Here is a 72,089-nt window from a genome sequence, read left to right as displayed (position 1 = left end):
TTTTGGGTTGTGTTTGTGGTAATAAAATAAATGAATGCGGCGGAGTTATGAAAAAAGTTGATAATACGGAAGATGCGATGAACGGGTTAAGAAGAGGTTCGGCTAACACTTCCTAGGATGCGTTCATGTTATGCGATCATGCAACACACATACAATAGCAAACCATCTCTTGACGCGAATGCTACGGCTTCTAATACTAGAACACATGCGATATTTGCGATGAGTCTATAGAACCTACACATAAGCCTCTATTCTTATTTATGTAATGACAAAATGATACACACACAAATAAGGCGACCACATAATATCATAACCTATCTCTAGGGTGCATGCGATGCAGGTTGCCAAACAGAGGTTATCTCTAAGTCCCTATCTCTTGCTTATGCAGATCTAATCTTGCTCTCTCGAGTCTAGATTCTAACCTAGCTCTCTCAAGTCTTAGGTTTTTTCTTTAGACTCTCTCTCGAGTAGCTCTAAAGGGGTGTTGGGCACAACATAAAACAAGATAATCGCATGCGATGAAGATTCTAGGACATGTTAGCTTAGTTCTTCTCAACCTATTCGGTAAATTTAGCTACTCATGCGTGCTTTCAAAAGAGTGAACAGATGTAGATAAAGAAATTCCATTGTATAGATATAGAGTTGAAATACAAAATAAAAATACAATATGAGAATAAAGAGCCTGGTAGCAATCTCTTGCTTCGCAAAGCTTTTACACTGTTTTTTCTACTCTGTTCAAAAGATAGTCTCGCTCTCGTGAGAGTCGGTTCGTTTTTAGCTTTTCGACGCCTTTAGGTTCTCTCTCGAGTTGCCCTGAGCGATCTTCCGGCGACTCTTCCCTTCTCTCGCTCCGCCTTCTAGGTGAAAGAAAAACTATGAACAAGGCTAATCTATCTAAGGGAAAATTATCTAAGTATCCGAACTCCTTTGCTGAAGGTTGCTTTTGGTATTTATAGAGCTTTGGGGTGAAAGATGGCTTCTCTCTTATGATTGCAAAGATGGGATGACTTTAATTCTCTGATTGATGCGCCGAATATTTGTCACCGAAAAGCTAGGTGTACTTGCTACAATAGACCGTTAGCGGCTTGTCAACTTAATTCGGACTCAGTCGTCATCAGCTTTCTGTCCCATCGTGATTAATTATGCTTTTCACCCAGATGCACCCACCAAGTTGCGCCGGCTCTATGCGACAATCCTTCTTGAGCAGATGTTTGAGAGCACAAATCACCACAAAGCCTTGCGGTAACGCTGCGCTCGACCGTTGCTTTCTTGTGATCGCACTTTTCACTTTGTATCAACGCATATTCTGCACAAAAATACAAAAGTTAACTGTTTTTATGCGATGAACGCATGCGACCGCAATGTTATGAACTTAATGCTTTTTGGACATATTTTATCAACGCAAACCTTCATTGTTTAATAACTTGGCACTGTAATAACGTGCATTTTTGCCCGTTATCCGTGATCAAGTGCCCCTTCACTGAAATGAGACATTCTCAACCATTAGACAGAAATAACTCCTTGTAACTGAATCTAATAGTCATCATTGTTTGGTCTAGAATTTTTTGACATCCTTAACAATTCTATGTAAGTGTAACTCCTCATTTTAGGTCTTAGAGTCTCGACCTAATGAGCCAACCTTAGGGAATAGTCAATTAGGAAAAGAGACTAAAGAAACCCTATCTATTTCTGGAGATCAAATAAAAAGTTATGCAAATCCACCATCATTTAGGGGGACACCCACGATGCCACGAGGCGATGCACAAAACTTTATCCATTCTAATGAAAGAGACCGAGGGATATGTTGTCACACGTCCCGCTCCCACTTACTATGAACACTCTCTTCATTCACCTTTGTATTGACCTATCCAAATGTCATCCGTAGGGGGACACCCTACCTCAAGGCCAAGGATAGATCTCACGATATGAACTTTTAGGGAGAAACGTGTAGAGGTTAAATTGAAGTATCATATACTCCATTTCCTCTCACTGAATGTTCTACCTAGGGTACATTAACTTAGAAAATTCGGCTACTAATTTTATCTAGTGATTTGTTTAATTTTCTCAAAAAATAGCATTTGCTTTTTATGATTAAACAACTTTGATTCAAGTCTTATTAAGCTCTTTAACAGACTTTCATCAAATTTTCATACATGTTACAAATCTATCTAATTCACCTTTCTAGGTAGGTTCCCCAGCAGGAGTACAACGTTTCCATCGACTTAAGTACCCATGCCTAGCCAGAACCAGCCTTAGACAAAAGGTCCCTTATAGATACATTTGTTACATATTTAATCTTTTATTAGGAATCAATTTAATCCTACTAAACCAATTTAAAAGATTAAACTTAGATCTCTAATCTTATTAGAAATGTGATTTTAGGTCAATACCTAAGGTTTTAAAAATTTTATAATACTTTTAAAAATGATTAAAGTCTAAGGTTTGCATGCAACTCTTTATTATTGATTTTAATTCTAATTTCGTTTATTATAACACTTATAAGAAATGAAACAATTAAAACTAACTAACATTGCAAGCTAAACATACATAAGTTATTTATAACAATTATAAATTAACCTAAGGTAGTGTCATGCTTCACGCAACGTTCATTCATTACTAATATATAACTTTTATATAAACAAGTAATAAATTAAACTATAGCATACATTCCATACAAACATTCAACATTATATTATAACATTTATAATATAAATGATGCATGCATGCATGCATATATTATAACTCTTATATTATATGATGCATGAGCATGCTTTATGTAATTTAAATCATGCATACTAATATATTATAACACTTATAATATAAAATGATACATGAAATGAAATGCATAACCTATGGTGGGTTTTAAAATTATATGACATGTATTATGGCATATAAAATAAACATACATCACATGTACATTTAAATAAAATTGATGGACTGGGATAGATTATCTCAAAACCAAAAATAAAAGGCTAAAATATTATAAAATTTGAGTCCACCGGTTTGGAAAAAGTGAACCGAGTCTTGAACCACTCAGCTCGAACCACTCCACCAAGAACTCTTGCAGCTTGATCATGTAGCAAACTCCTGATCGTCGAGTAATGAGCATCGCGTATAGATGATCATGTAAAAGTGATCATGTAGCTTTTGAGTAAGCGATGAGCATGAAAGTCTACGCGATCCTGCAGCGTGCATCGAGTATCACATACCATGTGATCATGTAGCTACTGACTATGCGATGAGCATGATAATCTACACGGTCGTTTAGCACGAAATCCTTGTGCCGAGTATCATATATCGCGCGATTGTCTACCTATCGAGCACCTATGCGATCATGCAGCCAACGCAACATGATCGTATATCAAACTTTACACGATCGCGTAGCATTAGCTATGCGATCATTTAGCAGATGCTACACGAACACATAGCAAAATCTAAACGATCGTTTAGCTCTAGCTCCACGATGCGGCCACTGTATCGTCTTCTCCATCGAAATGACTTGCAACCTTTCTTCTGAAGGTTCACGAACGACTCAAAACCAAACAAATACATACTCGATTGCAAGTTTAATGCCCAAAAACGTAGAGGCCCTTACAAATTAACTTTGTAATTTAAACAGAAAGCCACAAATAGAGACATCTATCCCGTAAACATCCATCAACAACCATCCACATACATTTAACAATTAAACACAATGCAAAAACTAAAACCCACCAAAATTGTAAATGATTTCAATACATAAATGGAATTTGGAATCAGAACTACAACTTGGCTCTGATACCAATTGAAGGAACTCGTTTTAAAGAGATCCATGAGCGAAAGAAAATCATCCAAATTCTATTTAGATTGAAAAATACAAATTTACAGCAAACATACAGATTATGCATTCTAAGTAAAATTATAGCCTACTTTTTATACAAGAAATAAAGTTCAAGAGATTATACTTTTGAAGAACACTTCTTCTCGTAAAACACTCAAACTGACACGAATTTTACAAACAGCAACAAAAACTTGAAGACCCTCTTCAAGAAAAACACGAACCAAAATAGAAGACACGGCCACTTGGATCCTTCGGTATACTCGGGGTGAGAGTCCAAGAGTTGTGGGCTCTGACTATTTTGGTTAGGAAGGAGTTTGACTTTTGAGGAGGAAGAAGATTGAGGAAGAACGTTGTCGTATAGAAAGATTTTTGATCGTGTAGTGTATAAGCCTATCGTATAGACTTTGTATTTTTCGTGTAGACTTGTTAGGGAAAAAATAGAAACTTATTTTCATTTATCCCATTTGCCACAAAAAAAAAAAAAAAAAAAAAAAAAAAAAAACTACTTAATCGCCTACTAAGGTGGTTGGAGAGAAAAGAGGGATTATTATTCAAAATAATAAATAATATAAATAAATATGATAACCAATTTATCGTATTATATTTATAATCTATAGTTTTAATATTTCATCATATACAATATAAGCTATAGTTCTTTTTCTCTATTTTATGGCATTTAATATAAATTACATTTATATTAAAATTAACAACTATTTGAATCTCATTCAAATATTTCTTTCCTCCAATTAAACTATAATGCATCAAATACATTATAACAATTATATCAAATATAATTGAATCAATTTACTTATATCATATATAATTAAATTCCCTCTTATTAATTTAAATAATTCAAATTAACCCAAAAACTGATTCTCAACTAAATCCTTTTAAGCTACCAAGGGGACCTTATGGACCTGTAACTTGAAGCTCCAATGGTACGTGAATAATTAATTAAACTCTTTAATTACATTATCCACCATTCTTTAACTGTTGGGCACTCCACTCAAGACCGACAGTTGTACTATTCGCACTGCAAATATATTTATGTGTCCATTAGATATAACCAATCAACAATACGATGACCCTTCACAAATTGCTCGTAAGTATAGCTGGGCCAACATACTGTTTTGCCCCTATAATTACATCTAACTCTTTAAGTACCATTGATCCCTCTAATGAACAATAGATCATAATCCTACTATGATTAAACCCCTTAGAGCCAGGAGAGGGTGTGGTGTCACATTGTTCAAGACCTGGAATCGGCCCTTAAGGGAGCAATTTATCTACTTACCCTATTTCGGGGAAGGAGTGAATTTCATCTTGTGTAACTAAGTTCTCAGGTCCCCAATCAGACGAATCCCCAAAATGGTAGGCTTGTTGAGTTAGCGATCTGGCCACTCTCACCCATACAAATTAACAGACCGCCCTCATAGGTAGAAGTTCACAACTCACTCAAGATTAAGTTCATGTTACCTATGAACGTCCTGGTGAAATGAAAATCTCTATTATGAACGGCATTATATAATGAAACTAAGCATTTCGTGGTCCGGTCTTATACAAACTCCTTTGTATAGAATATCCCTGCTCGCATGTCTAGTACATGAATGATCAGGATCAGATCATTTATAGCACTTTACAACATTTGTAATATCTACAAAGTGGGTCATACTCGTAGTGTCACCAGGATAAGGTACCCAGCCTTATCCATATATTACAAACCATTTAGGTTATCACTTAAACACGATTCACCTGTATGTCTCCACATACATGTTTAAGTTACAATGATAACCTTGGATGTTAGTTTATTGGTTTATGGTTAATGCAACTAAAAATCACATATTTTATAGACAAAGTGAATAAAAATATCATATATTATTAATCACATAAAAGTTTGTTCATACGAGGTTTAAAAATTATAGGACCCTACGAGATTTAGGGCATCAACCTCAACACTCATATTGTCACAGAAAAGAGTCATAACATCTTGTGAGATATCATACTCCATTAACATCTGCTTCATCCAAATTAATTGAGTACAGCTACTCCCTGCAACAACATATTCTACTTCAGTCGCAGACAAGATAACACAATTTTCTTTCTTGCTAAACCACAAAATCAAGTTGTTCTCTAAGAAGAAATAACCTCTAGAAGTACTCTTTCTATCTTCTGAGCAACTTGCCCAATTAGCATCACAATAACCAACTAGAGAGCTACTGGTATCAAGGGTATAATAAGCTATAATCTCTAGTTTCATTTGTTGGGGTTAGATGCCCTAAATCTCGCTGGGTTCAGTAGTTTGTAAGCATGTGTATGAACAAAAATTTTGTGATGTAATAATATGAGATATTTTCTTCACTACAGTCTTTGTTATATGAGATATTTTGTTGCATTACCACAAACCAATAAACTAAGATTTTTGGTTATCGTTGTAACTTAAACATGTTTGTGATGACATACAAGTGGATCGTGCATTAAGTGATAACCTAAATAGTTTGTAATAGATGGATAAATGAGGGAAACCTTATCCTATTGACACTATGAGTGTGACCTGCTTTGTAGATGTTACAAGTGTTGTAATGTACTACGGATGGTCTGATTCTGACCATTCATGTATTAAACATGCAAGCAGGGATGCTCTATACAAAAGAATTTGCATAAGATCAGACCAAAAATGTTTAGTCTCGTTATATAAATTCATTTATGATAGAGACTTTCATTTCACTAGGATAACCATAGGTAACATGACCTTAATCCTAAGTGAGTTGGGAACTCCTGCCTATAAGGGCAATCCTTTGATTTGTATGGGTGCGAATGGTCAGATCGCCGACTCAAACCTACCGCCTCAAACCTACCACTTTGGGGATTCGTTTGATTGGAGAGCTAGGAACTCAGCTACACAAGACGGAATTCACTTCTTCCCCGATTTATGGGTAAGTAGATAAATTGCTCCCTTAAGGGCTGATTTCGGGACTTGAGCAATGTCGCGCCATACCTTCTCTTGGCTCGAGAAGGATTTACTCATAGTAGGACTATGATGTATTGTTCATTAGAGGAATCGTTGGTACTTAAGGATTAAATGTAATTACAAGAGCAAAACGGTAAATTGGCCTAGTTGTACTTACGAGCGATTTGTGAAGGGTCATTGTACTGTTGATTGGTTATATCAAATGGACACAGAAATATATCTGTAGCGCGAAGAGTGTAGTTTTCGATCTTTAGTAGAATGCCCGACAGTTAAAAGATAGTGGATATCGTGATTAAAGAGTTTAGTCAGTTATTCATGTACCGTTGGAGCTTCAAGCTATAGGTCCATGAGGTCCCCTTGGTAGCTCAATGGATTCATGTTGAGAATCAGTTTTTGGGTTAGTTTGAAATGTTCATATTAACAAGAGGGAATTTGATTATATATGAGATATAATTGACTTAATATATTAGATACATTAATTGGAGGAATTATTATTAAATGTTATAAGGGAGAAAAAGAACTATGGTTTATATATTGCATGAGATGATATTAAAACTATAGGTTATGAATATATTGATTATATTTGTAATTAAATCAATTATATGATAATTGGTTACGGTTTTTTCTCCCATAACCAACTTAATGGGAAGTTGTGATCAATTATGGTAACTGATGGTTAAAATGAAAATCGTTTTCATTTTTACACTAAGCGATCATTACGAATTTGAGAATCGGACGATCAAAAGCATAAGCTATAAGATCGCTTGAAAGCATACACGATCGTGTAGCAAGTTTTCTATACGATAATAACTTATCCTCTAAACGATCGAGTACACTGTCTATACGATAGACTAAATCTTTCTCCCATTTACTCGATCATCTACACGATCTGAAAATTCCTCCTACCCTCTACCAAATCCTATAGAGCCCACAACTCCTAGATTCTCACATTGAGAATACCAAGGTAACCTGCTGGTGGTGTCTGTTTACTGTTCAAAGGACGAGTGTAGATTGGTTCTTGTTCGAGGAAATTGTTGAAACCTGACGTTCATGTTTGGTGAACAATCGTGCAACAAAGTTCGAGGGAACGAGAAGAATAGTTCTTCAAAAGTAAGTTCACTTGAACCTTTGTATTTCCCTTTTGTAGCATGCTGTAATTTAGAGTTTTGCATAACTATTACTGTGTGATTGTAAATGTGTATGTTCTGTCACAATGGGATTTGGAACGATCTTGCTTCAGCTCATGGGTCTCTTTGTTAAGAGTTCCTTCACCATTAATGTATTTGATGATTCTCTTTGTACTGAGTAAATGATTATTTTTAGGATAGGATTGATATCTAGCACATACTGTTGGGATTGGTGTCCTAAATCTCCTGGTAGTCTCATAGTTTGTAAACATTCTGTAAATATATTGTTATTAATAAAATAAGTATTATTTTATAAGCATTTTCTCAATTCAATAAACTAAGATCCGAAGTTATTTAATGTAACTTAAGCATGTATGTAGAGACATACAAGTGGATCATGCCTTAAGTAATAACATAAATGGTCTGTAGTAGATGGGTAAAGGAGGGATACCTTATCCTAGTGACACTACGGATACGATCCGCTTTGTAGATGTTACAAGTGTTGTAAAGTGCTACAAATGGCCCGATCCTGACCATTCATGTGGAGACATGCGAGCAGGTATCCTATACAAAGAGTTTGTATAAGACCGGACCACGAAATGATAAGTCTCTTTATATAACGCTGTTGATAATTGAGATTTACATTTCACTAGAATGACCATAGGTGACATGACCTTAATCCTGAGTGAGTAAGGAACTTCTGCTATAAGAGCGATCCTTTGATTTGTATGGGTGAGAGTGGCCAGATTTCCAACTCAACAAGCCTACCATTTTAGGGATTTGTCTGATTGGGGAGCTGGGAACTCAGCTATATAAGACGGAATTCACTCTTTCTCTAAAGTAGGGTAAGTAGATAAATTGCTCCCTTAAGGATTGATTCCAGGTCTTGAACATAGTGGCCACACCTTTTCTTGGGAAGAGAGAACTAAATCATAGTGGGACTATGACTTATTGTTCACTAGAGGAATCAGTGATACTTAAGAAGTTAGATGTAACTACAGGTGCAAAATGGTAAATTAGTCCAGCTGTACTTACGAGATTTGTGAAGAGTCATCGCACTGTTGATTGGTTACATGGACATAGAAATATATCTATAGTGTGAACAATGCAGCTATCAGTCTTTAGTGGAGTGACTGACAGTTAATGAATGGTGGATCTCGTGATTAAAGAGTTTAGTTAGATATTCATGTACCGTTGGAGCTTCAAGCTACAGGTCCGTAAGGTCCCTTTGGTAGCTCAATGAGTTCAAGTTGAGAATCAGATTTTGGGTTAGTTTGAAGTATTCAAATTAACAAGAGAAATTTGATTATATACGATATAATTAAATTAAAATGAGATATAATTGATATGACATATTTGATATATTATATGATTGGATAAATTAATATAAATACGATTTATATTAAATGCCATAAAATAGAAAAAGAACTATAGTTTATATGTTACATATGATGCAATATTAAAACTATAGGTTATAAATATAATATGATAAGTTAGTTATTATATTCATCTATAATGTATTGATTATGTGATAATTAATTATTCTTTTTCTTAATAACCGGCTTGAGTGGGAAGTTATTTGCAGTTTATGGTAACTGTGAGATAAAAAGGAAAATGGTTTTCCAAATCAAAGAGAATCGGTGATTTTTTTTTATCGTCTCACAGAAAGAAAAACTATCGAGTAAAAGAGTTTTACTAAATGATAGTATCTCACAGCCTAAACGATCAAGTATTGCATTTACTATACGATAGTTACTCGTTGTTACACGATCGAGTAGCAAGTTTATACAATAGGCTTCTTCTTCTATACGAACAAGTATCAAGTCTATACGATAGACTTCCATCTTCTGTCATATACTCAATCGTTCACTTCCTCCATTCCTCTATCCAAAGTCATACAGAGCCCACAACTCCTAGATTCTCACACCGAGAATACCAAGGTAACTCTTATGGTGGTGCTCTAGTTCTGTTCGAGGATCGAGGATCGAGTTGTACTTAATTGTGATCGAGGTTCATCCAGTTGCTCATTAAGATCGAGTTCTGATCATTGCGTTTGAGTTCATGATGTTGGACGCATTGCTAAATGATCGAGGGATACTTGAAGAAAAGGTTCTTCAAAGGTATTGCATACTCTATCCATTGTTTGTTTTTAAAAGAAGCTTGTTGTAATTTACTCGTTATGCATAATCTGTTATTTTAGAATGTAAGTGTTTGTGTTCTTTCTCAATGGAGTTTGGAACGATCCACTTTCGCTCACTGGTTCTCTATTTAGAGTTCCTTCACATACACCAACGGTAAAGGCAATGTCGAGTCTACTAACAGTCAAATAAAGCAAGCTCACAATGATGCTTCTATAAAGACTCTCATCAATATTAGTCCCATCAGTGTCTTTTGACATTTCTACATGAGTTAGAGCATGAATTCTTTTAGCACGGACACTTTCAAGGCCAAATCTCTTTACTAAATCCTTGGCATATTTGTTTTGTGATATAAAGATTCCTTTATTAACTTGTTTGATTTGAAATCCCATAAAATAGGATAGTTCTCCTACCATACTCATTTCAAATTCATCATGCATCTGTTTCACAAAGAGCTCAACCATCTCTTAAGACGTTCCTCCAAAAAAAATATCATCAACATAAATTTGAACAATCACAAACTTTTTACCAGACCTCTTTACAAAGAGAGTTTTATCAAATCCCCTCGTCTGTACCCATTGTTGACAAAAAAAAAATGGGTTAAATGCTCGTACCATGCTCCGGGAGCCTGTTTGAGGCTATAGAGGACCTTGTTGAGTTTATACACATGCTTAGGGTGAGAATGATCCATGAATCCTTTGGGTTGAGGAACATACACTTCCTCATTTAGAATTCTATTCAAGAAGGTACTTTTCACATCCATCTGATGTAATTTAAACTTCAAAAGACAAGCAAGCCAAGCAAGAGTCTGGTGACTTATAATCTTACAAGAGGAGCGAAGGTTTCATCAAAATCCACACCTTCAACTTCTGTGTATCCTTGAGCTACTAATCTTGCTTCAAGATCTTCTTTGACATTGTTTGGTTCAACAGGGGAAGTGAAGCAAATGTTGCTGGTCATGTTAAGATGATTAATTTTATCCTTTCTTCTAGTATCGCTCCTTTTTCTAGGTCCCCAGTAATATTACTAGAAGGATGATTTTTACAAACCCTGCTGGAAGGTTGTTTGTTACTAGCTTATGCCTGCTCTGAGGTATTCTGGTTAATCTCCACTAGATTTTCTGAATTCATTTCTGAAGATATGTCAGATGAGATATTAGGCACATTAATATTAACAATTGGAATGATATTAAGATCTTCTTCTTCAATAGGAGAAGAACCAGATGATGCACCATTATCATCAATTATAACATTAATAGACTCTATTACAGTATGAGTTTGTTTGTTGTAGACACAGTAAGCTCGACTATTTGTGGAATATCCAAGAAATATCTCTTCATCGGACTTGGAATCCTATTTTCTTCTAGTCTCTCTATCAACAAGAATGTTTAGAGACACTTCCAGAGACATGAAAGCATTTCACATTAGGTTTTTTACCTCTCCATATTTCATAAATAGTGCTTGAAGTTCATGGTCGTAAGACCACTCTGTTATGTATATGACAAGTCGTGTTTAAAAGCTTCTGCCCAAAAGTGAAATGGCAGATGTTTTACATGTACCATCACGCGAGCCATCTCCTAAAGAGTTCTGTTTTTTCTTTCCACAATTCCATTCTATTGTCGTGTAATAGCTAATAGGAGCAGAAAATTCATGGTGAATTTCAGCAGACTGACAGAACTCGGTGAATTGAGAGTTTTCAAACTCCCTACCATGTCACTTCAAATACGTATCATATTCAGATCTTTCTCACGTTGCAATTGAAGACAGAGAGCATGAAGAACAAAAAATGTGTCTGCTTTTTCAAGAAGAAAACACACCCAAGTGCATATCGTTTGCCACTAGAACATATCGTTTGCCACCCAGACTCTCAGATTGCATCGATCCCATCAGATCCATATGAAGAAGTTTCAGATCACGAGAAGAGTTTGAGTGGCCCAATTGCTTGTGTGAAGCATGAGTTTATTACCAAATAAATAATCTCCACAAATAATTAGAGGAGAGGCTAATAAAGAGGGGAGACCGATTATCGCATTAGTTTCAAGAGCCTTCTAAATAGTCTTCATGCTTACATGCTCAAGACGTTTATGCCATAGGCTCGCTTCATCTTGTCTAGAGAGATGACAAACCTGGGAAGAATGATCAGAACTCCATAGATAAAAATTATCAGAAAAATGCAAACCTATCATAACGAGAGCTTTGACATCATCTGTGACAACAAATTTTTCTTTGGTAAAGCTCACATTCAGTCTTTAGTCACACAACTGACTAATGCTAATAAGATTGGCAGTAAGACCTTCAACCAACATTACATCTTTTAGTGGAGGAAGATCCGGATAATTCAGTTTTCCTTTCCCAATGATTTTTCCACAAGCACCATCACCAAAAGTGACCTTTCCAGAACTGACAGATTTGAGATCGGATAAATAGCTCTTTTTACCAGTCATGTGCCTTGAGCTTCCACTATCAAAATACCAGTCACCTTCAGCAGAAGATCTGAGTGAAGTTAGAGCCACATTACATTAATTTTGAATATTTTTCTCTCTCCATACCTGTTTGACTCTTGCCTAGTTTTTGTGATGGTTCTGTGAGAAGTAAGGAGCACTCCTGGAATAGGTGGGTATGTAGAGAATCTTTAGTAATTGATAGCAAAAAGGATGTTTGTGCCCCACCTTTCCACAATAATGATAAAATCATCTTGGTCTATTAAGTGATTATCTTTCAATACAGCGTTATTGGTAGATGTACCTGTAAAGCCATATGACTCGAGATCTTCAGTTCTAACAAACTCAATCTTTTTCTTCCCTTTTCGTTTCAACTGATTGCAATATTGACTTCCTCTTTTAGAAAAGCTAAGCCCAGAGTTATCACCAGTAGATTTTCCTCTGTCAAAATTTTTTCCAGAGATTCAGTGCCAATATTCAACATTCTGACATTCTTGCATAATGAATCCTTTTCAGCTTTAACTTGAGAGAGTTCACACTCAATTCTGCAATAATAGACATAAGCCTATGATTGTCAGCTGTCAAAGTCTCAATTCTTACTTTCTGTACATCAGGGCCTTTCTGATCATCTTGCTAATTGAGAAAAAGAATATGATAAGAGGGATCTGTAGACTCAAATCCTACAGAATCATGATCGGTTTTTGCATACACATCATATTCAAAAATATCACATAATGAGATGTCTAAGGAGATGTTGCTAACAAGTGCTTTGACATCATCCTCTGAGTCACTACTATCTTCGGATTCAGTATCAGACAAAGTTAATATATATCATTTGCTCTATCTCTTCAGAAAAGTGGAACATTCAGCCTGTATATGACCAAATCTATCACACTCTCGACATTTGAAATTGTTTTCCTTGTGCATGAGTAGATTACTTGACTTGTCAGCTTTCTTTTTACTATTCTGAGATCTGAATTGATTGAGAGGAGTAGAACCACCAAACTTGTGTAAGAGTTAGGCCTCTTACCAAAATGTTTAAGCACATGGTTAAACTGTTTTGAAAGCAAGAATTGATTCAGCAAGAGGTGTTGGGGTTGATGCCCTAAAGTCTCGTGTCCTGTAGTTTGTAAACAGTTTGTATAAACATTTGTGATATATAATATATTTTTGCTCGGTTGAATGTTTTATTTTCTTTACCATAAACCAATAAACCTAAAATCCCTGGTTATCTGAATGTAACTTAAGTATGTATGTGGTGTAAGTGGATCATGTCTTAAGTGATAACCAAAATAGTCTGTAGTATATGGATATAGAAGGGAAGCCTTATCCTGGTAATGCTACGGATGCGACCCGCTTTGTAGAATGGTCACAAGTGATGTGACTGTCACAGATTGTCTGATCTTGATCATTCGTGTAGGGGACATGACGCTTTGTCAAATGGTCACAAATGTTGTGACTTGTCATAGATGGTCTGATTCTGATCATTCGTGTAGAGTACATGACGCTTTGTGGAATGGTCACAAGTGTTGTGACTTGTCACGGATGGTCTGATCCTGATCATTCGTGTAAGGGACAAGCGAGAGGGGGCGTCCTATATAAAGAGTTTGTATAAGATCTGACCACGAAGTGTTAACGTCTCGTTATATGACACCGTTTATGACAGAGACTTCACTTCACTAGGATGACCATAGGTAACATGACCTCAATTCTGAATGAGTTGGGAACTCCTACCATTGAAGGTGATTCTTTGATTTGCATGGGTGCGAGTGGCCAGTCGCCGACTCAAACCTACTACTTTAGGGATTCGTCTTATTTGGGAGCTGGAAACTTAGCTACACAAGATGGAATTCACCCCTTCCCCGAAGCAGGAGCAAGTAGATAGATAGCTCCCTTAAGGGCTGATTCCAGGGCTTGAACGATGTGGCACCACATGTTGAGTTTTATGTCCTAAAACTCGTGGTAGATAAACAATGGAACTTATTCTGAAAATTCAATAAAGGTATTATTGAATAGATCTATTGCTTGAATAGAAATCCAATAAACCTAAAAGCTCCTTGACTATTGGATGAGTACTTGAACTTTATGTGGAGACATAAAGGTGGATCAGGTTCGAGTAAATAGTCAAAATGATCTATAGTATGTGAATAAGGTTGGGTACCTTATTCTGGTAACACTATTGGATGTGGCCCACTCTATAGTTGTTACAAGGAGTTGTAAAGTGCTACAAAAAAAAGTGATCCTAATTCGTTCATGTTGGAAATGAGGAGTGGTGGTGTCCTTGTGCAAAAGGGTTTGTACAAGATCGGACCACGAAATGAGTCACTCTTACTTTATAACGTTGTTTACTGTTTAAGACTTACTATTTCAAAGCAATGACCTAGGTAACTTGACCTTAATCCTAAGCTAACTATGAATTCCTGTTTATTCGGGATTGCCCTTAGATTTGCATAGGTGAGGGTTAGCTCAACAGTGCCAGCTCAATAAGACTCCTATTTCAGGAGTAAGACTGGATGATAGCTAGGGACATAGGTTGCAAGAGGGAATTCACTCCTACCCACTTTTAGGGATAGTAGAGAGGTTGTTCCATTAAGTGCTGATTTTGGGGCTTGAACAAGAGATCCCGCTCTCTCATTTGGCATGAGAGGCACTCAATTTTGTTGATTTGATCACAAAATAATTGTTCACTAGGGGATCAGTGGGGACTATAGGAACAAGAGGTAATTTCGGGGGTAAACAGAGATTTGACCCAGTCGTTATTACGAACAACCTGTGAAGAGTTAACTTACTAATCATGGTTATATCGAGTGGACATAATATATCTACAGTGAGGGGAGTTCAACTATGGGCTTTAGTGGAGTGACCCATTAGTTAACGAATGGGGGTTTGATCGGTCTAATGAGTTTAGTCAATTAATCTCGGATCGTTGGAGTCTATGCTCTGTAGGTCCACGAGGTCCCCTTACTAACTCGAAAATGGATTAGCTCTAAAGTAGCGTGATAAGTTAATTTGAAAGGTTCAAATTAGAATCAAACGAAATTGGAGGAAATATATTTAAATATGATTTAAATATATGAAGATGAATTTGTGTAAAAATTAATTTAATATTGGATATTAAATTAATTAGAATTATTTAAATTGTTAAAATAATTATTTATTAATTTTATTAGAAAATTAATTTATAAAATTAATAAATTTTTATGTTAGAAATAAAATATGATTTTAAAATCAATTTTAGATTTTGAAAATTGAAAAATTACACAAAATTGAAAAATGAATTTCTCATGTTCATCTTCAACTAGCTCACAATGAAACCCATCTCTTCCTTCATTTAATCCAAGCATGAGTTGCATCCCATGTAACAAATCTCTTTGCATGATAGTCTTCAATATATTGAAGAGATTGGAGTGAAGTGAAGGTGATGAACCGATAGAATTTTTCAGAAAAATTCTTGAGAAGAAGGTGTTCTTCATTGGGTTGGTTTAGTGAGCTTTCTCCATATTCCCTTTGATTCCAGCTTATTTTAAGTCCCACAACTCAATCTAGAGCACCAAGAGGATAGTAGGAAAGATCTTGTGGTGGTCTACACAAAGATTTGGAGGAATTTGCAGCTGGAAATCAAGATTTCAATGCTTCGGCCAAGGTATGTTCTTGAAACCCACTAAACTCTATTTTAGCATGTTTCTTTTCTGCCAAAATTAATCAATTAGAATGCTTATGGATCCTGATGTCTTCCATTGCGTGCCGGTATCGGTCCAACACCACACACATTCTCTTGGCTCAAGAGGTGTTCACACATAGTTGGACTATGTTGTATTATTCATTAGAGGGATCGGTGGTACTTAAGGAGTAGGATGTAACTACAGGGGCAAAATGGTAAATTGGCTCAGCTGTACTTACGAGCATCTATGAAGGGTCATCATACTCATGATCGGTTATATCCGGTGGACACAGAAATATATCTGTGGTAAGAAGAGTTCAGTTGTTGGTCTTTAGTAGAATGTCTGGCAGTTAACGGATGGTGGATCTCGTGGCTAAAGAGTTTTGTCAGCTATTCACATACCATTGGAGCTTCGAGCCATAGGTCCATAAGATCCCCTTGGTAGCTAGGATAAAGTTGAGAATCAGTTTTTGGGTCAGTTTGAAATGTTCAAATTGACAAAAGGGAGTTCGATTATATATGATATAATTGAATGTATGAGATACATTATTTTGGAGGAAATTGGATATAAATATGATTTGTATCAAGTAGATGAGAAATTACTATAGTAGATATATGATATCAAACTATAGGTTAAGAATATAATATGATTATATTCATTATTTAATTAATTAGGTTGTTATGAGATAATTGGACGAGAATTTCTCCAAAATCGTGCGAAAGTGGGAAGATTGAATTCGGTTCTTGTAACTGAAGAATAAAAAAAAATTATTTTCATTTTGTAAAGAGGTTCGAAAATTCGCTCATGCTGTGAAAACTTTACGATCGCTTAGCGTTGATAGCCTAGCCGATAGCACCCATCGTCCTAAACGATTGCACACCCGCACACTAAACGATCGCTTACTATTTGCTAGATGATCGTTTAGTAAAACCTACACGATCGTGTACCTTTCTTTAAATAAAAAGCACCCGACTATACGATAGCCATCTACTATCTCCCACTTGCTTGTTCATATTACACGATCGTATTTTCCTCCTCCCTCTACTAAATCCATCAAAGTCTACCCTTTGGATTCTCACTCCGAGAATACCGAGGGTTTCGAGTGGCATTGTCATCCCCAGTTGCTATTGGTTCGTGCGCTGCCAATCGTGTAGACAACCGTGGTGCTGCTAAGCGACTATTTGTTGGGCGATAAGGAACGTATAGGAGTTACTTTCGTTGGACTGAGTTCGATTGAAGATTGTCTTCAACTGGTACGTTTACTCAGTCTTTATGTATTTTATTTGTTAAAGCATACCTATAATTAGTATTACAATGCATATCTAATTGTTAGAATGTATGTGTGGTAATTCGGTCACAATGAAATCGAAAAAAACTGCATGCACTCATGGATACTCTTGTTTAAGAGTTCCTTCAAGAGGATCTTTTGATTCTCTATTGTCACTAACCAACTCTTCTTTAACCACAGATTGAAGAACAATTCCCTTATTTTTCTTTTCGACTTTCCCATCAAGGGACATTTCAAAAGTGAGTGAGGAGAAAAATAATTCGTCGAATAAATATCACATACGGATATTTCTAGATAAGGAAAATATTCTGTTGAATAATATGTTGATGTCACAACTTGATGTTAAGACTTTATTTGAGACATCTGCAGAACCACTACTTTAGAGAAAATTATAAAACTAACAAACCAAATCTCCAAGGATTAGTACACCCATCACATCCTATATTTGTTACAATCACGCCAAAGAAAAGGCAATTAAAATCATAGATTTTCTTAATAGTGATTGACACATCTACAACTTTTGTGTTGAAACTAAAAAGAATGGTAGTGAAATTGTATTTGTGGTGTTACCCAAGGATATGCTCCATAGACCAACAAGAGAATCAAGATACTTCCTTCCTTCAACGTCATATACATTCAATCCCTACATCACCATGGAATTTAAACTAGAATTTCAAATAATTTTAAAAAAAAAAAAAAAAAAAAAAAAAAAAGAAAAAGAAAAACAATCTCTTAATAAAAATTGTCATGTAACAAAAAATTTTAGCTTAAAAAAAATCATATATATAATAAATGAAGGAGAAATATGTAAGGATAGATAAGTCTAAACTATTTGGACATCGATTGGACTATACATATCGTTATGCAGCATATCAATTGTCCAATTAAAAATTGACACGTCAAAAGAAATTTTAGATATTTTAAAAAATTTATATTAAATTATTATTTTGTTGTTATATAAAATATTAAATGAGGGGCTAAATGGAGATGGATGCAGTCTAAATTGTATATAATGAATGTTCTTTAACCGACTAAAAAAAGGACATATCTTCTCCTCTATTAGAAATCATTATGGTGACAAGATACATGAAGAATACCTCAGATCTTTCTATAATGAGTGGATTAACATTGGTGATCTCCCATCCACTGGTAAAAGGTGCAATCATATCATGTCCTTTGAACCTGTAATTGTAATTAAAGCAAGCAATTGAATTTTAGTTATTGCAGTGCAAAAAGAGGCACAATATATGCAGAGAATGAAACAAAATAACATAATGTAATGTTACTTAGAATCTTTTTTTTGTGCTAAAGCCTCTGTACTTTGTAAGCATGACAAGAAGGGAGCCAACATGCCATGTTCCTGTGAAGCTCTTCTACAAGAAATTACAACTTTTGTAAAGGGACCAAACTGCTAAAAGAAAAAAAAGGTTGGATTAATTATGTACGTTTATAATTATCAAAATCACTTTTGTTATTTTTAAAATTACTCTAAAATATAATTTTTAATCACTTGAAATTAATTTTATATTAAATTTTACACGACCATCAAAATGAGTTTTGAAGGATTAAAAATATATTTCATAATAATTTTAAAAATGATAAAAATGATTTTAATCTATTGTTTACTCCCATATATGTCCTAACTTAAAAAGAAGAGAGAACCATCCTAAGTTGTAAAACTTTTGGAACTGAAGACAACAAAGAAAACTACGAAAATTTTGTTGGGATTTGTTGTAACTTTTTAAATATTCATTAATAATTAATTATGCTTTTACCAAAAGGAAAAGAAAAAGAAAAATAAATGTGAATGAAGTAAAATAGTGAAGGTTTGACATATTGATGTTGATGGAAAAATTGAGAAAATAGTGAAGGCATGACATATCGATGTTGATGAAAATATCGAGAATCCAATTTTATGAAAATATCGATATCGATGAAAATTTCATAAAACTTAATGGAAATTGATAGAAATTATTATAATTAATTAATTGAACTTTGATTGTGACTTAATGACTTAATTAGACTATAATTGACCATCTTTAATCATCATTTTTATAAAGTAATACAAGATTTAGATATATATGGTACATATTTGTGTAAATATCAATGCGAGAGTAGAAATTTAAAAAAGACATGAAAAACTAATTTCAAATATTGGTAATTAATTATAAAATAAAGGACATAAAATATTTGCATACAAAATAATGGTAAATTGTTTATAATAAAATGTACATGTCTAATACCAAAAAGATGAACTTAGAGCATCTAATCCATAATCTTGGTAATTCTAATAGAAACTACAATATTGCTCCCATGTCATCCTACATTGAAAATATTGAAGATGGTTGCTTAATGAGAATGATATGACTCAAACGACCAATTTATAGACCTTATTGATGGATGCATCTCATTAGTCGATGACCTTTCTCCTTCAAATGGATAACATAACATAATAAAGGCATAAGCCTAAACTTATATAACATAAAATAACATAATAAGGATATAAAAATCATAATAATAAACATAAGAGGGATACAAAAAGCATAACATTAAACATAACATAACATAATATGGATATAAAAGGCATAACATAGTAGAAAATTGATATGTGAAACTATACAATTCATGTAATCAAGACAAGATCATAAAACCAAAAAAAAATTTATTGAGTTAGCATAGCTAATTGCTAAAAATCAAAAGTTTCTTGAAATTTTGAGAAATATCAAAATTTCGAAACATGAACTAACATAGTTAATTGCTAAAAAAAATCGAAAGTTTCTCGAAAATTTGAAAAATATCGAAATTTCAAGATTTTTCGAAATTTCGTCAAAATGGGGAAAATTTTGAAATTTGACCCTATCGAAATTTCAAGATTTCGACTGAAATCTTCTATAGTGTTTGGAAAAACTAATACTAAAATGGTATAATTGATTTAGTTTAGATATCATAGTGTGTAATTAGTACTAAAATTTCGAGATTTTTCGAATTTCGTCAAAATGGGGAAAATTTTGAAATTTGACCCTATCGAAATTTCAAGATTTCGACTGAAATCTTCTATGGTGTTTGGAAAAACTAATACTAAAATGGTATAATTGATTTAGTTTAGATATCATAGTGTTTAATTAGTACTAAAACTTGGGTTAAAACTAATAATAAGTTTTAAAAAAATAAAATATTAACCTTCCTTTTAAAATTAAGAAAGTTCAAGAAATAATTTGAATGATGTGATTTAAATATGAGAGAGGATTTTAATTTTTTTACTAGTTGGGAACATGAAAGATTTGAAAGGAATGTAGTTTTACTCTTTTAAGTTTGGATACTAATGGAAAAAGAAAAGAAAGATGATATGATAATATTATTTTAATTATGATTTTTTTAATTAAAAATTCAAATACGACCATGTTAAATAAATAATTTACTCTAAATCCACTAATCATTTAGTAAAGAAATTTTTTAGGTAAGAATATATAACTTGAAATTTACTTTAGACTTGTTGTAATCGATCTCTACCTTTCTTGCGAGAACAAAAGAATTAATTTGGAATTTGTTATGATACGAAACCAAATCATGAGGTTCCAAATAGTATTAATAATCAATAGAGTAAAAATATTAAAAATGAAAATAAATAACATAAAATAAGAGATAAATCTGATAAGTTGTGTAATAACATTTAATTAAGAAAAAACTAAAAACATATTTTTTGTATGAAAAAAATTAAATATTTAATAAAAATAAGGTAATTCAATCACGGAATAGATGAAGGATAAGAAGGTTTAATACAAAGGAAGCAAAGGAACAAAAAGAAGAAGAAGAAGAATTAGGGTTTTGATTTGTTAATTACCTTAGGCTTCAGAGTGGAACGAAGAAGTTTATTAAGGATGAAGTTTATAATAATATTTGAATAAAACAGAAAGTACTGATAAGTATAGTGTGGAACATCAACTTACTCCTAAAAAGTTGTTGAGTTCGTATTTTAATATTATCTACTTGAAATAATGAATTTTTTCGATAATTATCGAAGTGAAGTTAACTCAATAGCAATTAACACAACCTCTCTGATGTTCAATCTCCTTTCTCCATAAAAATATTACATTAATCTAAATTATAATATTTATCTTTACACTAATAGAAATTAGTGGAAAATATATTTTTGATAGTTAAATTTTGGAAAGTGAGAAAGAAAAAAAATTTCTTTTCTAGTTAAATTGTAAGCTTAGTTTCTAATTTTCTACGTTTTTGTTTACTTAGTTTTCAACTTTTAATTTTGTATTAATTTGATAAGATTGAATAGGTTAATGACATATTAAATGTAAAATTAAATTTTTAAAGACATATTAGATACAAGATTTTTAAGGATGTCTTATATATTTTTTAAATTTCACAATCTTATTATAAACGAAATTGAAAGTTTATAAACTATATTGACACAACTCATATCGTTTGATAACTATTTGATTTTTAAAAAATAATGTTTATTTTCTCTTCATTTCTTACTCGTGGTTTTCATCTCTTATTTTCCTAAATAAACATTTCAAATTTTAATAAAGTAAGAAAAAAGAAAAACAAACAACAACCCTAATAATTTTTTAAAAAAAAATTAAAAACACTTATAAAATGTAAACAACAAATTGACTAGTGAAAGTAGTATTTGTAGACTTAATTTTAAAAAAATTAGACGGTTATAAATGGTTTATTAAATAATAGTCTAAATTGTCTACATATTTCACAAAGAAAATTTAGGAGATTTTTCGATAAATAATAGTCTGAGTTATAATGTTGATTCAACTACCAATTGTAGTATTCCGACAAATTTCATGAAGCATATTTACAAAAAGAATTAAGAATATTGAAAACTTTAAAATCATATATTAATTAAATTTTAAGTAAAGTCTCTCTGAAGGAAACTTCTTGATATGACACAGGATGGAGATTTGTACTTTTCTTTTCTAGAAAAAAAAAAAAAAAATGTTTTTCCTTTTGTCTTTACTTTATCAAATGTGATAATGATGGAGAAATATTTATTTACAAATTCTAATAGGCCCCTTATCTTTTATTTATTTATTTATTTATTATTTTCTCTTACCACATAGAATTGAACTCTAACCTTTTTTTATTATTATTATTAATTGAACTGAATAGCACAGGTTTTTGTGCTACTTGAGCGATATCATTTTAGCATCATTTCGTTTATTTTTGTTGTTTATTATTTTAATACATACCTATTAACTATTATGGGCAAGTTCATTCAAGGTTTCGTAGATATCTCAAAGATGACTATATTTGGTTATGCATGAAAAATGCTATCATAATTTTATGAAAAAAATATATATTTGTATTTAATTTTATATAATGATAATAGATAATTAATGAGAAATTTTCACATATAGAAAAAAGTCAAACTGTTTAGATACCGATAGACTTCTATCAACATCTATCAGGGATAGGTTTCTATTAATTTCTTTCACTAGACGTTGATAGACTTCTATCAGCTTCTATCAAACTATCAAAGAAGATTAAATTTTTTATATTTTATGTAAATAGTTTCCTTTTTTTTTTTTTTTTTTTTGAAAATCTCTTTTAACTAAATATAAAAATATATATCATTCAATATATTGATGAAAGTTAATTAATTAAAAATTAATAATAATTTTAATTCTACCTATATGAAAATGGAGTAATTTATAGTTAAAGTTAACCGATCAATATATTAAATAAACGTTATATTAATTATAATATAATACTTAATCAATTTTATAATTAATTAAGTTCAATATTAGTAATTTTAATTTTAATTTTAATTAAATAATATAAGATAATATATTTTTAATAAACATATGTTATATAAAAAGTGAGAAATGAGATAAAAATACGATATGTTAATAAAAAAAAAATATTAAAAAGTTTTATAGGTTTATAATGAAAAATCAAATTAAAATTAATCTCAATAAATAATTACTTGATTTTAAAAAAAAAAAAATGGGAATCAATTATTGTTATTGAAAATGAATTTTTGTATTAACTCAATTAACTAATCTAGTTTACTAATTAAATATATTTAACATATTATTAATTAATTAAATAATTATTCACGTAAAAAAAGTAATTACATTCATTTAATAAATATTTATTATAAAAAAAATTAAGAAAATATTTTAATAAATTATTATTAATTTATTAAAATAAATATGTATATTAATTTTGTTAAATTAATATTAATTAAGTAATTAACTAACTATATTCAAAATAAAATTAGATGTAAAATTAAAAATAGAGAGAAGGGAAAAGGAAAATCCATAATTTTAGAAGGGAAAAAAGAGAATCCACAATTTTGGAAAGAATAGAAAATTCTTGTCGATAAGAAATAAAGATGTCTGTAAATAATTTATTACCAGATAAAGTATTGAAAGATGTGTATTAATTTTGATGCAAAAAATTCTGCAACCAAATGACAAGTTAGTTCCTTCCCTGCTGTATAGCCTTTCGCCCTCTCCACCACGGCACGCCATCCATAGTCCATAGCGTTGTCCCCCTTCGACTGCCGACTTCCAGCACTCCAACCCGAGCCCTCCTCTCTCCCACTGCCGCACCAACCTTTGTTTTATGTTAATGTTGTCATTAATTGTATTTATACTTTTGCTTATAGAACTTTAGATTAACTTTTTAATCTTATCACTCCACCCTATCCAATAGGGTTATTTGTTTCTTTTCATTTTCATGTTAATTTCAATTTTTGATATAAAACTTTAAAATGTTAATTAAATAATTTTTTAGTTAACCAAGGTAAACAGTATTTTTAATATTTTCTTTAATAAAGTATTTTTAAAGTAATAGATCATATATATCTTTTTAATAAAAACAAGAAAAAAAAAACTAAAATATCTAATATTAATAATTTATATCCTAATTATTAATCGTTAAGTTGAACTTTATATTAGATAGACATCACAGCAATCATGTTCAAAATTTAACACACATAAACAATAAAGTTAATTTTTTAAAAATATTTGTATGTATTCTTTTATTATAAATTTTATTATTAATAGTCATATTAATTTCAACCAAATATATTATTGTTGTTATTATTATCGTTATTAAATTGCGCAACACACAAGTAGAAGATCTAGATTCAAAAAATGAGTGGAATACATCTTTTTATTTTTATTTACAAAAATATGAATTTAAGTTGCAAATACTTTTTCAAATGTTTTTCAATGACAACGAACTATAATTATTTCGTTGGAATCATGTATTTTTAAGTTTACGATATTTTTTGTATGCTATCATGGGAGATTTTTTTCATTAACATTGTTAATTTTAGAACTTATTAGGAAAAGTGATTGTTTTGAAACTTATTACAAGGATTCAACACGTCCAACAATTGCTAAAATAAAACAAAAAAATGTCACATCCCATAAACTTGAAAATTCTAATTACATATGAAAAAAATACAGTATCTTATACCAAGGATCCTCCTCGCCTTCCAGAAGTAATCGACTGGTTCTCTACCAGACTTGATTTTGCCCACATAACCAGTAAGATTGAGAGGAAAAAGAGGGTTTCCAGAAAAAGATTATCAGTATTTTAATCCAGGATGAGAGACTGGAAAATGATGGTGTCAATTAATAATGATTAGAAAAAATATTGGGGAAGTGAAGTGGATAATAATTCCATGGATTGCCTCAATGAAGTTCAGAGGCTAAGAATTAAAAACTAGGAATATCCTTTTGGCTACAATTTTGAGATGGAGAAAAAGGAGCGATTCCCACCTCGACTACAAATTACACCTAAAGCCGTGTTAATCAAAATGCATTCTTGAGGAAACTGTTTCACATGTATCCACCAATTGCGTTTGCAAACAATGTCAGGTTGCAAGATTTCAGGGCCAATAATAGATTCCATCCTTCTGCCTTTTGTTTCCAACTTGCTGACGGGAGAATGTTTTCTAATTACATCTTTCAGGCAGCCAAATCATATGCTTCGAGATCGACAGACCTACCTACCTACCTACCTTAAACGAGAACCGGATGGACGGCTTTGCTCATAACCACCAGGGACAAAAACAGGGAGTTGGTTTGAAGCTGAGTCCCTTTTGAATCTCGACTCACGAGATAGATTCATTGCCATTCTATCTTGGCTCTCTCTCGAATTCGAGACCCTGTCATTTCTTAGACTATCTCGAGAAGGGACGTTCACTAGAGGACCACCAAAGAAAATGGAATCTCCAGTGTACATTAACTTCTCTGCTTGCTGCAGTGGAGCTTTTGTGTTTGATGAAGATGGTGTAGGTTGCAATGGAGCAACTGGCTTTCTAGCGTTGTTGCTTGTTTCAGCATTTAAATTCGGCAAACCGATCTGCACAGATGATCGAGTAGGACGAGTTTCTGAAGCTGATGCAGGGACTGAGACATACCTCCCAGCTTCTTGGTCCCAGACAACCGATGTCTTTCTGACATCTCTGAGAAGAGAAGTAGCCGGGGCTGAAAGCAGTAATGGATCAGTAGTGCTTCCCCTCTGAGCAACCTTATCATCAAACCCAGAAGTATGTGATCTTGGGTCGGTGACAATAGGGTAGGATCCCTTGGAAGGATACGGACGTCCAGGAACTAGGCTGGGAAGCGACGAAGCAGCACTAAAACGACCCAGACCATTACCATGTGGGAGAGGACTGAGGGTGACTGTTTCATGCACATGGCTTGGACTACTGAAGCTACTCACGCTCTGTGTTCTGGTTTCATAATCATCCCGACTAGCTTGACTCGGAGCCAAAGAATTTCTTATGGGAGAGAGCCTAAGATCATTCTTAATCTCTTTATTTGCACCAGTGTCAGTGCTCACGCTACTTCTAACACTCACGTTGCCACTGGAGCTCAATTCAGTATCTGGGAAACGACGGTTATCAAGTGGCCTCAGAACAGATGATGATGCTCTAGCTTTGGCTGCGGCCTTCATGGCCTCATTAGAGTCCAGTTTTGCAAGCTTCCAAGCACTAAGACGAACGGCTCTTTTGGGTGCTTTTGGACCTCTTTCTGAAGCTCCGGCTGCATCTGGGTCCACAGTTGATGGTACCATTCCTGGCTCCAGGTGAGGCACCACTTCATCCTAATGCATTTAAGTGGGCTTCGTTATTAGAAAGAAGCTGTTTTTATTTTTTTAAAGAAAGTAGGAAGAAGCTTGTGAAGTGGGTGAAGCATGCACAAATTCCCCGTGGATAAAATAGAAATATGACCGCATTGAAGCAAAAATGCCAACCTCAGTGTGATGTATTATTCATCAGCACATGCAGGGTTACGGAGACATAATTAATGAAAGACCTTGAACTAGACTTTGTCATTGTCCCATGGCTTCACACTAGTACATTATAGTATTAAAAATTATACTAAAATTTAATTGTTCCATCTTTTTAATTGAAAACCTCTTTACGTTAAGTTACACTGATTTATTATGCTCTAATTTTACCAAAGCCGTACTCCAACTTTTCCCTTTCCTAATTTAGACAATCAAACTGGAGCAAGTACAAAATGACTATCAACCTATGTTTAAGAACTAATAAATAAAATTATCAGCTGTCAGGTCACGTAAAAAAAATATTTAAGTTTATAGAAAAAATGAAAACGAATAACCAAAAAGTGTAGAGGAGAAATGTAGGTTTTCTTACAGAAGAATAAAATGACTTATGAAAATACCTGATAATCAACAAAAACTCTTGGAGGTGTACACCATGCCCCTTTGTACTGTAAACCAAGAGAACTTCCACCACTCAAACCAGTGGTAGCAGATCCAGATGGAGAGTACATTATGTTTGGCAATTCCTCGTCAACAGAAGCTCCAGCAGGGGCCTCGCTTGTAGCCCTCATTGCAACAACATATTCATAGGTTGTAATACCCTATTTCAACACATGTAGTAAAATAATTGATGAAATCCAAGCACCAGGTAAACTGTCTCATCCATGATACATTAGTTTTCAGAATTGATCAAAGATATTGATAAAACTATTTTGATTTTAAATGTAGCAGTATTTATTGGACTATTAACCCATACCACTATTTCCCAAGATGGAACAAAGATGGAGAATGAAAAAGGAATTTATGCTCTCACCACTGACCTTTTTAATTAATATCATGTGGAAGAAGAAAAGTTCGCCCAAAGGGATACAAGCTAGCATGGAAACTGCTGTACATATAGCCTGGATAAAACCAAATTCAGATTGGCAATTAGCGCTTGGCTTCAGTAAGCTACAAAACTATTGCCTTCACTATCAGATAAAATTACTTAATTTTTCCTTACCACAACTGTCGCAAAAGGGGCACGAGAAAAGCCATTTCCAAGTCGATCAATAATTTCAGTTTCCGTGCCTTTTTTATTAACAAAACAACGCACTAAAACAGCAATACCAACTCCAGCTTCAACAACGAGCTAAACCACAAAGGTAAAGAGTAATTAATAGCAAAAAGAGAGAGTGTATGCTATGATTTAATACTATCCAGTTTTTAGTACTTACCCAAACAAGACTTACTGCCATAAGAGAAATAAATGTGATATAGTTTTTCTGCCCCACACAGTTATTGAGCCACTGCAACCACGATGAAAAGACGGTCAATCTCCAATTAAAAACGTAAAGAAAATTAAAATAAAAAACAAACTAGATGATTTTAAAAAACCAAAGATATACCCGACAATGGTGATCAAAACCATCAACACATTTATCACAACTTCTACAATGTTTGCTGAACTTGCGCACCTGCAATACACAAGTATTCAAAGGTCATAAAATCGAAATATAAAGTTTTGTGATAATAGATGCATGCAGCCAATTTTAAAATAAGTATCCAAGTAAATCTTGGGGGGAAGGGGAAGGTACGTCACCCCAAAAATGCATTTTGCAAAAATCTGTTGCTAAATGATACTGCCAAACCTAGTAAATGGAAAAGTAAATATAACCGAGCATGTTAGCTTCGGTTGAAGAGGTGAATTCTTCATGGAACTTTCTAATGCTTGAAGCATATAAAAATCAATTGCCATGCAAGCCAATCACAAGTCCATGCAACAAATGTAGAATGATATTATTGGTCCTCTTTACAAGCTCTGTACCTTTACTCCTTTAGATTCATTGAACAATATTGATTTGACAGATGCACGAGTATCCTTGTAAAGCTTGGATAGAACATTATTATATCAAGTAACCTACCTATTAAAGAAGAAGAAGACAACGAATCTGAGGCCCAGAAGCTCTAATGATGCCTTAGGTCTGATACTTCTAAATTACTATCAGCACCGACACTTCGTTCTCAGAGTCAGACACAGATACGTCTAGACACACTTCAAACTCGGGAGATTTCATTTTCTAATTTTGGACCGGGTTTGGACACACTTTGGATTTGGGAGATTCTCTTATAGATTGAGTCTTTATATATTGATCAATCCTAGGATATTAGGATGACATCCTCTAGTCATAGCCTACTAAATCTTTTTGTACTTTGAAGGATTCAAATATCATTAATTGACTTAATTCTATATGTTTTAATGAAATATAGTTTGTTTTTAGGTTAAATTTACGTGTTTTATCTATAAAGAAGTATTGATATATCAATACACACACTATATACTACATATATATATATATATAAAGAAAGAGAGGAAAAAATGTGTCTCAACGTGTCCGTGTCCGTGTCCTATTTTTTAAGAAACTAATGAGTCGTCATGTCTATATCCTGACGTGTCATATCTCGTATCCGTGTTCGTGCTCCTTAGGGTAAAGATATAGTTGTATCTAGTAGAGTGGAAGTGGTAATTGAATAGTAGTTTACATCTCAAAACAAATGGCCTATAAATCATTGTAGGTAATTTTAAATAATCACGTGTTTCCAAGAAAGGTAGTTTTTCTTTAAAATATAAGTTTCCAGGAAAAGTACTGTTCTCTTCGTTCAATACAAATTAGGAACAATCTTGATGAGAACAATACCAATAATGCATAAATGTCACTATGGGAACCTTAGAATTTCTTTCTGATTGTGATTATCTTCTAAAAATAGGTTGGTCACGTTTCAAAAACTTGACAATATTCAATGATTATATAAAACTGGGACTAGAAACATGAGACAAAGAAGTATAAGCAAAATATTAACATGTGTGTTTCTTATCAAAAAAAAAAAACATTTATTGTTCTGACAGGACTATGATACTTTACCAATTTTTACTTGAGAACTACAATAGCACATCCAAACCAAATACCTCAGCATTGCACAATGTGCAAAATAAAGCATCCTCGGCAGCACTTAGAGGGTCTGCCGCTCCATCCCTTTTTCGACAATCTTCATGCACAAATAGTGCGCAACAAATTAGTCCAATGTTATCAGCGCTACGAATTGTTGGTCGTTCCACTGGATTGTCTACTGCACCAATTTCTCCTACAGAACCTTTCTTACTCATATTAGCTCCTGATATGGAACTTCTGGAAGCTGATGAAGCAGAAGAATGTCTACCATTGACAATTTCATCTAAATTATGTGGTAGACCCTTCGATGATAAACCTTGATTATTATCGGGGGCTGTCACCCGATTATCAAACTTAGACATAATACCAGGGTCGGCTGGATTAATAGCAGTGCATCTCACGTAAAGAATGAATACAAGGAGTGCCTGCAATTCGATGCAAAGATTGAGAGAATGAATGAAAGTGATTTCCCACAATTTAAGTGGAACACAAAATGCTCTGATGATAGATGGTTTGGAAAAATATTCTATTTTACAAATACAAGCACGATCAATCTAAAGGATGCTCTAGTTTACAGGGATCACTAATCCACTCCTCAATATTCTAAATCCACCACCGTTCAAAAATTGATAGCTTTTTTATATAATAATAGACAAAAGGTGCTTGCGTTACCAAAAACTGATAGTTAATGCAATAAATGTTCTTATCCAAAAAATAGTGAGTGCTATAAGTGAACAGTTCTTAGAAAATATGCCATTGAAAAAGGTGAAATGTCCAGAAATCGAGCTAGGAAGAAACCTCAAATAGATCAAACTTTCAGAATCTACAAGCTGGAAAATTATTCTCCACAACAAGTGTAAATAATAATGCATACCACCGGTGAATAAACGCCAACCAATATGTACTCCCACACACGGCCTCCGAGGAATGGAGCAAAGAAAGCATAAAACGCCACCACTAGCAAGCAAAACACTGTGATTGCAACAACCTAATATTTTAAGAAAAAAACTATTAGAAAGAAACTCAAAGCAGGCATAATACTGAGAACAGATTGTTTGTGACATAAAATAGATAATTTTTTCAGAAGGGAAACAAAGTGACAATTTTTTAAAATGAAAACAACAAATGTTAGTAGCTCGATAATAGGTAAAAAGCAAATAAAGAAAAAATAAGAAAGACTTCAAGTTTCTGAACTACATTCCTAGCTTCAACTGTACAAACCAATGACACGGCTTCTGGTACGCATTTCAACACTTGAAACAGTGCTCCACATAATATTAAAACTGAATGTTGAAGTTCAAACTTCAGACTTTCACTTTGCCTAGTTTGAGATTGATAATAGAAATAAAAAGCATAAAATCCCTTATATTTCCCTCCCGCAAGTTCCATCCATGTGTCCAAACCTGGCTCCAGAAAACCAATCGTTCTCTAACTTTGTGTAAATGATCCAACATGGATTTACCCAAGAAAGCTTGCTACCAATTATCAAATGCCCCATCCCTTGGCCAAATCTCCAAGGGCGAAAATGGGGAGAAAAATAGACCGCGAACGAAAATCCCATCGTGATATCACAAGCTGCAGTATCACACACAACTCGAGAAATGAAGCTACAATATTTCTTCTCGCTTCTCTCTGTAGCCTATCAGACCAAAATCCCAGTCTTAACTACTAGATGAGACACATTGGAAAATAATAAGAATAATAATAACAATCTCCACGTCGTTACTCTGAGTAAAGCTGCAGACATCAGCAACAAACAAACCCCATAAGAAAATCAATTTTCAAACAAACAACCCACCCCAACTGAGCCATTTCCCGAGAGAGAGAGCACACATTGGCAGAATAAAACCCTAAAACTGTGAAAGCAAAAACCCACAACAGGAAGAAGAAACAAACTGAAAACGATCGCATAGAAGAGTACCTGAAAAGTATGAGCAGGCAGTTGCCATCCATGTTTTCTCACCATAACTCCACAATCGAAACACCACACACTAGCGAAGTAAGTACAAACCCACTCTCACACTCCCGACGGCTGGCCGGCGAGAAGAAGAGAGAGAAACCAAAATCGAGAGAGAGGGAGAGAGAGAGAGAGGGAGTTAGTCTCTATAGCAGGTGAAAGCGAGTCCTCGAAAGAGAGGATCAGAGTGGAAGCGGCGAAGTAGTGAAAAAGAACGGCAGATGGAAGAGAAGGGCGTCAAGGCGAGCGTTGACAAAGAATCTCGAGAATAGGAGTGCAAGGTTTAATGGTTGTATTTAATTAAATCCTTATTTCATTTTTATTAAATTATTAGTTAGTTACAATTGGGTTTTATTTTAATTTTATGGTATTAAAGCTTCTAAAGTTAATTGGCAAATATATGTTTGGCAAGCCATAGTTCGAAGATATGAAACTAAAAAAAATTATTACATTAGATGTCAAAAATCAATTTTATATCTATTAAATCACTTCATTTTTAAAACTTTTGAACTTAACTTCTTAATTTAAAAGTTCACAAGATAAAAATAAAAATTTAGACATTTTTTTTAAATTAAATAATTAAATTATCGGAAATTTTAAAAATTAAGATTATTGTTTGATAATCATTTGGTTTTTAAAAATGATGTTTGTTTCACATGAATTTTATATTCTTTATGACAAGATATGAAGTTTTTAGTCAATTTTAAAAATAAAAAAAAAAATTAAAATTAAAATTAAAAAAAAAAAAAAAAAAAAAAAGTTTTATATTAGTTTTCAATTTTTTTTGTTTGGATTTTGAAAATCTTTTAAGATGTAGACAATAAAACTTTTATAGATGGAAATGATGTTTATAGGCTTAAGTTAATGTTATGTTATATTTATAAGTTTAGTTTAGGTTCTTTATTTAATTGGAATGGATAGGTTTAGATTTATTTGGTATCAGAGTGTAATTTGGTCAGCGATAAGTGACATTTTGTTCAATGATAAGTGACGTGGTCTTTCTCTTTAAGGGTTTGAGGTTCAATTTCATGCATGGGTGTTTGTCATGCTTAAAAAAAGTAAAAATAAAAACGATAAAATGTAGGTGCATCCTAGGTATCACCATTTTTTGTGCATCATTTTTCACCATTCACATCTAAAAATATATTAAAATATTTCAAAAAAGAAAAAGACAGGATTTGTTACATAATAAGTTATGATTTGACAATTTATTAGGATGTACAAAGATAAATAATGTCTAAGATGCACATAAGTATTTTTCAAATAAAAGATAATTATGGAGTCGTGAGTTAGGTAAGAGAATGAGATGATACTTTTGGTGGGAAGGAAGAGACGTTGTTTAAAGGTTGAAATATAAAAGACTATAATCAATATGAAGTGTGTTGGACGATATGATTAAAACTATATATATGTTTTATTTAATTAACTTATAATCAATATGAAATGTGTTGGATACAATTGAAAATGTTTGGAGCATAATTTCATGGATTGAAATATAAAAATTTAAAAGAATGTTTTTTATCTAAATATTAGACATGAAGTTAATAATTAAAGACATAAATGGTATAGATGAAAGTATGATGTTTTCATTTTTATGAAACCACGTTGTATCTATTAAAATATTGAGAACAATTATTTGTTTTTAAGAAGAAGAAGAAGAAGATAGCAGTAAACAATTATTTATTTTTAAGATAAGACAAAATATAATTATTTTTATGCAGAATTTTGTTCCTATTGAATTTTTTAAAAACATCCATAAAATCCAACATTTTGCACATTTGAAGTTGTTATTGTTATACGAGAAAATAAATCTATAATAAACTATCTACTGATCTCTAATTTTGGAGAAAAAACTTCAAATAGTTTATTAGGTTGTATTTACATGATTATTTTAATAAGTTATTGATAAATAGTTATATCTCATTTCTATAAAAAAAAAATAATAATAATAATAATAATAATAATAATAAAATTGCACATTCATAAAATCTGACCAATCTCTTTATCCAACAAAATAAATTCCCAATTCATCTTGCAAATTACAGAGAGGTATGTAAAATTTAAATGAAAGAAGAAAAAAAGGTAAAAATAGAACAGAGGTAAAAAAAAGTAGGAAAATATAGAACAAAATAAGAATTTATTGAAAAATTTAATGACAAAATGGGGTGAAAAATTAAACGAAAAAAAAAAAAGAAAAAAAAAAAAAGATAGATGAATAGGTACGAAACATGGAAGAGTATGAGTATGAAGGTAAAATGATCTTTACTGAAAAAGTTAAAAAGGAAAAGATGAAAGTTAAAAGTTATCTTTGGACTAAGTGGAGTACATGTGCGATACACTTGACTAAAATTTTTTATGACATAAAGTTTTAAGATACAATTTAAAATGTTTAATATGAAATAGAGTAAGTAAACAAAATTAACACTTGAAACTTTATATTTATAGTTTCAAGTTAATTTATAATAAATAAATCTATAATATATATAAAAGTACGAATGAGAAATAATTTTTTCTAGATGCTTTTATCATCATGTAATTTAAAAATACTTCAATTAACCTCAACTCGACTAAAAATACCTCAATTACTTCATGATGCGTTATTTTATAAGATGAAATTATGGATGAAATGCAATGATGAAAATTGCGTTGAGTAATCAAGTTTTCTCAATGGAATCAAAATATAAACCCCACTAAGTTTTCTGGTAAGTCCAGAGTCGAATTCAGGGACTTGGGAAAACAATATGCGGTGATAATTTTTTTCACAAAAACTTTGCGGTAACCGGTAACTCAAATAGTTGTTTGGTGTTGTTGGTTGCGGTAATTAAATAAATAAATGCAGCAAATTTGATAAAAGTTTGATTATGCGATAGATGCACTGGGTATGCGGATGAACGTGTTGAGAAAGTCTTTAACTAGCGTCACCTAGGAATGCGTCAGACTATGCGATCATGCTACACCCATGTACAACAAGTCATTTTCCAATACAAATGCGGTGCTCCTAAGTCTATGACGCATGTGTTGAATGCAAAAGTGTAAATAGAGTTTATTCCTAAGTCTCTACTCTTTTCCTATGCGATGATGCAAGATGCACACAAAGATAAGATGACTGCACACAATCATATCCTATCTCTAGGATGCATACGATGCATTAATAGCAAACAGTGTTTATTCCTAAGCTTCTATCTCTTGATTATGCATTCTAATATGACTTTCCCGAGCCTAGATTCTAACTTTACTTTTCCAAGCCTAGATCCTGTCCTTAGACTACCCTCTCGAGTATTTCTAATGGACGAATGAAGCATACATAATACAAGATAATTGCATATAATGAAGATCCCAAATTATGCTAGCTAAGTACTTCTCGACCCATTCAACAAATTTAGCTACTCATGCATAATAAACAGAGAGCGAACAGATATAGAAAAGTAAATTTCATTTCTATAAATGAGTTGAATACAAAATAACAATGGAAGATAGAGGTAGAGAGCCTGGTAGCAATCCCTTGCTGCCCAAGGCCTTTACACTAGCAACTCTATTTGGTTCGAAAGATATTCCTGCTTTCGCAGGAGCTGGCCCTCTCTCTGATCTTGATGCTTCCAACACTCTCCAGAGCTCACTGGAACGATCTATCGGTACAATCTCCTTTTCTCGCTTCCGCCTTAAAATTTTGGAAAAATTTTCTAACTCTCCAAACTCCTCTTCTTAAGGTTACCTTCGGTATTTATAGAAATTCGGGGTGAAAGGCGACTTCTCTCTTATGATTGCACAGATGGGATGACTTTAATTCTCTGACTGATGCGCCGAATATTTGTCACCGAAAAGTTTAGTGTACTTGTTATTGTCACCGAATATTTGCCTCCACTATCTCTCCCAAACCCCTTCATAAGTTTTTCTTTATTTATTTTCTCTTCATAGAAATGTATATTAGAAAAATGTAAATTCGAATGTCTCAAATATTTGAGAAAATCTCTTAGGAGATGTTTGGGGCAAGGAGTTTGTTACTATAGTCCTAGGTTATTATAGTTGGGTTATAATAGTCTGTATTTGGAGTCTATATTATATTAGTTTGGGTTATAATAGTATGTGTTTGAAATGTAAACTATTTTAGTTTGAGAATAAAATAGTAAACATCGTAGTAGATAATTAAAAACAATTATGAATGTAAAATATTAAAAATTATAGCAAATAATAAATACTGTATCAAATGATAGTTTTGTAATGGTGTTGATTATAGCTAATTGAGAAATACAAAATAGTATTTATGGTAGCAAGAGAAGGTTATCACAGTGTTAGGATAATTTTTGCCCAAAACACACCTTTAATTTATTTTATTCTTCTATCTATTTATAGTCCCAATTACATGTTTTTCTTATGGACGTGCTTGTGTTTTTTTAATAGTGGAATCAAGATTGGAGCCGCCCACATAACACAACATAATATTTCTTCAATCGCAACAATAACAAATGTCTTATTGAAAATCATATAAAGGCTTCATTGTTGACGACTATATCAACCGTGATATTGTTATTACAACAATTTTTAAACAATTATCACCCTATTATAATGAATGAGAAATTGTTCATTGTACTTTATTGTTATTATTATTAGGTTATAATTTTTCCTTCATGTGATCTATTTTATTCACCAATTTGAAATATGAATAAAATAACTAAAATAAAACTAATCATTGCAAGTTTAAATAATATAAATTAAATGCCTAAATTAAATATAATAAATTAGAAATGAAAAATCATAAAAGGAAAATATATATAGGTGAAGAAATTACTTTCATTTACTTTCATTTGTGTGGCCGGTCTCTGTAGACTTTCGGAGTGAGGTTGAGAGGTTTTGATGCTTGAGGGCTATCTTGCGAAATAAAGATAGATTCAAGCATTTGATTCATTTGATGGTTGCCGATGGTCGATCTTGTATTGTTTGGTGGGATCATTGGCTGTCGGGGGGTGCGATGTTGGATTCATATGGGTCTACCGTGGTTTATGATGCAGGGAGTAGTTTGGAGGGCGCGGTTGTCAAAATTCATGGATGGTGAGGGAGGTTGGAGTTGGCCTATAGTGTATGGGAGTTTCTTGAGATATGGGGTCTTATTCAGGCAGTGGGGCCGAGGTGAGGGGGGAAGATTATTGGGTGTGGGTACCGGATGCGAGTGGTCGGTTTTCTATCGTTAGTGCGTGGGAGAGTTTGCATCCTCGTCGTCCTAGGGTGTCTTGGGCTGATATTTTGTGGGCCGGGGGTGGGACAAGTTGGGTACGTGGGATTGGTTGAGGAGTTGGGGTGTGTTGTCAGATGAGGGTTGCCTTCTATGTGGGGAAGGTGTGGAGTCTCGAGATCATTTATTTTTTGAGTGTGGGTTTGGGAGAGAGATGTGGTCTGGTATGTTGTGTCAGTTGGACTCGTCACATCGGGTGGCGAGTTAGGATGTGGGGTTGAGTTGGTTGTGTCAAGCGGGGTCGGGTAAGGGGGTGCGTAGTAAGTTATTCCGTGTTTTCTGGTGTGCTTCCATATACTACATCTGGCAAGAATGTAATCAGCGACTGCATGGAAGTAGACCGAGGTCAGTGTCAGCTCTGGTTCACCTTATGGTCTCTACGGTTCGTGCTCATGCTTCTTCCTGGCGGGTTGATCTTTTTGGTCTTATATAGTATGTTTTACAGATGTTTTTCTTGTTGTACTTTCCGTTGTTCTTTGTTTTTATTGTTGTCCCTTGTTTGTGGGATTTTTTTTTCTCTAGCTTTCTCTCTAGTGGTCTACGAGTTTGTTTCTTTTTGTGTTAGGTTTTATTCTGATCTTATCTTGTAGGCTTTGTTACCTTATGCTTTGATACTCTGATCCCGAACTATGGGATCCCCTTGTTGTTATATAATAATATCGCCTATTCTAAAAAAAAAAATTATTGTTAAATACTGTAAATTTAAAGAGAAACTAAAAAAAAGTTAAATTAAATATGATAATTTTGAAATATAATTAATGAATATTAACTTAACTTTTCTTTTATTTATACACCTCTCCCCAGTTTGTGTCTCTTAATTCAATATATTTTTTTCTTTTTTTCCATCTAGACTTTATCTCCCATACTGAATTTGTAGTTACTTATCATCAACTAAAATTTTCCTCTTTAAAAAATGTATTTAAAAATTTATTAATTTCAAAATTTAATTCTAAAAGGCCTTCTCAATTTATTTCAAGAATTAATTTTATCAATTAATTTATTTCAAGTTCCAAGTATTAAATTAAGTATTATATTGGTTAAATAAATTGTTATATAATTAAAAATGGAATGTCAAAAGTTTTGGAATCTTGATAGTTTTGTAATTTTTTTTACACTTTATAACAATATAAAAGTTTGATATTTTCTTTGTCACAGAGATAAAATAGTTTATATCTTCTCTTAATTTGTAATTCTTCATATTTTTCAACTCCATCGTTCTCAAAGTTTAAGATTATAGTTTGATAATTTACAATAGTCTATCACACATCTTTTTTTAATTACAAAGTAATGTTGCATATAATTTATATAACAATTTATTTTGAAAAATATATCTTGGTTTTATCTGACACTTAGTGGGGGAGAAAATTATTTGATAGGCGATAAAATTAAAGTTAATTTATGAGATATTTGTAGGTATTCTTTAATTTGAAATTGAAGTACGCTTAGATTTTATCCACGTGTATTACACGTGATTCATCATTTTAAAATTTAATTTTAATAGTAGTATTATTTTTTTCCAAAATGAGTATAGTTCTTAAAACATTATATTAAAATTAGATTATTATCATTAAATAAAAAGTTAAAATAAAATAATACCTATATACATATCTTACAAATTAACTTTAGTTTTTTTTGCTTATCAAATATCCCACAAATTTGAATTTAATTTGTGAAATATAGTGTATTACTTCTATTGAAAGTAAAATTTAAAAAGAAGTACAGAATCTAATATATAAAGATGGATGAATGTATCAAATAAAAATACATAATGGTGTAATTAGAATAAAATTGATACAAAATTCACATAATAACCTAAATCATGTCTTTGATTAATGGGGTAATTCTTCGATGGTTAATCTTTTTAAGGAAAGGATAAAGGGTAAAGAAAAGAAAAAAAAGAATTTCATACCCTGTTTTAAAAATAAATAAATAAATATTCAATAAACAAGACCTTGAACGGAGGAAAATATTTTTGTAAACATGTCTTGCATTTATGGTTGACAAATTTATGGATCTTCATGTTGTTGTTATTATTATTAATGGTGTGGACAATTTTGGGGCATTTTTTTCTCAAAATTTGATAAGAAAATCGAATATTATTTTCTTATAATTAGATCTAATATCATACTTCTTTTTTAAAATTATAATAACCAAAATCTCACTTGGTAACTATTTTTTTTTTTTTGTTTTTGTATTTATAAATTAAGTTTATAGACGCTATTTATACCTCTAAACTTAATTTTTTTTATCTACTTTTTATTTAAAAAACTAAACCAAAATTTAAAAACTAAAAAGAAAAAATAGCTTTCAAAAAGTTGTTTTTAGAATTTAGAGTTTGGCTAAGAATTCAACTTTTGTACTTTACAAATATGCAAATCATTGTAAGAAATATTGATGAAATAGACTTAATTTTCAAAAACAAAAACAAAAAATCAAATGGTTATCAAACAAGGTTTAAATCTTCTCCTAGCACGATTAGTGTTTTTAGAATTTTGTTTAATTTCTTGTTACTTGAATTTATTATTGACATTATAATATTTTAGTTTGTTGATACACAATCTTGATGAATCTTTTTATTTTTTTTGATAGACAACTAGGATATGAATTTTTTAAAATAAAATTAAAAACAACAAAGTCAAAGACGATAAGGCGAAAATGTCTAGAGGCCTTCATATTTTAATTTATTTATTCTTTAGATGTAAAACCTTATAAGCTTTTTAACGTGCAAGTAGAAACATATTTTATAAGTTTAATATTTCTTGAATAAAAAATAAATACTGTTACATAGGTTAATGAAAATGGTCCGCCCAAATTTGAGCAACTAAGTCAGACATGAAGTTTACAATCAATCAAATGAAAATTTGATATAATTAATTTTAAGAAATCAGTAAAAATGTTAGACTAAATATCCAATAGTGGATTAAACTAAAAGATCTACAAAGATGGATTTGAAATCGAGAGTGAGAAGAAGTGGAGCGTAATACTCATGTAAAGAAGTTCGTGCATACTAATAGGAAAATAAATTTGAAAAACTGGACTCAACATAGAAAACAAGAAAATAAAAAATGATTTTGAATTTGGTTGTTAGATTATAGATTTCATAGACTATTCAATCTCAAGTCACAAAAAAGATAGATTACCAGGAAATGTAGACAAATACAACATTGTTGATTACATGAAAGTGTAGACCGTATAACATTGTTGATTACCCGAAAATGTAGACAATTCAACATCATCAATCACTACTAAGACAAAAATAAGGTCAATGTTGTAGAAAATTTGAATGAAAAGTCGGGAATTATATATTGTAAATATCTTGGTCCAATATACAGTGACGTGACAAGGTTAGGAGTGTTGATAAATCACAACCGTATCAATCATATGAAATGGTGGGGGTGTTGATAAAACACAACCGTGACAATCACCATTAAATGTTTGGAGTAAATAGAAGGAGTGGTACCTGGCCACAAGAGAGTATAGTAAACATTTGTTTAGAATTGAAGGGCAATGTGATAAGGTAAAAATTATTTCTGATGACCTTTTTTTAATATAATTTTGATATAGATATAAGCTTTTACTTCGTGATTGGATAGGGTAACAAAGTTTTATATTACTCTTTAGACCTTGTTCGATTATCATTTCGTTTTTTTATTTTGGTTTTTGAAAGTCAAGTCTATTTATTCTCTATTTCTTACAATGATTTACATTTTTCTCAAATATAATGGTTGATGTCTTAACTAAATTTAAAAAACAATAATAAGTTAAAAGCTACTATTTTTAGCTTTCAAATTTTGAAATTACTTTTTAAACCATTGGTAAAAAGTAGACAATAAATGAAGAAATTTGGAGATTGTAGTAGTGTCTATATGTTTAATTTTAAAAAATAAAAAGCCTGAACGGGATGATTATCAAACAAGACCTTAGTGTTTACTATTTTTATCGTTGTTCTACCAACTTCCAAAACATTAATAAATGTTTTATTTATTAAATTATGCTTAAATCGGTTTGCTCTCCATATCCGCACTACATTTTTCTTACAACAAGATTTAAATGTTTTGAACTTAATGTCATTAACAAAGGTGCTGATATGTATTTTATCTGGAAAATTTTACACGTTGTCAGATGACATTTTTTAGAAGTATGAGAAAATAAGCAAAAAGTATAAAAGATTGTCTATCATCGTTAGCAAACTGAAAGATCCAGCGAAAGAAATTCACTAGTCAATGGGCAGAAAATGCCACGATGATCGTCTAATGAGCTAAACAATATGCTAACAACATGTTGTGATTGGTTGATGTGATGAAAACATTGCACCTCTACTAGATAAGTTAATTAATTATAAAACATTGTAAGTGGTGATATTAAACAACACTATGGTCTTTATCAAATTGGTTTAAAAGGCGAATAACCTCTAAACAATCAAATTCAATAAAAGAGAGGATGATATATGAAGTAATTAATCTCAAGCACACTACAAATCGCCTTCATCTTCAATGGGAGAACGGAAAAAAAAAAGTTACATATTTCCGTCTTTCTATAAAATGTCATATATTTTGAATCAATCTTTTCTTGTAGCACAACAATTGTTAGGATAAGATATCAAATCTTTAACCTTATAAAGAATGTGTGTCAATTACCATTAACTTAAGTTCAAATTTGGTTATATCATCTGTTATTTGTAATACACTCAACTTGTATGATAGTGATTTTCCTTTCGAGTACTTTTAGAAAAATTACATTTTTATTTGTTAAGTGTGACTTAAGTTGCGTATAGTTCTTTGAGTTTTCGTACGATATTCTTGAGGTTTGCATTTGGTAACATCATTGGTCTAGTCAATAGCTTTTTTTAATGTTGATAATTTATGAAAAGAAAACGATACTTAATTATTATTTTGGGTAATTGTTTTAAATGACAAAATTGTTGGAAATATTTTCAAATATAGCAAAATGTTAATGCTTATTAGTGTCTACATCTACCAATATCAGTGATGGACACTAATAGATATCTATAACTATCTATTAGTGACATTTTATTATATTTGAAAACAAAGTTTTATGCATATAATATGTTAATGGTGAATAAATAATATAAATTAATCACAATAAATAATTAACTAATTGTAAATAATAAATAATGATTATATGTTCATGAATAAGGAGAAGATTAAAATTAATCCAAATAAATAATCGATTGATTATTAAAAAAATAAAATAAAAAATTATTATTATTAAAAATTAAATGTTTATACTAACTAAATTTAACTAGTCTTAGTTTGTCAATTAAATATATCTAAGATATTATTAGCTAATTAATTAATAATTTATATAAAAAAAGTAATTTCATTCATTTAATAATTTCGATTGTACAAATAAGTTAAGTAAATATTTCAATATATTATTATTGATTTATTGAAATAAATATTCACATTAATCTTGTTAAATTCGTATTGATTAATCAATTATATTCTAAATGATATTATATGTAAAATGAAAAACAGATGAATAGGGGAAAAAGAGAAATCACACAGTTTTGGAAGGAAAGAAACGAGAGTGCCTAGAAACAACTTATTCCTATAGGTTAAAAACGGTGAAACAAACATGAGATCTGGATGCCGATATCAATTTTCATATAGCAAATCCTCAAACCAAAAGGATGTTTTGGGAATAAAATGACTGGGAATCAAGAATGACTATGTTTGGTCGTGCATGAGAATGCTATCAGAATTTTATGAGCAAAAAGTGTATTTGTGTTTAATTTATGAAATTAAGCATGAAAAATCTTATTATAATTGTAACAGATTAATAATTGATTGAATATAAATTGTGTTTGTGTTTAATTTATGAAATTAAACATGAAAATCTTATTATAATTGTAATATATTAATAATTTAAAGAATAAATAATATTCAATATACCAATAAAAAATTAATTAAATATGAATCAATAATAATTATAATTATAAATATTTGAAGATTATGATTATAATTATAAATATTCAATATTTTAATTATAACTATAAATATTTTAATAAATTTATAATTAAAATTAATCAGTTAATGCACTTTATGAACGTCATACTAATTATAATCTAACATTTAATCATTTTATTATTAATTAAGTTCAACATTTGTAATTTTACTTTTAATTAAATAATATAAGAAAACATATTTAAATGGACAATATATTATATAAAAGGTGAAGAAAATGAGATAAAAATATGATATATTAATAAATAATACTAAAAAATATTTTGTAAATATGATATGTTAATGCTGAACGGAGTAATAAAAAATAATCACAATAAATAATTAACTTCTTATAAATAACCCGTGATAATTATATGTTCATAATGAACGATAAAATTAAAATTAGTCTCCACAAATTACTTGATTATTAAAAAAATAATAAAGTAATAAATTATTATTATTGAAAATGAAGTTTGATACTAATTAAATTTAACTAATCTTAGTTTATTAATTAAATATATTTAAGATATTATTAGTTAATAAATAAATAACTTATGTAAAAAAATAATTCTATCCATTTAATAAATTTTCATCATAAAAGCAAGTCAAGTAAATATTTTAATATATCGTTATTGATTTATTAAAACAAAAACTTATATATTTTTGTTAAATTAATATTAATCAATTAATTAGTTAATTATATTCAAAGTGAAATTATATGTAAAAGGAAAAATAGAAAAGGAAAAAGAAAAAATTCAAAATTTTTAAAGGAAATAGAAAACTCTTATACGTGGAAAATGAGAATGCGAATAGTTTATTTCTGAGCAAATGGGTGAAAATTGTGAAGCAAACATGAGAATTGAATATTTATACCAATTCCCATATAGAAAGTCTGCCAATCAAATGGTCCCTAAGATGCAAAGAAAAACAAGAAAGAGAGGGACAATAAGAGAGAGATTGAGAAAAATAATTTTTATTATAAAATATGGAATTAGCATTTATAAACTAATTAAAAAAACTAAACGATCAAACCAGACCAAACTTTCGTAATGTGTTAAAATCAAGATAAATGGGTACTAAAAAAAGCTCAAAATAAATATAAAGACTATAATAATGCTTTTAAAATAGAATGATGTAAATTTGTAATTCAAATCAAAATTCAATTAAATTCATAAAATGCTTAAAACGAGTATAGCTCAACTGTATTGGTAATCACAATGTTCATTGTTCGATTTCTCTACTCTCGACTGTACTAAAAAAAATTCAAAAGTTTTTTTTTTTTTTTTTTACAATATTATTCATAAAGTTTAGGGGTGTTGAAAGACCTTTTAGACTCAAATTAATTATTCAGACTGTAAATTTCTTCAACCTAAATAATCATTATTATTAAAAAATGAACCAAACCCAATCCAATTATAAAATATTTAAGTTGGGTTGGTTCAGATTGATGAGGTCATTTATTTAAAATTTTGTTATAAAATGAAATAAAAAGTAAATATGTAAAAGTCTAATTTAATTATTTTAATGTATTAAATTAAGATTAATAACTCACTTTCAATTTATAGAGTGAAAATGTTATTTATAAATGTAAATGAACTACTTTTAAGAGTTGTTGAATAATAAATTATTAAAAAAATATTGAAATTAAATAAAATTAAAATCAATATATGTATAAATAAAAATATTTTAAAGTTAATAATAAATTCAGATTTGAGTTATATTAGGTGAATCCATGAACCAACAAAACTCATAAAATTTTCATTTATTTGAATCAAACCTATAAAATTTTCATTTATTTAAATCCAATACAACACAAATGAGTTGATAACCCAATTCAGATTGAGTTGGATTGGGTGGATGATTTTTCGGATAATCGGATTTTTTTTAACCCCTAAAGTTTTATATATATCCCGGAAAAATAAATAAATCGAAAATAGCCAACGCGCCAAAAGGGGTAAAAGAGTCCGTCAAAGAAAAAGGAAAAGAAGAAAAAAAAGAAAAAGAAAAGAAAAAAAAGAAAACTGAAAGCGAGTGAGAGAAAAGCGAGTGACGGATTATCCATTGTGAAGAAAAGAAAACAAACATCCCCTTCGGCCAGCGGCGAGTGGTTTACAAACCCTAATTTCCCAAAAATTTCTCCACTCTTTGCCCCACTCGCGGCGACATCCCCCACTCGCTCGCCTCTTTGTTTCAGCTTCTTCAACTCCCCCTGAGATTCTCTATATGCCCTGCACTTCAGGTCCAACTGCTTTTCTCTCTCTTCCTCAATCACCCCCTCTTCAAACCCCCATTGCGAACTGTTTCTCTCATGTTCTCTTTCTTTCTTTCAGTTTTTTTTTTGTTTCTTCTTTTGTTGATTGCTCGACATTTTTCCCATGTTGAACCTTGTTGGGTTTGCTGTATTATGCTTACGTTTGTATGGGGTGGAATTATTGTTCGCCGGGAGAATGGAGGGGATATTTTATTTTATTTATTTTTTGTTTGTTGTTGGGGAAGTAGGAAAATTATAAAATGGAAGGATCGTCGATGATGGGAAGTTTATGAAAATAAATTTTGAAGTTTTGAGGATTGAAAGTGTCGTGTATTGGCGATGTTGTGGAAATTCTTAGCTGCTGGATGGAAGTGTATGTGTTTCCCAACTTAGACAATTCAAGTTCTGCTTCATCTGAGTGACTTCAACAGCGGGAGGAATGCTACGAAATTACTGTGGCGTCAGATTTAATTCGAGGGCGACCTATATCGGTGTAGTGCCGGTCTCCATGAATTCTCCTTCAACTTTCTAATTCAACAGTTTAATATGCGCAAAATTATACCGGGTTTGATCAGTTTGTCGGTATCAAACATAAATTTGACTTGTATTTGTCCAGTTTTGATGTAAATCTTGTAGCTACGTGCCAGACCAAAGCCCAGCTCAACGACCTTTCTTTTAGTTTTTTGTCTTATAGTTAGGGGGTATTACGTCCAACTGAGGTACCGACAGTTTGCCAAGTGTTCCGGCATGAATGAAGCGGTGAATACCACTTTAGTGTCTAGTGACCAGTATGATGTGAAGTTGAAAATTGAACTATTTTAGCATCGTATCATTTTCATCGTTCAGTAGAATACTCAAGGGGAATGCTTTTGCTGACAGGGGAAAGATTCAATGGATCTGATCCTTATGATATCACTTCAGGAAATATGGATCTAAAGTAGCAGTAGAAATGGAATGAAGTTCTGAAGATACAATGATATATAGAAAATTTGCTTCTTTGTGTTTAGTAGTGAGTTTCTATTAAAGCAATTTGCAGATATTCCGTCGTTTGTTTGTTTGTTTCTACATCTTCGCGGACCAGTAATTGTCCTTCCTATGATACTGGATAGATGATTAAGCGTGTTTTTATATTCCTCTCTTTCCATAGCTACCTTTGCAAATTACAGATTGTTCTATTTTTGTTTCCAATTATTATTTTGTAAATCAACCATTGTGAGGGGAATAAGATGTTGTGTGACATTCCATGCAGCGACATTGGAAGATTCATGTTGTATGTCTTATTGGGTTTCAATATATAGATGAAATTAGCAATTTTCTGCTGGGCTTTTTGGTTCATTGTGAAAGTTTGAAATCTCAATGACACAGTTCAAAATACTATTGTTGAGATAAAAATATAAGAATGGAAATGCACCGCTGTTATCTCAAGATATTAAATTTTAGTTCATCTACATACAAACAGCCTTTGATTTTGTGAAATGATGTTGTAGATTTCACCATAGACAAGCAAGCAGCAATAACCTGCTCCAATGGTTATGGGCATAGTAGGTATAGACCGTATAACTTAGAGGCTGTGATTTTCTTTTTTCTAGTTTAGATGACCCTGTTTATGTGTATGTAAGTCACAGTCAAATTTTAGTCTTTAAGATGTTCAGTATTTAATCTCCATTTCAGGTATCTCCAAAATTCATTAGCAATTGACTCTTCTCACCATGGATATAGATCTTAGGCTACCTTCTGGTGAGCATGACAAAGATGAAGAACCAAATGGAATCAATAATATGTTGGATGTGGAAGAAAAACTTCATAATGGAGTTATTGAGAGTGGAAATATGGTTGATGCTACAGATGGGATGCACGTTGAAGATGGTGGAGATTTAAATTCCCCCATGTTAGACATGGTAATGTTTAAAGAGGACACAAATTTGGAACCACTTCCTGGCATGGAATTTGAATCACACGGTGAAGCATATTCCTTCTATCAGGAATATGCTCGCTCTATGGGATTCAACACAGCAATACAAAATAGCCGCCGTTCAAAGACATCAAGAGAATTTATTGATGCAAAATTTGCTTGTTCCCGTTATGGCATGAAGAGAGAGTATGATAAATCCTTCAATCGTCCACGTGTAAGGCAAACTAAGCAGGAAAGTGAAAATTCAACTGGTCGAAGAGCATGTGCAAAGACAGACTGCAAAGCTAGCATGCACGTGAAGAGGAGGGCAGATGGTAAATGGGTTATACATAGTTTTGTTAAGGAGCATAACCATGAGCTTTTACCAGCTCAAGCTGTCAGTGAACAAACAAGAAAGATGTATGCTGCAATGGCTAGACAATTTGCAGAATACAAAAATGTAGTAGGACTCAAGAGTGACTCCAAGAATCCATTTGACAAAGTTCGCAATTTGGCTTTTGATGCTGGAGATGCAAGGATTTTACTTGACTTTCTCACTCAGATGCAGAATTTGAACTCTAACTTCTTTTATGCTGTAGATATTGGTGAAGATCACCGGTTAAGGAATTTATTTTGGATTGATGCAAAAAGTAGGCATGACTATATTTATTTTAATGATGTAGTTTCACTTGATACTACCTACATCAGAAATAAATATAAGTTGCCCCTTGCTTTCTTTGTTGGAGTGAATCAACATTATCAGTTTATGTTGCTTGGATGCGCTTTACTATCAGATGAAACTCCAACAACGTATGCTTGGCTATTGCACATATGGTTGAAAGCAATTGGTGGACAAGCTCCAAAAGTTATTATCACCGACCATGATAAAGTACTGAAATCAGCAGTTCAAGAGGTGCTTCCAAATGTGTATCATCACTTCACTTTGTGGCACATATTAGGAAAAATTTCTGAAAACCTTGGTAATGTAATTAAACGACATGAGAATTTTATGGCAAAATTTGAAAAATGCATCTACAAGTCATGGACAAATGAAGAGTTTGAGAAAAGGTGGTGGAAACTGGTTGATAGATTTGAACTCAAAGAAGATGAATTGGTTCAGTCCTTATGTGAAGATCAAAGACACTGGGCACCAACATATATGAAAGATGTCTTTTTGGCTGGAATGGCCATGCCACAGCGATCTGAAAGTGTAAACTCCTTCCTTGATAAGTATTTGCACAAGAAGACCACTGTGCAAGAATTTGTGAAACAGTATGAAACAATTTTACAGGATAGGTATGAAGAGGAAGCAAAAGCTGATTCTGATACATGGAACAAACAACCCACTTTAAGATCTCCTTCGCCATTTGAGAAGAGCGTTTCGGGAATGTACACACATGCGGTATTTAAAAAGTTTCAAGTTGAGGTCTTAGGTGCCGTTGCTTGCTTTCCTAGGAAGGTAAGGGAAGATGATAAAAGCATTACCTATCAAGTCCAAGATTTGGAAAAAAATCTAGACTTCATTGTTGTATGGAATGGATTGAAGTCGGAAGTTTCTTGTCTTTGCCGGTTGTATGAATATAAAGGTTACCTTTGTAGACATGCTATGGTTGTTCTTCAAAAGTGTGAACTTTCTACTATTCCAGCTCAGTATATTTTAAAGCGGTGGACAAAAGATGCTAAGAGCCGACAATTAATGGGAGAAGAACCTGAGCCAGTACAATCTCGGGTGCAACGGTACAACGATTTATGCCAGCGAGCATTGAGATTGATTGAAGAGGGATCTTTGTCCCAAGAGAGTTACAGTATTGCATTACATGCACTCGATGAAACTCTTGGAAATTGTACTAGTGTTAATAATTCTAATAGAACTTTTTTAGAAGCTGGTACATCAGCAGCTCATGGTCTACTCTGCATTGAAGAAGATAGTCAGATTAGAAACATAGGCAAGACAAACAAGAAAAAAAATCCAACTAAGAAAAGGAAGGTTAGTTGTTTGCAGTTTCGGTTTTTATATTTTAAGTACTACGTGTTGGATATTGAAAATGACGCTTTTGAATTGCAGGTGAATTGCGAGCCAGATGTCATGACTGTTGGAGCTCAAGATAGCTTGCAGCAGATGGTTTGTCTATCAGTCTTTCACCATCGTTATTATTATTATAATCACGTCAGTTTTTAACTTTTGCTTATATTGATCCTGTTCATTTGGGATACATTATGAAGTATATCATTTTCTGAATTCGTAGATCTGTAAGGAATTATAATTATAAACTAAGGTCATTTCAGAATATCTTGGAGCAATCTATATGAGATATTGAAATAAAGTACTGCAATTTTACTTCTAAAATGTAGAAAGAAAAATAAAATATCATTCCTCAGAAAAGTAATTTCACAAGAGTATATGAGCACGTTGAATATGATGTATATATGAGCACGTTGAATCCCAAAATAAAAGACAATTTTGTTTGTCTTCAAACAATTTTTATGCCAATTCAAATCAACCATAAAAGATGATTTATTCTTCTTTCATCTTAAGATTTTGCTTTTCCAGTTTCAAACCACCAAACACGAATAACTTCTGTGATTAGACTTGTTATATTATGTGGGAGACAATGGGATAGATAAACAGTTTTTAAGGAGACTTGTCCAGTGAGCAAAAACTAGCAAAAGGGAGAAAAGGTGATTAATTGTTGCCTCAACCTCATTTGTGGTCGAAAACATCTGGGAGGAGAGGGTCACCCCTTGAGTTCTAACGTTGATACTTTTGAGAATCAAGGACAATTTTTTCTTTCCAAAACCGTATTGAAAGGTTCTTTGAAGCGTTTTCTCTGTATTCATGAGGTGCAAAGTCAGATTTAGAGGAAAGATTGTTGCCAAAACCTTCGATCTCAGAAATCCTGCTAAAGAATTTAAGATGACCACCTGCTCAAATTTCTGATTGAAGTTGATTCAATCTTCCACTTCCGTGTTTAGGAAATTCTTTCGACCTTCCAAATTCCAGCCATCTTTCAGGGATCACTTTTCGGTTCTTACTTCTCGTGCTAGTGTCTCGTTTGAAATTATGTCAATGTTCAAATTTATCTTTGGAAATAAAAAGGACTAGGGGCATTATAATTGATTAAATGTTTTTTAAAAATTGTTCTACGTGAAGATAAAGTAAACTACAAACCATTGTCAATATATAGATATGATTCTTTCCCCTCTTTTTCTCAGGACAAATTAAGCTCAAGAGCAGTAACCCTTGATGGCTATTTTGGCACACAACCAAGTGTGCAAGGAATGGTATGAGTTTTTCGAGTCTCTCTTTGGCATATTGATTAGTGAACTGGCCAAGTTTTCACTTCCATGCACTCTTATCTCCTCAGGTACAACTTAACTTAATGGCACCTACCCGTGATAATTATTATGGAAATCAACAGGCCATCCAGGGGCTGGTAAGCTTTATGGTTACACAAAAAAGTATATGTGCTGGTTCAAACTTGGAATAAAATATTTGATCTCTATATCCCATTTCTCGTCCGTTGGTAATCATTGGAAATTCCGGGTTCTTATATATAGGGTCAATTAAACTCAATAGCACCTAGCCATGATGGTTATTACGCTGCTCAACCGAGTATTCATGGACTGGTATGTTACATTTTGGATGTGTGTTAATCAGCCTATTTGTGCTCTAGTCACCACATTTTACAAAAAAGGTTTGTTCCTGCAGGGACAAATGGATTTTTTCCGAACACCAGCTGGTTTCACCTATGGCATTCGGGTTAGTTTACTGAACACAATGGATATCTTCTATTTCGTTATGCCGTTTATATGTCATCCAGATTCAAGTCATTTCCTTGTGGCAGGACGACCCCAATGTAAGAACAACTCAGTTGCATGATGATGCATCAAGACATGCATGATTAACCCCTAATCATAGCGAAGGTGCTTCACAAGTGGAAATAAATGTATCTATTTGTATTTAGCCATAAAATGAACTTTGCACATGAGGAGTCCGTTATAACGATCATTTTGCAGGTGCAGGAAACAACACATTCTTCTAGTCTGTAAAAATAGAATGTACTTTCCAAGTTAGTGGCTGGAGATATACTAAATGTTGGCCTCGTAAGTGATTGTATCATAAAAAGAAAGTATGATGTACCTCATCATTGTCATTTATTTTACATGGTTCTCATTGAAAGATGATATCGTAGTACAAATTCAGCCTATATGTTTGATTCTTTAACCCAAATAGTATTAGTTGGAAACAAGACTTGCTCGAATACAAGTAGTCATGCAGTGCCAATTTCTTGTTTAAGGTGTAACTAGAGTATGCAGAGCTGGACTAAAAGATTTCTGGTTCAATAATTTCGTCTGAGTAAGATGGAAGAGAATTTAGAGCCACTTGCTCGGTACACAGTTCCAAGAAGCCAAAGTTCTTTTTTTTTGGTTCACTGCTATCAAAGCCTTGTTATGGAGATGGTGGGCAGAGCAGACTAACAGAGGTTTTTTTTTCAGGAAGAAATAGGAAGTGGGAGGAAATTTGGGTGATGTCTTAAATTTGGGTGCAACCCCTTTCCCTTCACTCTCTGTAATTTTTTACTTGTCATTAATACTTGAGCAGTGTTTGAGTTTTGTTCTGTTTTTTCCTGTATTTTTCACATGGGAAATGAAAAGTTTTGTCTCTTATTAGAAAAAAAAAGGAACAATTTTGTTTAACAGGGTATGCGTTATCGTACATGGTCGGGATGTCCCGTCGCTTGTCCCTACGAAGCAACTCAGCATCACTTTGGATATGAGCAGGTCCGACTTAAATTTGAGTTTTTGTTTGGTAAGTCTAGCCATGTCTCTTTCAACCTTTATCTCATTTAAACTCAGCATTTGAAGTTCATTAATGTAGTTTCCTTAATTATGATTTATTTATTTATTTTCATTTTATTCATAAAGAAAAACATTTTTGTTCATTTTTTCCAGGAGTGATGCTTATGCTGATATCCAGGAAATATCCTGAAGCTCATGCCAAACTTTTAACAGTCACATGAGTAATGTGCTTGCAGAAGGGAGCAAAATAGGTTCGTTGCTTGTGTAGAGTTCTACTTCGAATTTATCGGTTTTCTTTTTCCCCAACTATAATTCATTATAACTATGGTTTAAAATTTCCATCAAAATCTTGAAATTTCGAAATTTGGAAGGGTTCGAAATTTTAATTGGAAAAAAATTCTTCCCTCCCTAATGAAGGTGTCATTAACTAATTATAACAATTTTCATCAATTTCCATAATTTTTTCAAAATTTTCATCGGTATTTTCATAAATTTGAGACCGCAATATTTTCGTAGACATCGATATTTCAAACCTTCATCATAACAATTTTACATACTCATGTTTATAACAATTTCACTCTTGAATTCCAATTACTTAAAAAGCTCTAAACATTGAAAAATAGTCGAATAATTGTGAATCAAATTACATGTTTAAAATCTTGGAAATTTGTTTTAAATGTCGAACTATTGAAAACATTTTTAAATATAGTAAAATGTTAGTCTATCAGTGATGGACACTAATAGACATCTATCATTATCTATTAGTGATAGATGATAGTAGTCTATCCGTGTTTATTAGTGTTTATCACTAATAGATAGTGACATTTTTATATTTATAAATATATTGGTTCATTTTTCTATATTTGGAAATAGTTATTTAATCTTAGGGTCTAATATATATAACTCTTTTGAGTCTAATTGGATTTCTTGATTGCTAATACATGCTATATGCTTGGTAATTGAGTCTAATTGGATTTTTTAAGTTTAATAATGCCTAATCAGTCTTTAAATTTTGAACTCTATTTAATGGATTCTTGAACGGTCGAACATTTTCAAAATTCAGACTTCTTTAGGACACAAATGAAAATCAGGGGCCGGTGGTGATTATTCATGTTCCTGTTCTAAAATAGGAGAATATATCAAGTTCTGATTGAAATATTAATTAAACTGCGATTTAGTCTAGTCTCATTGGTGTAGATATATGTATATTTTCAGCTAAAAGGTTAGAGGTTCAAATTCTTCGTACCACATATTGACAAACTCCTTAAAAAGAAAAAAATCAATTGAAGCATAACTTAATTGGTTCAGATATTTGTCTTTGAAATGTTGAGAATAATTTTTCAGAAAACAAGTTTGTTATTACATAAAATTCTCTGGAACTTTTGGGTTGTTTTAAAAAGTTTTAATTGTACCTGCAACCTTTAACATACTTTAATAACAGCCATTTTGTCAACTTTCTAGCTGGAAAAAAAAAATGTAAATGTGATGAGGTCGTGGCGAGTTAAAAATAAAAACAATTGTAAATGTGTGCATATGTAGTTTCAATTATGTCTTCGAATTTCGAATAAATTTCAAACTATAAACTTTTTTTTTTTTTTTGGTTACAAAAGTTGAATTTTAACCTCAAACCACTTTCAAATAGCTCTTTTATGATGAAAAATGTGATGTGGTAAATCATAAGGAAACAAAAAGGCATGATTTAGGAAAAAAGTAGTTATATAATATATCGTTCATCCTCCATGATTAAAAGATGTTGGAGGAAACAAATATTTTTCAAGGATAATGGAACTATGTACCTACCAAATTTGGGACCTCGCTCTTATGATCAACTACAATAATTTAACGAATAAAGAAACCATCAAACCAAGACCATCGTTACTCAATAGATTTCTTACTATCCAAAGATGAAAGTTATCTGTTAGGCTCATACATAATGTAGCTTCTTTCCAAATTTTTTAATTCTCCTTTATCTTTGAAGGAGGTGATTTGGTCGTTGGCTTTTGGTTTCGATTTATGAACTTATGTTAAAGAAGAAGAAAAAAAAGGACAAATATCAAATTACACCTCTGAATTTTGGTGTTGTATCAATTTAAATCCTAAATTAATAATTGCATCATTTTAAACTCTGAACTTTCATAAGTATATCAATTTAAACCTTGAAGTTTCATAAGTGTATCAATTTAAATCCTCCATTATGTTTTATTTGGATACACTCACGAAAGTTTAGGGTATAAATTAATATACTTATAAAAGTTTAGGGTTTAAACTGATACAATTATGAGCTTTGGATCCAAATTGATACTACCTCCAAAAAACATAGTTTAAATTAATACAATTATTAGTTTAGAGTTTAAATTGATACAATCCCAAAAAGATGAAAGTTATTTTGATATCTAGTCAATCATTTTTTTTAATCTTCTAACTTCCATTAACTCCCATCCTCTACAACTCTTCTCACATTCGCATATTCTCTCACAAATATTTCCACTTTTGATGCACCTCACATTGTTAGAATGATGGTGGCAGGAAGATTTAAATGGCTAAAAAAAATGAAAATTTTAAAACAAGAAAGACATTTAAAACTTATTCCAAAATCTTAGTGTGTATATAATAAAAATATGATTAAAATTTCATTTTAGTTCTTGTTTTTGAATACTTTTAATAAATTTTAAATTTATTTTTCTAAGATTGAAACTTATCGGAATTGGTTAACTAGTAATAATAATAATAATAATAATTTTTATGTAAGAAAAGACGTCGATATATTTTCACAATTTATAAAGAGAATACTTATAGAGATTAATTTTCTTTTCTGAAGAATTTAACAATAAACTAACTGATATGACTAATTTTAATTTTTTTTTTTTTTTTTTTATCAAATGACTAATCTTAAAACTCATTGAAGGTAAATAAATTAAAACTAGATATTTGAAAGTACATTACCAGAATGCATTTTGGTAGAATTTGAGGTTTCATTCTGAAACATGGCAAAACCGTCCAGAAATAAGAATTATGGCAATTCATGTGACATGTACACGATAAAAAACATGATCGAGGTATACAGTGTAATTGTTGATATTTTTCAAGGACCAATGTCCTCCTATTTCTCTGGATTTTATTATTATTTGAGGTTATATTTAACCACTTTTCAAATTTATCTCACCTTAATAAAATATCCAAATTTTTCTACCAAATTTATATTTGAAATATCCATATATTATTAAAACTTCTTTTATCCATATATTTTATTCAAATCTCTATATTGTTTTTCATAATTGTATACATACATTTCTAATGAATTAACGGTATATTTCTCACATTTTTAACAAATTAGTTGTATATGCCATAACTTTTGTTACTTACACAAATGTTTCATTAATTTAGGTTTTCTTGTGGTTTCTTTAACAAACTAGGATTTGATTTAAAATAAACCAATCACTTCCTCATTTTTTCCTCTTTTGAAATTCAAATTTATTTTTAATATAAAAATTAGATTTTGATAACTACCTTACGAATTAATTTAAAATAAACCAATCTCTTCCTCATTTTCCCTAATGGATTCAAATTAGCTATTTGTTTTGATTTGATTTAACCACTTTTCGAAAATTTTGAATTAATCAATATTTAATTTGTTTATCACCATTTAGATTTTAATTTATAATACATCTTTAGATTTTATATTATATTATATTATATTTTTTATTATTCTAAATTCAGATTAATTTTTTTTATTTTAATTAGGATTTTACGGAATATTTTATACATATTATCATCTAATAAACGGTATATTTCATTTAAATTTGATCATTTTTTTGTATTTTTTAATTACTTTTATTCATTATCATCTTATTATATTATTATATCATTACTTTGTCTTTTTTACAAACAAATAAGTATTCATTCTTGCAATCTTGCTGTTTTTGCTATGCCTCTACAATGAGTTAGACTTGTAATTGTTGAAGCTTATGAAAACGGAATTATGAATACAATATAATTGTAAATAAACGAACCCCCCTGATTTTTCTTCTCGAATTATATTTGAATTTATATTTTATTATCAAATTAGATTTTATCTAACTACTTATCGATTTTTTTAAAAATCAGAATAAATAAAAAACTTTCTATTTTTTCTCTCCAATTTATATTTGAATTTGCTTTTATTATCAAATTTGATTATATCCAACTAACTTTTGATTTGTTTATATGTTTGTTACAAACTCAATTGTAACTAAATATTTTTTTTTAATGTTTTCAACTTTTCATATACAAACATGTAAAAACGACTTGTTGAACCTAAAAAGAAACATATAAATGAGAATTAAATTTTAAATGTTTGAAACATATGAATGTGTATATATATATATTTCAGTTTATTATTATTGTTAATATTAATATTAATAATAATAATATTATTAGTATTTTTATTCTTATTCTTATTATCATAATTATTATTATTTAATAAAAGAAGATAACAAAAAACCCTAAATCTCACCTTCTTCATTTTCTTCGTTTAGCCGCCTCTAAAATCTCATTTTCTCAACTCTTTCTTGATTTCCATCATGTTGGCTAATGAAACTCTTTCTTGAATTCCATTAGTTTTTAATGACCACCTTCACCATGTTGCTGACATTTTTTCGCTTGCACACATGTTTTTTGCTTTTGTTTATACTCTGAACATCATATGAGACTCTGGTTTGGTGTCAAACACAATCATACTTTCAATGGTCACATCGTTCCTTCACATATTCACTTGCCAACAACAACTTTACTAAATCCTAAATTAACTATGCTATTTATCACCTTGGAGGAAATCCATTGTTGTATACATCTATAAGTTTCTAATGACCCCCAAGGACCATATTGAATGATTTTTAATTTTGCTTCTTTAATGTTTGGATACTATGTATTTGTGGTTCTAGAATGTCTAGGTAGGGTGTATTTGTGGTATTCGTATTTGTTTTTGAAGGTGTATCTCTGCATTTTCATTTGTAGTTGTTTGAGGGTAGTTTTGTCATTTACTAATTAGTATTTTTTATTATATAAATTTGTTTTGCTATTTTTATAATTTTAAAACTTTTTTGCTATTTTTTCGAATGAAACCTTAAAATTTGTTGTTTCTCTTATCAACCATTTTTTAGTTAAAAGTTAACTATGTATATATAATTGGGTTAAATCATCAAAATACCCTTGAGCTATGAGGTTGGTTTCAATTATTAATTTGAACTTTGAAAAATTTGGTTTTAACTCTTGAACTTTAAAGGCATAGTTGGGTGACCATTTAATATTTGCTTTTTGTTTTTGAAAATTAAACTTATAGATAGTACTTCCAACTCTTTTTTTTTTTTGTTATCTAGTTCTTACCAATGGTTTTATTTTGAAAACTAAAAAAAATTGCTTTTAAAAATTTGTTTTTGTTTTAGAATTTGATTAAGAATTCAACTATTGTAAATGTACATTATCCTAAAAAATAGAATGAAATAAACTTAATTTTGAAAAACAACAAATAAAAAACAGTTTTATCAATTTTCCTAAAAAATAGGATGAAATTATTGGAACTACCCTTGAACTATGAGGGTTTTTTTTTTTAATTCATGGGTGAAAATTTTGTGTTGAATAAATCTATACGAAGTTGTGTCTCTATTTTCAATGTAACTGTTTACATTTGGTTCATACAAATTTTTCTATCTATAATTAATAACAAAATCCTAATTCCTACAATAAGTTCAAATATCAAAGGTTAAAAAAAAAAAAAAAATGAAAGCTAAAGAAGGTTTGTTGTGTTGTTGGTGAATTTTGCGGCGACGAGCAGAGCGTGGCAAGAATACCAAAAAGCGAGTGAAGTTGAAATTGGAATCGAAATTTGACCCAATTCTCCCGAATTCATCCCCACAGTTCACCATCGGCGAGTGAGTTTCAAACCCTAATTCCCCAATTGAAGAACCACTCGCGCAATTCCTCCACTCGCTGCTTGTTGTGTATGCGCGCCTCTACACTTTCTTCCCTTCCCGGATTCTCATGAAAAACATTCTTCTTCAGGTTCTCTCTCTCCACTTCTCACCCCAATCTCTTCTTGTCACTTTTATTCGATTCTATTGCTGTTTTGATAGTGTTTTCTCTTGGGATTTTCCATTTTACATGCTTATTTCGTTGCTTTGACAGTGTCGATGGAGAATTGTTTCTCTATCTGTAGTGTACTTGATTAGATTTGGGAAATCTGCAATTCTACTCTTGCTTCTTCTCCCCCTCCTCCTGATTTTAGTTAATTCGATATGGGTTTTTCTTTGTCCCCCTTTTTCTGTATGTTTGGTCTCTCAATCAGTGTTGAGAGGTTGGGTCGTTATAATACTCTTGACTTCTTGAATTGGGATTCTGTCGATAATCACTTCTAGAGTTTTGTTTCTTATTTGGTACGATGTCTCTGGTGCTTGTAGTCGGTGTGAAAGTTGACGCTTTAGTTGTGTAAAGTGGGAACCTTTTAACTCATTAAAGGTTAAAAGAGAAACGAGTTCTGTATTCTCTAGCACTTCTTTTACTTTCCTTTCGTCAAAGGATTTCTGAAACAGAAAATTGCAGTTTTTAATATCAGCCGTGGTGTAGATTATGTGCAATGCAACTTATATATGTAGCTGAATATTTTAAAATATTTGATGCCTCGTATTTGTAAGCGATTGAGTTGAGTTACTTGAAAAGTTTCCATCGCGTTTGTTTACTGGGCCAGCTGTTTTTTTGATGTCTTCGATCATGTGAATGTTGGCATTTAATTATTGTCCATGATTTTAAAAATGCAAGCTTTAACAAACATATATTGGTAATCTTCGTAGTAATGGATTTGAAAGTTTATTGGATAATGCCTTGAGGTTTATGTCAGGTGAAGTGAGAGTGCGATCCCTCTATCATTTCAGGCTTATGAAAATGACCAGCGGGGAAATTCAGTCAAAGCAAAAGATTGTAAATTATGCGATGATGAAAAGGAATGAATTATGTGGCAGCATCTAGGTCGAAATGTGAAGACTCTACTTTTTTCTGCTGAAAAATGGTTGACGTTGTGGCTGAAATGCAAGATAGGGATGGTGGAATTGTTAGGTTACCTAAGAAGGACATCTTGTTTGAAGGGGATATAGATTTTGAGCCACACAGTGGAATTGAATTTGAATCCCATGAAGCCGCATACACATTTTATCAAGAATATGCCAAATCAATGGGATTCACCACATCAATTAAGAATAGTCGACGTTCAAAGAAATCAAAAGAATTTATTGATGCAAAATTTGCATGTTCCAGATATGGAGTCACTCCTGAATCTGAGAGTGGAAATAGCCGAAGGCCGAGTGTGAAAAAGACTGACTGTAAAGCCAGCATGCATGTGAAGAGAAGGCAAGATGGAAGATGGATTATTCATGAATTCATAAAAGATCACAATCACGAGCTTTTACCTGCTCTTGCATACCATTTTCGTATCCATAGGAATGTAAAACTGGCTGAGAAGAATAACATAGACATTTTGCATGCTGTCAGTGAAAGAACACGGAGGATGTATGTTGAGATGTCGAAAAAATGCGGTGGGTACAGAAATTTCAGTTTCCCACAGATTGACACGACTTATCAGTTTGAAAAAGGCCGGTATTTAGCTCTTGATGAGGGGGATGCCCAAATATTGCTCGAATACTTTAAACGTATCCAAAAGGAGAATCCCTACTTTTTCTATGCTATAGACTTAAATGAAGAGCAGCGTCTGAGAAACTTGTTTTGGGTTGATGCCAAAAGTAGAAACGACTATGTTAGTTTCACTGATGTTGTTTCTTTTGATATCTCATACATTAAAACCAATGATAAGCTTCCCTTTGCTCCTTTCATTGGGGCGAACCATCATGCGCAGTCAATGGTGCTTGGTTGTGCACTGGCTGCAGATTGGACTAAACCAACATTTACCTGGTTGATGAAGACATGGCTCGGAGCAATGGGCGGGAAAGCTCCAAAAGTTATTATTACTGATCAAGACAAAGCCTTGAAATTAGCAATTGAAGAAGTGTTCCCAAATACCCGCCATTGCTTTGCTCTTTGGCATATATTGGAAAAGATACCTGAAACTCTTGCTCATGTAATCAAACGACACGAAAACTTCTTGACAAAATTTAATAAATGCATTTTTAAGTCATGGTCTGATGAGCAGTTTGATATGAGATGGTGGAAAATGGTTACTAGATTTGAACTTCAAGATAATGAATGGATTCAATCATTGTATGATGATCGTAAAAAATGGGTACCAACTTATATGGAGGACATCTTCTTGGCTGGAATGTCAACTGCTCAGCGTTCTGATAGTATGAATGCTTTCTTTGACAAGTACATTCACAAGAAAATTACGCTGAAAGAGTTTTTGAGACAGTATGGAATCATTTTGCAAAATAGGTATGAAGAGGAAGCAATAGCAGATTTTGATACATTGCATAAACAGCCAGCCTTAAAATCTCCTTCTCCCTGGGAGAAACAAATGTCTACAATTTACACACACACAATATTTAAGAAATTCCAAATTGAAGTTTTGGGTGTAGTTGGCTGTCGTATGAGAAATGAAATTGAAGATGGTACCATTACTACATTCAGAGTTCAGGACTGTGAGAAAGATGAACATTTTTTAGTAAGGTGGCATAAATTGAACTCTGAAGTTTCTTGTTTCTGCCGTTTGTTTGAATATAAAGGTTTTCTTTGTAGACACGCATTGATTGTGTTGCAAATGCTTGATTTTCGGAGCATCCCATCTCAATATATTTTAAAGAGGTGGACAAAAGATGCAAAGAGTAGGCAACCAATTACTGAAGGAACAGAATTTAGACAGAACAGAGTACAACGTTACAATGATTTATGTAAGAAGGCAATTGAATTGAGTGAAGAAGGATCACATTCTGAGGAGTGTTATAATATTGCCATCCGTACATTAGTAGAAGCTCTAAAGAACTGTGTTAATATTAACAACTCAAAGAGCGCTCCAGCAGAATCTAGCGTTCATGCCCATGGTCTACGTGAGGAAGAGGAGAATCAAGGAAGCATAACTGCTAAAGCAAACAAGAAGAAGAGTACAAACAGAAAACGAAAGGTTGGTTTCCACTCAGCATTTAATAAGCTTTTATAATTAAGTGGTTAAGTCAAACAGTCACGTTTTTTGTTTGCAAAAGCTATTTGAAGAAAAACTTTTGATTCAAGATTTCCTTTGCAGGTACAAACAGAAACAGATATGATACTTGTTGAAGCACAAGACAACTTGCAGCAGATGGTTGAACCTCCTTACTATGTATTTCGTTAGCAATTTGCATTTTTCATCATAGTCAAAGATTTTATTCTTATTTGGACTTTCTACTTGCAGGATGGTTTAACCTCAGATAGTATGACCCTGAGCGGATATTATGGAACACAACAGAATGTTCAAGGCTTGGTAGGATATATTATTAGCTTATGAGTGGATAAGAGATTAACTGGAATTGTTACCAGTGACTTCATAGATGCGATTGTTAAGCTACTGCTGATTGCAGGTGCAGTTGAACTTGATGGAGCCTCCCCATGATGCGACGTATTATGTCAGTCAACAAAGCATTCAAGGGCTGGTTAGTCTGCTATGGTTCGATAGCATATTCAATGATTATTAAGATTGTTTAATTCCTTCTGATTCAAATTCAATTTATTCCTTTCGCAGGGCCAGTTAAATACAATTGCAGCCAATCATGATGGATTTTTCGGGGTGCAGCATAATAGCATTCATACACTGGTATTTGACATTATTCCTATGGATATGCTTGGTGAACATTTTCTCCAACCAATACCTCCTTTTTTTTTATTTTTTTTTTTATATATATATATTTATTTATCATGTATATATATATACACACACACACGTATACAAATTTTGTTTTAATTTCTTTCCTGGTTGTGTTTGCATACAGGTGGACTATCGGCCAGCGACAAGTTATAGTTATAGTTTACAGGTTTATTTAACATTTCCATGTATTTGAGAAAGATCTTTCTGGTTTCTGAATAGTAGCGTGCTGCAGTCTTTTGTTGGTGGTTTCACTATTCTTGACCGAATAATTGCAGGAGGAGCAGCATTTGAGATCTGCCCAGCTTCATGGCAGTACTTCAAGACATACTTGATGAAGAAACAGACAGCTTTCCATGGTTAGTTGAGTTGTACAAAGTATATAGTGGCTGTACTTTTTTCGTACAACGTAATATCATACCTGAGCTTCTTTCCCTTTTTTAGATCAGAGATAGAAAAAGAAGTTATGCATATTTATAAGTTAGCTACTTTGTTATTTAGGCTGTCCAAGAAACAGTTCCCATGAAAGAGGAAGGGGAAACAATTTAGGCTGTATAGTTGTAGCAGAAATCTGTTGTAACTTGTAAGAAAGGCAAATTCTGCTCTTGTATATGATTACAATTGCTTGTTAAAGCAATATTGATACTAGTCTCACAAAAGTGATTTTGTTTTGAAAGACCCTGCTGTTTTTGCAAGGCTGAGTTCCCATTATAATTTTTAGAACCTAGCCATGCTTTCTGACTAACTAAAGTTTGAGTCTACACTTTCATTTTTCATGTCAATGCTAGTTCCCCCTTTCACACTCTTACTCCTATAAACTTGGCTATGTAAAGTGCTTGTCAATGTGCTCCTCCAGGCTTTAATGAGGTACCAACTTTTTTACAAATTTTCTAATACACATTCTCGCACAGCGTGAATTAGATTAATGAACTGACAATGCAGCTAGAGAATGTCAAGTTTCTCATCAGAAATTGATTTCAGTTTCATGAATATTGTTGGTGGTAATTGTTTTGCTGTAATGTCTCCAAAAAGGCCTCCAATCCTTGAATTTCAACTAGTTCTTCTCAATTACCCACAAATTCTATCCTCCCACCTTCTGAATATGTCCAGTATCTCATTCTCCATTCGATTATTCTTTCGAGTTTTAAATAACTTCTTCCTCTAGCCAAATTCAACCAAATCCTTCTGTAATTTTTAAACCAACTAAATCCTTCTTTAATTTTAAGTTTTTAAGTATGTTAATTAGTATTTTTTCTTAGTGAATTATATTTTTATGTTAAATTTAAATGTTGTCTAAAAAAATATTTAATATCAATATATACACATGTATTCTATTAATTTTTTTTTTTTTTTTTTTTTTTTTTATCCCCAACGTGTATGTCCTACTTTTCTAGAAATTGACATGTCGTTGTAATGTGTCATACACGTATTTCACATTTGACATCCATACCTGTATGTTAGGAATCCTTGCACCTGCAAATAGAAAAACTCTCAACAATACTCCCAAAAACAAAGTAATGCTCCGGATGATTTATTTATAAACTTCTAGGGAAAATTACAAGAGAAATACCAAATAACTAGAAAAGAAAACAAGAAGAAAACTAACCACCAACACTTTCTAGAGGACTGGAAATCCTCTTCCACAAGCCAAGCTTGATCAGGCACAAAAATGCCTAATCCCTTACCTCAGCAGTAACCCCTCCTTAAACCCCATGCAGCCCTCTTGGTCCCCACTTTTCTAACAAACTCCATAATACTCCTTAGTCCCCATTTCCTCCATAATTTCTTTTTACACCTGCGTTTATAAGTGTGTATAACCGAAGGCCTCACAATACCCCCGGTTTTCTAGTCACCTAGTCCTCAAGCTGAAATCGATGATATTTGTTGCTTCATATTTTCCATTCCTTCCCATGTCGCGTCACTTTCTGGATAGTTTTATTTTACCAGCCATTCTTCCCTCATCATTTCAAAATTCCAATAGACACCCCTGATCGCTTTCGGAGATAACTGTAATTCAAAACCATGAAATAGACTCGGGGCTTGATTTTGCACGAGTTGTCTTGCCGCTGCATTTTTTAAGCTGTGAGAAATGGAAAACGTCATGAACCCTTGCATCGGCTAGTAGTTCCAATCGATATGCCACTTCTCCAATCCTTTCCAAAATTCGATAAGATCCATAGAACCTTATAGGCAAGTGTGCGTTGCCTATAAGGGCGTAGCTTGAGAAAAACTAATTCCCCAATTTCATATTGAACTTGCCTCCTATGTTGATTGGTGTAGTGTTTCATCCTCTCTTGTGCTAACATCAGATGCTCCTTCAATGCAACCCAGACCCTGTCCCGCTCGATCAATTGTTGCTCTAGAGTATCGTTCGTCATCTTCCAATTGCCATAAGAAATCAAGGGTGGAATTGGCCTCCCAAAAACCACTGAGTAGGGGGTGGTGTTAATGAATGAGTTAACTATTAATGAGTGGAAGATCTTAAGTACTCTAATTTTGTTAATTAAAAGGAAATAGGCATGCATGTTCATAACACCAAATTAAGGTAAGAAAATACAACCTTTGTAGCCGAAGCTCCTCCTTGGTTATGATTAATTTTTTTCAGGATCAGTTCATAGACCACCACGAGAGTCTTCCCGACTATTCTTCTCCTTAGAACGGGATGGTGGGATCCAGTGAATGACAAAATTTGGAGAGAAATTGAACAAGGGTTTGAGAGAGAATCAGGGTTAGGGTTCTTCAAAATCTAAAAAATTTTCACTTTTGCCCAGTGTTATTGAGGCGACTTCGGACGCACGCTTGAGGCGAGAGGTGAGGCGATCGGAGCCCTTTGTGCCTCATTGCCATTCAAGGAGGTGCTTGCCTTGCCGCGCTTGACAGCGCCAGGGTAAAATTCTTCTTTCTTCTTCTTCTTCTCTTTTTTTTTTTTAATTTTTTTTTTAAATTATAAATGTAAGCCCATGTAAAAGAGGCCCACCAAATTCATGCAACCTAATATTAAAATATACAGCCAGCTATACACGGAAAAGCAAAAATCAATATAGAAAACCGTGATTGTCTGTTCCTATTCTCCACGTTTGGGTTAATTTTTTTATCTTCCAAGTTTGAAGTTCTCCTTCTTTTAATATTTTGAGATTCTTAAAAAAAAAAAAAAAAGAAGACATTTTCTACAACTTTTTCCATTCAAGTTCTTTGGCTGCAATTTTGAAGGGTAGAAAAAGCAATAAAAAATATTAGTTTTTTTTTCTCTCTTCATTGTAATCTTCTCGACAAATTCTGAGTGGTTTCATTTAAAAAAAAAAAGCAAAGACTTTTTAGTTATTTTTTCCCCCTATTGTAGTGTAGATGTTGTCTTCAACTTCTGTTGGTTTATATAAAAAGGAAGTGTTTTTATTCAATTTTCATTCAACTTCTTTAGCATTATCTTCATTGTTTTCTTAAAAAGGTTGATTTTTTTTTTTTTAATTATTTTTGTTTTTCAGCGTACTAGTTGTTTTTCACATTCAAGTTTTTTTTTCTCAGACTTTCGGTATGCTGTTTTGTATGCTTTTTCTTTTTTGTTTTTCATATTCAACTTTCTTTTTTTTTTTCAACTTGTTTTTTTTCGATTTTTCAGTATACTACTTATTGTTTTTCATATTCAACTTGTTTTTAAAAAGATTACTTTTTGAAAAAAAATAGTTTTTTTTTTCTTTTTTCGGTATACTTTTTAAGTTTTTATTCAATTTTGAGTGGAAGCATTTCTAAACTAATTTTTTTTTTAATAAAATTTTTTGGTTTATTTTCATTGTTTTATAATAGGATGGGAGAAGAAGAGTAGTTAAGTATACTGTTTTTCATATTCAACTTTATTTTTGAAAAAGATTATTATTATTATTTTTTTTCATATTTAAATTTCTTTTGAAAAAGATTATTTTTTTTCAATATACTTTTTTTTCTAACTTTTTTTTTTTCTGATTTTTTTATTTTCATTTTTTCAGTATACTACTTGTTTTTCATATTCAACTTGTTTTTAAAAAGATTAGTTTTTTTTTTTTTTTTTTTGTTTTTTTGGTATACTTTTTAAGTTTTTATTCAATTTTGAGTGGAAACATTTCTAAAATAGGCTTCTTCCTTTTCTTTTCTTTTTTTTTTTTTGTTTTTTTGTTTTTTTGGTTTATTTTCATTGTTTTATAATAGGATGGGAGAAGGAGAGCAAAACATGTAAATGTATGTTTTGTGAAAAAATCACAAAGGGTGACATTTGTCGGGCAATACAACACTTAGTGGATGGAAACCGAAATGTTAAAGCATGCTTGAAGTGCCCTACCAATGTAAGAGAGGAATTGAAAGAGTACCAAATGAAGACAAAAGCAAAGAGAGAGGAAAGCAATGCCCTCCCCAACTATGGTGGTGCTTATGATTTGAATATAATTGATGGAGATGAGATGGGATGGAAGTTGGTGGATGTGGATCAAGTATCGGAACATCTAAAAAACGAGCAATTCAATCACAATCACAACCGCAAGCACATCCACCACGAACTAAAGGAGCAATGGATAAATTTGTATATCCAAATCCAGCCAAGGTAGTTGATGAGCGGAATAGATTAAAGAAGCTGAAGCAATCAACCATCACTGAAAAATACAACAAAGAAGGGAGAGATACTACTGTTCAATTTATCATGCGTTGGATTTATCAAGCAGGTATTCCCTTGAATACAATTCGGTCGAAAAGTTTTCAAATAATGATTGAAGCCATAGGACAATTTGGACTTGGGTTGATACCTCCTTCTTATTATGAGGCTAGAGTGACATGCTTAAAAAAAGAAAGTAGAACATACAAAAAATTTAATGAGCAACCATGAGGTTGAATGGAAAAAAATGGTTGTTCTTTGATGTCTAATGGATGGACTGATAGAAGAGCTAGAACCTTGATAAATTTTTTAGTGCATTTTGCTGCGGGGACATTGTTTTTGGAATCGATTGATGCATCTTCATGCATCAAAACTGGAGAAAAGGTATTTGAACTCTTGGACAACATGGTGGAAAAGACAGGAGAAGAGAATATTGTCCAAGTTGTGACTGATAATGCCTCGAACTATGTCTTATCTGGCAAATATTTGGAAGCTAAGCAGCCACATTTATATTGGACATCATGTGCTGCCCACTGTCTAGATTTGATATTAGAGGACATTGGAAAGATCGATCAGATCAAAAGGTGCCTTAAAAGGGCTGTAGCACTAAGTGGTTTTATTTATAATCACTTGTACGTACTTAACATGATGAGGGAGTTTACCAATCAATATGAATTGGTGAGATCGGCGGTTACACGTTTTGTAACATCATTTTTGACCCTCGCAAGTATCCATAGGAATAAAGCAAACTTGAGAAAGATGTTTATTTCTGAGAAATGGACGACTTCCAAATGGGCAAAAGATCCAAAGGGAAAGAGAGCAGCCGACACTGTTTTGGTGCCATCCTTTTGGAACTCAGTGGTCTACACTTTAAAGGCATTCAGACCATTAGTTTGAGTACTTAGACTTGTTGATGGTGATAAACTTGCAATGGGATATATCTATGAGGCGATGGATAGGGCAAAAGAGGCCATTAAGAGTGGGTTTAATGATAATGAGATGAAGTACAAAGCCAATTTGGGAGACCATTGATAGAAGATGGGTTGTCAACTTCATCAACCATTACATGCTGCTGGATATTATTTGAATCCATCACTTTTCTATGACCACAAGGATAGAATTACTCAAGATGTTGAAGTCATGAGTTGTCTTCTTAAAGTTGTACAAAGATTGATACCATCTACTAGTGATCAAAATTGATGCACAGTGGAATTAGAGTTATATTTTGAAACTAAAGGCATGTTCGACATTGACTTAGCAATCAACACAAGAAAAGTTAAAACGCCAGGTAAGGACTCACATTCCTTACTACATTAATAATTTATGTGTATATAAGTATGTTATTTCTTCTAAATCATGTCAAATGTGTGAACAACATCATGGTGGGCTCTTTAGGGTGGTAGTTCTCCAGTTTTGCAAAAGTTAACCATGAGAGTCCTTAATCTGACGTGCAACGCTTCTGGGTGTGAGTGTAATTAGAGTGTTTTTGAACATGTAAGTGATCATTTTGTTTCCTACATTATTAATTTAAAATTTAAAACAAACTTCTAATTCCATATTGGTTAATAATTTGTAGATTCATACGAAAAAGAGGAACTTGTTGGACTAGAAGCGCCTAAATGATCTCGTCTATATAAAGTATAATCAAGCACTTAAAGAGCGCTTTGATTTAAATGATCAACTCGATCCAGTCTCCTTAGATCACATAGATGAGAGTAATGAATGGTTGGTCGGAACATTGGATGAAGAAAATAATGAAGTTGAAGTTGACAATGAGCTAGTTTTTGATGACGACGACCTCACATGGGGAGATGTAGCTCTTGCTAGTGGCGTTACAGAACCCATCACGTACACTAGATCAAAAGGAAAGTCAGCTGCCTCTACTTCCACTTTTTGAGTTCAAAAGCAAATACCAACTATACAAGTGTTTAGTGATGAAGATGAGGACGATGATGAAGAGGAATTAGACATTGAGGAGGACAATGGCCAATAGGGAGCAATGGATGAAATCTTAGATTTAGATGAGGATGATGTTGAATTTGATGTTTGATCGTGTCTTGAACTTTTACTTTTAGAGTTTTGTTCATTTTTATTTATTAGATTACTATTATTAATCTTTGAGGTTTTGATATTTATATATAAACTTATGTTCTTCTTCTACATATATTATATATTTATTTATTTATTAATTGCGCCTTGCTTCACTCGGGCGTTGCCTTTTTTTTGCCTCTCGCCTTTAGGCGATCAAGGGACTTGACGCCTTGAGGTGCGCCTTGCGCTTTGAAAACACTGCTTTTGCCAAGCAGAATTGAACTTCATAGAACCATTCTATTTATAAGCAAAATCATGCAAATTTGAGTTAAGAAAAATTTGATACTCAAAATTTCATCAACTTTAAGTGGGATTAGTATCTTCAGGTGGGATGAACACCTAGCAATAATATTTTAATTTAAATCCACAAAAATATGATTTTTCCACTTAGTCAATTTTGGATTTTTCCACTAAGTTGGTCGAAGGGTCAAACTTTGACTCTCAAATTCCGCAATCAACATTTTTACTTTTTGATTCTCAAAGTCTAGTTAACATTTTGACTTTATCTCAATTTTGACTTAGTAAAAAAATTTGACTTTCAATCCAATTATGACTTAGTCAATAATTTTGACTTTCAGTCCAATTTTGATCTCTTCAATTTTTAAAATTAATTTAAACAATTAATTAAGCAATTTAATTAATTAAAACCACATTAATCCCAATCAATCTTGATCGACCGATTTTGAATCCTTACTTAGAAAATTCTGATATTCAAATCTATTTAGATATCATTTTCTCTCTCTATATGTTTAATTCATAATTAAACATTAGGTTAAATATATCATAAATATTTAACATTTTACTCCAAAAATTGAATTCGAAAACTTCGAACTCGTTCGTCATGTTGTTCTAAGGTTTAGTCTGATATGAGCTAGTAGGGGGACCTCATAGATCTAGGTCATCACTTTGAAATAGTTAGTCTTAAACAGTAAACAACGTTATAAAGTAAGAGTGACTTATTTTTTGGTCCGATTTTATACAAACTCTTTACACATAACGCCCAACTCGCATGTCTCCACATGAACGATTCAGGATCACATCGTTCTTACTAGATAAAAAGCAGACTGCATCCAATAGTATCCCCAGGATAAAATACCCAGCCTTATCCATATACTATAGACCGTTTTGGTTATCTACTTGAACTTGATCCACTCTTATGTCTTCACATAAAGTCTAAATACTCATGTTATAGCTATGAATCTTAGTTTATTGGATTCGGTTTTTTTTTTTTTTAAATGAAATGAGCTATTTATACATTGAATAAACCTCAATAACATCTTTATTGATAACAAAACAAGTTTATTGTTTACAAACCACGAGTTTTAGAACATAAAACCCAACAGTTAATGGAAGCATGAAATGTGGTATTATACTAGTATTTAGCCCATGGAATGGACTTGAACCACTGCTTCGGCTGCTCGTAAACAATGAAGATAAGTCTCCATGCATTGATTAACTTGTTCGATTTGGCCATCTGTTTGGGGATGAAAGGCCGTGCTCCTTTTAAATGCCACTTCATTCACATCACAAAGCTCCACCCAAAAACTACTCATGAAGATCTTGTCTCGATTTGATACAATTGACCTTTGGGAACCCATGATGGCAAACAACTTCCCAAACAAAGACCTCGACCACCTTCTTTGTGGTATACGAATGACTAAGTGGACAAAATGGGCATACTTACTCAACCTATCGACCACTATAATTTGTGAATCCTTCCTGTGTGACTTAGGCAATCCCTCCACGAAGTCCATGGATATGTACTCCCATACTCGATTTGGTATAGATAATGGTTGGAGCAATCCTACAGAAATCATACATTTTGCAACATGTTTTTTTGACATCCTCCTTCGTTCCTTTCCAATATAACTCCCTTAATATCCGTTTATAAGTGCGTAGGTAGCCTGAGTGACCTCCTAATATGGAGTCATGAAAGTTTGACAACAGGGGGGGTATGAAAGTTGAACTCTGGATAACACCAACCTTCCTTTGTACAGTAGAAGCCTCTGTGCTAAGGAGAATTTCTTGTCGCTTACCAGATCCTCTTCTAGCCTTTTACGGATTTGCTGTAACTCTTCGTCAGCTTCAACCTCTTGTTGCATTATTTGCACATCAATCAATGAAGGAGTTGCTAATGCCATCATGTTCTGTGGGAGGTGGTATTCGGGATAATGCATCAATGACATTATTATTTAAGCCTAGTTGATAAAGAATCTCGAAATCGTATCCCAGCAACTTGGTCAACCACCTATGAAATTGGGTCGAACCTCTCTCTGCTCCAATAAGAAATTGAGGGCTTTTAGATTAGAAATCACTGCAAATTTACACCCTAATAGGTAAGATCTCCACTTTTAGACTGATAAGACCATTGCCATAACCTCCTGTTCATAAATGGACTTCCCTTGAGCTCGTGCTGACTGTGCTTGGCTAAAGTATGCAATCAGTCGCTGCACTTGCATAAGCACAACCCCCAATCCTACTCTCGAGGCATTTGTCTCTATGAAAAAAGGCAATTTAAAATTTGAGAGGGCTAGCAGGGGTAGGCTTACCATGGCTTGTTTGAGTGCATCGAATGCCATGGTGGCTTCCTCGTTCCACTTGCAGGCATCCTTTTGTAGTGGTTTGGTCAATGGAGTTGCCATTGTTCTGTATTCTTTCATGAATCACTGATAATACCCAGTGAGCCCCAAAAACCCACGTAACTCTGTCACATTCATTGGAACTGGCCATTGTAACATGACTTTTATCTTGTCACCATCGACTTCTACCCCTTTCACTGACACCCAATGTCCGAGATATTGAATTCTCCGCTGACCAAAGATGCATTTCTTCCGGTTGGCAAACAGCTGATTATCTTATAATACATTCATTACTATTCCCAAATGTTTAGTATGTGTATCCTCATCAGGACTATAAACTAGAATATTATTAAAAAGAAACTAATATGCACCTCCGTAGAAATGGTCTGAATATTTGGTTCATCAAGGATTGGAAGGTAGTTGGTGTATTAGTCAGTCCCAAGGGCATAACTAGGAATTCATAATGGCCTTTTTGAGTACAAAAAGCAATTTTCTCCACTTCAGGTTCGTGCATCCATATTTGATGATATCTCGACGTGAGGTCCAGTTTGGAGAATATCACTAAGCCATGGAGTTCATCCAGGAACTCCTCAGTCATTGGAATCAGGAATTTATTACCCACGGTAGCTTGATTGAGTCGTCGATAATCTACACAGGAACGCCATCCTCCATCTTCTTTTTCACCAGAAGAATAAAGCTTGAGTAAAGGATGTGGCTCGATCGAATGATCCCTACTGTTAGCATTTCGTTCATTAGTTTTTCTATCTCATCCTTCTGAGCGAAACTGTACCTATACGGTCGTACATTCACCGGAGCTTCCCTTACTTTGGTTAGTATACGGTGATCCACCCCTTGTTTAGGTGGAAGAGAAGGAGCCTCGAAAATATCCCTAAATCCTACCAACAAGTCCTGTATGTTGTGGGGTATCTTAACTTCCTTTTCGGTTTCAGACTCATCGCTCAGTTCATCTGTCGACCCCGATTCCAACTGGTGGAATTCCACCAGAAATTCCAAATTTTCGTCATTCCAAGTATGAGTCAAGGATTTTAGAGATACCTCTATGGCTATTAATGATGGGTCTTCTTTCAACACGATTTTCTGTTGCCTTGTTGTAAATGTATCGTCAAGGTTGGCCATTGGACCTCCATATATCCCATATTGCATAACCAAATCATCCCAAGGATGATATCCAACCTTCCTAACTCCAAAGGCAAAAAATCGTCCGTAACCATTAGTTTGGGTAGAACGA

The 72,089-nt window shown here is 32.4% G+C and overlaps 3 protein-coding genes, 1 long non-coding RNA gene and 1 pseudogene across 33 annotated transcripts; 3 read left to right on the top strand and 2 right to left on the bottom strand.

The window, feature by feature from the left end:
* Nucleotides 1-25,037: 25,037 nt before the first annotated feature.
* Nucleotides 25,038-31,890, bottom strand: LOC120085400 (putative protein S-acyltransferase 19). 3 transcript variants are annotated; one of them, XM_039041357.2, is made up of 9 exons: nt 31,577-31,890; nt 30,530-30,643; nt 29,673-30,080; nt 28,114-28,182; nt 27,943-28,014; nt 27,729-27,857; nt 27,547-27,627; nt 27,127-27,327; nt 25,038-26,542 (listed from the first exon to the last, which is right to left on the bottom strand). In XM_039041357.2, exons 1-9 carry the CDS (start codon nt 31,619-31,621, stop codon nt 25,448-25,450), a joined length of 2,214 nt encoding a protein of 737 aa, XP_038897285.1. In that variant the 5' UTR covers nt 31,622-31,890; the 3' UTR covers nt 25,038-25,447. The 3 variants fall into 3 exon arrangements, with proteins under 3 accessions (XP_038897285.1, XP_090163953.1, XP_090163952.1); XM_090307827.1 differs by having other exon boundaries at nt 30,530-31,294; nt 31,577-31,815; XM_090307826.1 differs by having other exon boundaries at nt 30,530-31,392; nt 31,577-31,792.
* A 12,850-nt stretch (nt 31,891-44,740) lies between these two features.
* FHY3 (far-red elongated hypocotyls 3) lies at nt 44,741-51,571 on the top strand. 15 transcript variants are annotated; one of them, XM_090306683.1, is made up of 10 exons: nt 44,854-45,044; nt 46,544-46,601; nt 46,728-48,934; nt 49,013-49,069; nt 50,161-50,229; nt 50,313-50,381; nt 50,506-50,574; nt 50,657-50,707; nt 50,793-50,894; nt 51,182-51,571. In XM_090306683.1, the coding sequence occupies exons 3-9, from the start codon at nt 46,766-46,768 to the stop codon at nt 50,847-50,849; spliced, it is 2,541 nt and encodes an 846-aa protein (XP_090162809.1). In that variant the 5' UTR covers nt 44,854-45,044; nt 46,544-46,601; nt 46,728-46,765; the 3' UTR covers nt 50,850-50,894; nt 51,182-51,571. The 15 variants fall into 15 exon arrangements, with proteins under 15 accessions (XP_090162805.1, XP_090162812.1, XP_090162811.1 ...); XM_090306681.1 differs by having other exon boundaries at nt 44,857-45,044; nt 51,188-51,571; XM_090306687.1 differs by lacking the exon at nt 51,182-51,571 and adding an exon at nt 50,965-51,132 and having other exon boundaries at nt 44,857-45,044; nt 50,793-50,871.
* Nucleotides 51,572-57,461: 5,890 nt separating this feature from the next.
* FAR1 (FRS (FAR1 Related Sequences) transcription factor family) lies at nt 57,462-62,231 on the top strand. 13 transcript variants are annotated; one of them, XR_016532336.1, is made up of 9 exons: nt 57,462-57,783; nt 58,616-60,841; nt 60,962-61,018; nt 61,109-61,177; nt 61,275-61,346; nt 61,436-61,538; nt 61,683-61,724; nt 61,834-61,914; nt 62,057-62,231. XR_016532336.1 is itself a non-coding variant. In XM_090318113.1 (9 exons), the coding sequence occupies exons 2-8, from the start codon at nt 58,781-58,783 to the stop codon at nt 61,888-61,890; spliced, it is 2,430 nt and encodes an 809-aa protein (XP_090174239.1). In that variant the 5' UTR covers nt 57,462-57,783; nt 58,616-58,780; the 3' UTR covers nt 61,891-61,914; nt 62,057-62,231. The 13 variants fall into 13 exon arrangements, 11 of the variants coding, with proteins under 11 accessions (XP_090174239.1, XP_038881055.1, XP_090174262.1 ...); XM_090318113.1 differs by having other exon boundaries at nt 61,436-61,507; XM_090318114.1 differs by having other exon boundaries at nt 57,467-57,783; nt 58,650-60,841; nt 61,436-61,507.
* Nucleotides 62,232-63,065: 834 nt separating this feature from the next.
* On the bottom strand, nt 63,066-64,473 carry LOC150038764 (uncharacterized). The gene is made up of 2 exons (XR_016532322.1): nt 64,116-64,473; nt 63,066-63,983 (listed from the first exon to the last, which is right to left on the bottom strand). It is a non-coding gene; the product is annotated as an uncharacterized LOC150038764 (long non-coding RNA).
* Nucleotides 64,474-65,736: 1,263 nt separating this feature from the next.
* Nucleotides 65,737-68,219, top strand: LOC150038763 (uncharacterized; annotated as a pseudogene). The gene is made up of 2 exons (XR_016525370.1): nt 65,737-67,664; nt 67,747-68,219. The product of XR_016525370.1 is annotated as an uncharacterized LOC150038763 (transcript).
* Nucleotides 68,220-72,089: the final 3,870 nt, after the last annotated feature.

The sequence above is a fragment of the Benincasa hispida genome, chromosome 1 (genome assembly GCF_027475165.1).
Source record: "Benincasa hispida cultivar pf3 chromosome 1, pf3_genome.v1.1, whole genome shotgun sequence".
NCBI classification, from domain to species: Eukaryota; Viridiplantae; Streptophyta; class Magnoliopsida; order Cucurbitales; family Cucurbitaceae; genus Benincasa; species Benincasa hispida.
Note: the sequence above shows the minus strand (reverse complement) of the source record. Positions and strands in the feature narration are given on the sequence as shown.

Excerpts from the sequence above, each read along its gene's own strand:
- LOC120085400 (XM_039041357.2), bottom strand. The coding sequence starts at position 31,621 with ATGGTGAGAAAACATGGATGGCAACTGCCTGCTCATACTTTTCAG. Across the intron at positions 28,183-29,672 it reads GCACATTGTGCAATGCTGAG|GTGCGCAAGTTCAGCAAACA; the intron begins GTATTTGGTTTG and ends TGTGTATTGCAG. Across the intron at positions 27,328-27,546 it reads ACATGATATTAATTAAAAAG|GGTATTACAACCTATGAATA; the intron begins GTCAGTGGTGAG and ends GTGTTGAAATAG.
- FHY3 (XM_090306662.1), top strand. Across the intron at positions 49,070-50,160 it reads AAGATAGCTTGCAGCAGATG|GACAAATTAAGCTCAAGAGC; the intron begins GTTTGTCTATCA and ends TCTTTTTCTCAG. Across the intron at positions 50,575-50,656 it reads AACCGAGTATTCATGGACTG|GGACAAATGGATTTTTTCCG; the intron begins GTATGTTACATT and ends TTGTTCCTGCAG.
- FAR1 (XM_090318113.1), top strand. The coding sequence starts at position 58,781 with ATGGTTGACGTTGTGGCTGAAATGCAAGATAGGGATGGTGGAATTGTT. Across the intron at positions 60,842-60,961 it reads GTACAAACAGAAAACGAAAG|GTACAAACAGAAACAGATAT; the intron begins GTTGGTTTCCAC and ends TTTCCTTTGCAG. Across the intron at positions 61,019-61,108 it reads AAGACAACTTGCAGCAGATG|GATGGTTTAACCTCAGATAG; the intron begins GTTGAACCTCCT and ends TTCTACTTGCAG.